This window comes from Betta splendens, chromosome 16 (assembly GCF_900634795.4).
Source record: "Betta splendens chromosome 16, fBetSpl5.4, whole genome shotgun sequence".
NCBI lineage: Eukaryota > Metazoa > Chordata > Actinopteri > Anabantiformes > Osphronemidae > Betta > Betta splendens.
This window is the reverse complement of record NC_040896.2, coordinates 6,552,118-6,621,406: the sequence shown is the minus strand read 5'-3', so window position 1 is coordinate 6,621,406 and position 69,289 is coordinate 6,552,118. Positions and strand designations below refer to the sequence as shown.

Here is a 69,289-nt window from a genome sequence, read left to right as displayed (position 1 = left end):
CCCGCGGTGGTGACTCTCCTCAGTCCAGCTGGGTCCCGCTGTGACCTATGACCCCCACATCTGACAACAATTACCATTGGGGAGTGTTCGCTGGACGAGCCTTTCTGAATGGCTGGAGCCTGAGCCAACAGCACAGCTGGTTGTCATTCAGATAAACATGTAGGCTTAGACCCAGAGGACACTTCCTGATTGTACCTGAATCGGTGGATTCATAACTGGCAGACGTGTTTTCATGTTTGTTCTGTTTTTAATACGTGGCACTGGGTTGTATCCTAGATTACCTTTGTCTGCATTTGTATATCACTCACTTAGATAAGACTTTAAAAGGTTTATGGCAACCGGCTCAAACAAAGCCTCATTCATACTGCAAGATTGATTGGCCTTCAGATTTTATTAGCCTTGGTTGTGAAACTCACCTCTCTATTCTGTCAGCCGGGGTATTTTACAATAAATTATTAATGAAGGACACAACGCACTAAATTACAGAGTTATGATGTAAATATGTCGTCTAAATGCGACTGCTCTAACAGAGACACATGGGACAGGGGGTGGAGCTCAGCGGCACTGACAGGAGCCACATTCCAGTGCAGGTGGACACAAAACAGGAGTGAGGCTGCACCCCTTTCAACAGGCTGCAGCACCGCATTACTGCTGAATTCTTTGTGGTGTTTTCACTTGTCAGAACAGGCAGAGCCACAACATCAGCAATACAGAGAAATGCAGGAGCAGGGACAGAATCAGAGAGAGTGTCAAAGCGTGAAGAGTGAGGGCAACAGAGAAACACTGTGGTTTTCAAGAGTTTGAATTTCAGAGAAATTCACAAGACGGATCAGCGAGAGAGGGGGAGCTAGAGAAAAAGAGAGAGAGAGAGAGACATCGGCTGAGGGGTGTGTCATAGCAACTTAGTTCCTCAAGGAAGTAGAACTCAACATTATCTTAAGACAGGGTGGCAGGACTGACAGAAGCGCTGCAGGAGGTCTGTTTCTGTGAGGTTCCCATTCTACCTGTGATGAAGATGAAGGGATCCCATTAAAGCCAGTGGCCGGTGCCGTCAGCCTAAAAGACAGAGCAGAGGGAAAAGCAAAGCCAGCACACACCAGGAGGGAGGGGGACTCAGGTAAGACACTCTTCATACTTCATGTGCCAGAACAAACGAGCATCTGACCTTTGATTGCTTTCATTCCAACGTTTAATCTCCTTTGAGAAATTCACAGTATTTGTGAGTGGCCACTGGTGCAGAGGGACTGAGCGTGTATTGCTGGAAATTGTGTGACTCTTCACTTCCCCATCTTGAGTATGAGTTAGTAGACATGCGTGTAGACTCACAGTCATGCTGGAACAAGTACGGTGACACCAACAGATGTTAACATTTGTTTTTAAAGGCTGGGAGTTGCTCCACTCAAATCTCGACTCAGTGGACTTTCCCTCACGCGCTGGCCTCTGATTTGACGCTCGCTAGGTCAGAGCCACACACTGTGAAAGGTTGTGATATCACTTGAACCGGGTGCTGATAGAAGCGGAGGGCATTTGCTGGTGTCACTACCGTTCAGCCAAGTGCTGCCTGTTTCGCTTCCCTTTTGAGGCGTGGTGGCAGATGGGCGGCAGGCTTGAGCAACGACAAGGCAGCAGAGTTGTGCAATTTTTAGAGAGAGACTGCAATGTGTGTTTTTTTAAGAATTACAAAACGACCCTTTGCAGATCCAAAAACATGTAAAAAATTAATCCTCAAAGAGAATTGATTATGGAATTCAGATTTAAATACGTAAAAAGCAAGACACCTCCACACTTCAACACCAGTTCAAAAGACAACAACGGAAGTGACTCTTCATCCTGATACTGACACAGTACTTTTCTTGCACAGCAGGCTGTTGCGTAAAGAGGAAGAACTACTGTGATTACTGCTTTATCACCTCCGGTTCATCACCAGAAAATAAAAATAACATCACAAAGAACTATGCTAAGCTTGTGTACATATGGAGAGAACACACACAGTCCACGCACGCAACCTGCAAAAAACAATAAAGGACTCATTGTAAAATCAACTAGAAATAATATGGACACAACGTACATGAGCATCCACGTGTGCGAGTCCACACATGAAGCACAACTCTGGGGCTGAAGACTGGAGTCACGTGAGGAATCCTAAATATTTGGCTGTGCCTGAATGTCTGGCTCCACCTGTGATCACGTTCTACAGTACTGTATGTCTGTCACTGCCTGGCTTTTAAACTACACATGGAAAAAACTGGGCCGTGACACCTTCACGTCCACGCCATAAATTCTCCGGTTCTTTTCCTGAGAGTATTAATTCAGGCAGAAAACAGCTCCCTTCAGCTTCAGCAGAGAAACAAACACTTGAACGTGTAATGCAGTGGCTCCCTGTAGAGTATCAACAACAAACCGACGGTTAAACAGCCTCTTGAATCCATCTAGACCAGAAAAGCGATGCTCAACATTGAAAGCATCCTTGACGCGACTAACTGAGTGACGTCGATTACAGACAAGTGGTTTTTCATGGCAAAGTGCTGCTGTAACACAAAAGCATGTGGGCATTCTCCCAACAGCCCAGACCCCAGCAGGAATGCTTTAAATAAACGGGGTGAATGAGCAAAAAACTACAAATGCATGGCTGAACAACCTCCATGTAGAAACACTGGCTGATGACTAAGCTGCGCACGTCTTTCAAATCCCTGTAGTCTTTTTAGCAAATAAATGAGATTGAAGCATGAATCTGAAATAGCTATCACGCTGCTCCACTTCCATTATCACCGTTAAGGAAAATTAATCTAATGAATGTTCTTTAATTCCCCACAGGGAACCTGAAGCTTTGTAACGAAGCGAGCTATTTGAAATGTGACACTTGTTCAAAGTGAATGGTTGTGCATGCGTAATTGAACCTACGGAGATATCCCATAAAGTTTTTTCTCGATATGGATGTTGCAGCTGGGATTGGGCTCCAAGGCTGGAGAAACATCAAGCGCCGCGCATTTGCATCACACAATCATTACTGCGACTGTGTCGCTATTAGTGGGGCATCGCTGATGCTGAACAATGACAACATCATCATTCGAACAGTAATGTGTAATAGACACAAGCAGGCATGAAAGAAGCACATTAAAGCCACCACAGGCAGTTATTTACAGAATGTGACAGCTTACATACAACATCTTAAGGAACAGAGTCGATGCAAACGTGAGGCCAGTAATGAAGATAGTGATCTGGTGCAGGCTGCTCGCTCTGCTTCTTGCCCCAGCACCGGTCTGGAAGCAGCAGGCATAGACCTGCCTCAGATATGCAGACAACCTGCTCCTGGTGATACTTGTCCACACAGGCCACAAGTGGGAAAATTACAATGACAGATGCTCAGTAACTCACTGTATAGAACCTGTGCATGAACATACGGCTGAATGAGACAGGACGTGTGTGTAAGTATTACTGATGTACAACACAAATACTGTGCAGTGTAGAATTACTGATCTTTGGATTAGGTTGAAAGTTAAGCATATCGATAAGAAATGCATTGCTGCTAAGAGCAGTCTTAATCTAAGCTTCACGGTCTGATGCCTTGATGAGACAGGATGTGAACCTGACCTATCTTTCAAATGCTTCTTTAGTAGGAACATCAGCTACACAAATGCAAGTACTTTTCTTTGTGAATCCTCTTCTAAGTCACCTCTTTTCAAACAGATTAGAGAAAAATTAAACTTAATTATATGTATGTATACAATCAACTGACAATCCTAAATAAAAAGTAGTTCTTGTCCAAAGTGAGGTGCTTGCATGCTGATCATCTCCCCTGGTGTTTGCTGTGATGTGCAGCTGAAGTCTCGATGGAGATGTTAAAAGTCTCTGTGGAGACTCCTCCATGGTACTTTTCCCTTCTGGAATTATATGAATATCAGGTAGAAAAACAAACACTGCAGCACATGACAGCAATGTTCCAAATATGACAGAGGCAGTGAAAATATATATATATATATATATATATATATATATATATATATATATATATATATATATATATATATATATATATATATATATATATATATATATATATAAACACACATCTGTATATAAATATGGATATCATGGAATTACAAGTATGGGGACGTATACCAATCTGAAGGTTAGAGAGTCAAACTATGATCACTGGGTCATCGGTTCAAACCCCCAGACGACCTGGGTAATCTAGACAGGAACAGTGAACATGTGCTGTTCTCACCACACTCCACAAACAATAGTTTGTCCTTGAATTCTTGAACCTTTTCCACAGGAGCTAGTTAACCTCTGAAAGTAAGAAACTGAAATTATGCTGACAGGCAACCAGTAGAAAATAATATTCTTCTATAAAGGTCGGGACAATAAATCTTAACTTTTCACCTTGAACAGGCACAAGTTCATGCTGCAGGCAAGAAAAGAAGCACTATGAATATTGAAAGACGTCTTACTGGATCATTTGCATCAGATAAAACAGAACGTACCAAACTTGTATTTAAATCATTCAGCCTCATCCTATGCATGTATCTCCACAAGTAATTTAAATATTAATAAAAAGGCAACAAAATGTTCCCTTAGACACTGGAAGTCATAAATGTTGTTAATGATATTCCTTTTCCTGGTAATCCAGGCAAACATGGACGCCTTCAGCTCCAAGGAAATGGCCATGAAGGCACAGAAAAAGATCCTCAGCACAATGGCTACCAAGAGTTCTGTGCAAATGTTCATCGACGACACGACCAGCGAGATCTTGGACGAACTGTACCGTGTCTCCAAAGAGTTCTCTGGAAACAAATCAGAAGCTCAGAAAGTGATCAAGGACCTGGTGAAAATAGCCGTGAAGATCGGCGTGCTCTTCAGAAACAACCGCTTCAACACAGAGGAGTTGGGAGTGGCTCAAGAATTCAAGAAAAAGCTGCGCACAGGGGCCATGACAGCCATCAGCTTCTACGAGGTAGGTTTCTCCACATCCAACGCTGCGGGTATGTAGAGGCCTCAGGAATACACAGATTAGATTTCCAACGGTTTTGCATGATGGAATGGAGATTTATTGGAAAACTATACCTTGCTGCGATTTTAACACGCGCACACAAACACACACCTAACTTAGTCTACATCTGGATATTGCTCATATTTTGTCTCATGCTGGTGTTGAAACAAATGTATCTCAACTGATCTAGGTGGACTTCACCTTTGACAAGGCCGTCATGGAGGAGCTTCTGACCAGCTGCAGGGACCTGCTGCTGAAGCTGGTTCACAGCCACCTCACCCCTAAATCCCATGGTCGCATCAACCATGTGTTCAACCATTACTCGAACCCAGACCTCTTGACCAAACTGTATGAACCCAGTGGCCCCTTTCGTCCTCACCTTGTAAAGATCTGCAAAGGACTCAACAAACTGGTGGAGGATGGGACAATATGACGAGAGCAGGATTTTTTTTCCAGGTAGACACTGGGACGTCTAGTAGCAGACTTAACTGTTGGACAAAATTGGTCTCACTGTTACAGGACCGGCAACATAAGACAAGAGATTTAAGAACAAAAGACTTTGTCGTCCTCAAACAATAGGAGCAGTAGAAATAAAGTTGGTTGGGTCATTGGTCAGGTTGTGCTCATCTACATTATGACACATACATTTGTTTTCACAAATATAAGATAAAAATAGAATTAAATAGGTTTGACTATGAATTGTCATTTTATTATAAAATGTCCAGTAGGATTATGACGTCATATAATGTATCAACTGCTCGTGTCTTGTATAGAAGACAGGAGCAGATCAAGCAGAAACAACGCCACGGTGATGCAGCACTGCCACCCGGTGGTGGTTGAGCTGCTGCTTCAGAAAGTCAGTGTAATACGACGCATCCGAAAGACAAAAGCTGCCAACAATAAAGCGAACAGGCGAACAGAGAACAACGCATGATGTCACTGATGATGACACTGACTGACTGTTGACTCGTGTTATTTTCTGAGACATGCTCCAGACACCGGCTTACAGACATTAGTCTTTGGTTTTACATTATTACTGAAAAGGAAGAGACCTGATATTTCACCTCAGTGTAACTGAGTTAAAGTGATTTTTTTGTGTAAACTATTGTGCAGAGTAAAGTAAGTTAAGCTATTTCTAGGGCTAATGACAGCTAACATTTGTCTGAACAAACAATTCCATGATGATTTTAAAGATATATGAAATACACAGTCTAAATAAAATATACATTTACTTACTACTAAAAGCAAAGTAAAACAACTTCTAATAAAATAAATTTTCTACACTGGCTACAATAAAGCTGTTTTGCTCCCAGTGGAAAGTTGAAAAAGTGAGTCTCAAGAGACTTGAGGATGTGAGGTAGAGTTACATGAACAACACAGTCACACTTCTGAACAAACATCTCATCTCCAACATTCATACACTTATCTCCTGTGTGTAATGGCCACATTTTGATCAATTACACTATGTTTACAGAAATACATGAGACTACTATTAGTGAGAAATTAATATAGAGACTTATTGTTTTAAGTATTTGTCAAGCCATTTGATGGGGACCTGTCCACATCAAATGGTACATATGAAATCCTTAAAGCAGGAGCTTCACCAGGACCCATTCCTGCATCTGAAATGTCTGAGAAAGAAGAAACATGTCACAGCTTAAAGATCTCATCCTCCTCATCTCTGAAGTTCTTGGTGAGTTTGGTGATAGTGAGGGGCACAGCCCCATGTGCTGCCTGCTGCTCCTGCATTCTGGAAGGTGAAATGATGCTCTGTGACCTTCTGAGAGGCTGCAAGGCTGATGTCCTGCTGCTGCAAGCTGCCTCTAGGGCTGCAACCCTGTGAGGAACAGACAGAGGGAAAAACAAAAGCACATCTGAAGACTAATCTAATTCAAAACCATCCTCTTACAAATGCTACCCGCATGCAATGGCAACATTTAGATTGAAAACAGAATAGGATGAATAGGCAGGTGTTTAATAAGTGGACAAGCATTCAACATTTTCTTTGTAACATTTTACCAGACAGTGTTTTGCATATATACAAATGAACCAACCTTAAATTAAATGGGCAGTGAAGGTACATTATTAGGAATTTGGATTTGCATTATATTTTACATACAAATATAAAACCCTTATAAATTGCTAAATGCTTTGTGCATAACAAAAGCAACATCTGCCTCTGTTGTTTGTATGAACAAAAGCAAAGCAGAAGAGAAATTTAAGACCCTTGATGCATCACGGAAACTGAAAAAATACATCCTGACATAGCCATGCCGCTGCAGCTCACCCTGATGAAAACATGTCCATGACCACCACCAACTGGTTGGTCTTTGGGGGTGAGGAAAAATAAACAAGGAAATTAATCTAAACAATCTATATTTCATATCCAGGTTTAACAGAAGCAAAACTATTTTATGTCTCAAACCGAAAATTGTCCTGTGTAAACAGCCAGAGTGAACGATCAAGCAGCGAGAGCCAAGCAGTCATACCTTTCCTCTGCTTCCTTGCATCCTTTGACAGCAGCCTGCTTGGAATGAGTTATCAAGTCATCCAACCGTTTCAGAAAGTCCACTGGAGTGAGGTCTGATAGCACTTCCTGGCCATCATCTTTCTTTTTCTCACTTCCAATGTAAGCAGGATCATCTTTTATATTGTCACCTGCAGCCAAATCCATCCCATTATTACTGTCCTTGAAATCTGACAGTACAGGGATCAACAAGGTTGACTTCAGGAATATGGACTCATTAGTGTACAGTCTGTTTGCTCGCTTGATTTGTTCCATCTGCAACAGAGAATTAGCTCATTAAGCCTTCATGAACTTGTCTCTGTAGGTCATTTTGCTTAGTGCAACATAAAAAAACAAGGCTCCAGTTGAATTACATAGAATATAAATTGGCAGCAACTGAGAAAGTCAACTTGATGTTAATTTGTATTACGCAGATGCTTTACATTTTAAGTACATATACCATGACACGATTATTAACTGTAAACTATGTAGTTGCAATTAACAGCTGCATTACACGGGGTCAGAGACGCACAAATAACTTACATAATGTTACTTACAAAGACTGTTTTTCTTGACAAGTGGGTCAACAATGAAATGATAAATTAATGATAATTAGCATGTTGATTTTTAATAGATGTTTAATCAGCAGAATATACTTAGAGCTTAGAGTTTGTTGCACCAATTAGTGGCTTGTTACTCACAGAAACTCCGTATTTCAGGGCGAGGCCTTGCAGCGTCTCTCCTGGCTGCAGTTTGTGCTCAATGCGTCGCTGTCGAACCGGAGACCGGACCAAGCTGCCGTACGATACCGAGCGGCTACCGCGGAGCACACCTCCGCCCGCGGCGGCTAACGGCGCTCGCTCCCCGGACATGGTTCCTTCAGCTGGCGTTGGGAGAGTGCGGCCCCACCAGCACCGGTCGACTTTCACATCATGAGAACAGTGTGTCTGCCCTTTAAACGTATTATATTAAACTAGAAGATCAGTTAGCTTGTTAGCTAATTTGTCAACATAATAAACGTTGACGCTCTTTTTTATGTTTCTTCCCGCGTCCGTGAACTAACGTAAACCGCTATCAATATAATTGCGAATCTCTGCCACAGATACAGGCAACAAATTACTTATCAGCGTGTTTAAAGCGAGCTTACCTCTCAAACGAAAGCCTGAAAAGTAGCCGATAAAGTTATTAGCTTAAGTTTTCTCATCATGTCTCCTGCAGTCAGCTGTCTGAACCCATATGTTGCATGCTGAAATGTCCCATGATCCGTCACGGGTGGTGCATTTAATGTAGTAGGAATCACCCAACCACCTGAAGCCTTGAATAGAATTCAGACACAAAGTGACTGAATGTCCCAGTTTAAGTTATTGTTATGGAAACTTGTGTAAATAGCAATTTCGAATAATTGCAAGTGGCTACCACGTAAAAGTTGTTGTGTCGATATATATATAACGGTCAAAGAGGCAACTTGAGCAGTAAGATAAATTTCCCAGCTTTCGTTTGGACAGCGAAGGCAACATTGTCATCCCGAATTATCTTAGCGTAATCGTGCCGTTGCTAGTTAGCTAGCAACCCTTCAGTAACAACCATCTGCTGTCAGTTTATTAGCAACGCGCGCCGACTATGTCTTTTAAAAGGGAAGGTGACGACAAGAGTCAGTTAAACATACTAAAGGTGACATTTTTTTCATTTTTGTCCATTTGTTAATGGCGCATAAGCTGAGACGATAACCATCGTCATGATTAGCGTGAGGCTAGCTAAAAACAAATGGTGAAACTTTTTAAATTTAAGCCAAATAAAAGTCCCTCTTCCCCGTTTAAATAGCGTTTGTTGTCGTGTGTTTCAGAAACGACGTGTGGCAGATCTTCTGTCAAATTTTATTCCAGAAGATGAAGCAGCTCTTATGAAAAACGGAAGGTGAGACGAACATCAGCGTTGCTGCCATCAGTTTACACCTCAGGTTTCTCACTTCAACCTCCTGTTCTCCATCTGCTGTCTAGATACACCTGCGTCGTCTGCTCCTACCGTCCCGTCTTTGACACTGTCGATATGCTGACAGTTCACCGAAAGGGGAAAAGGCATCTAGCTGGTGAGACACCGAGAGAAAGAGTCACATGGAAACGCAAACACCATGATATTAATGATATAGGCCATCATAAATCGCCGTGTTTAACCGTAAACCACGTGTAAGCGTATACAATAAATTCACAATTGTCTAAAACATGTGTTTCATGCTCTGTTTACTCAGGATTAAAAGCATTTTATGGGAAAAAGTCACAGTTGAAGAATGAAATTACCAAAAGACAACATATAAACTACGTCCAGGCTGAAGACAGCAGACAGGTTGGTTCTGTAACTGTCTCATGAGCAGTGGATAAAGTAATGCCTCACAGGTTCCTGTCACTGTGCCCTTTGATCAGGTTATAGAACCAGTCATTTTCATGCATGTAAATGTTTTGTGTAATTATGTTGCTGCAATTTTAGGAGTGCTCCAGTTCTGCTCCTTTACTGGCACAAACACGGAGGCTCACACATCACGCGCTTTTGAAGACGGTACCGTACAATAGTTGCCACAGAAAAAGAAGGTGCGTGACGTCCAAATTTAATATGCAAAAGTACACTTATATTCAAAATGTCAGAAAATTAGTAAATAGGAAACATTTTTGTAAACATGTCTTATTTTTAAGCACAAATTCAGAAAAAGGATCTGCGAGCATCAGCTCAGGTCCACGCGTCTGCAGCAACGAGCAGGAAAAGACGTATTTGAAAGCTTCAAGTGATGTCTCACCAAACGGTTCAAGCGGCTTCACAGCAGGTAAGTCTGACGCAGAAATAACATATACACGGGATAACAGTATAAATCAACCCCAGTCATAACTGTGGACATTTTATGCAATAAGTCAATAGGGAGTCAAATCCATCAACAGGCAATAATGGACTTCAGTCTGCAGTGACACAAGAGGCCGAGCCGACAACTGCCCAGAGGAGGAAAGAGCTGGAACACTACCTCAAACTGAAAAGGTAAAAAAGTGCCACAGTTCCATCTAATACAATTTATTGTGCCACACACAATAACAATGTCTCTGTCACAGTGATGGGTGGATACGGGACCCGAGTGGCCAGTGGGTCAAAGATGAGAATGTGGAGTTTGACACGGATGAAGACGAGCCGTCTTCACTAAATGTCCAACCTGCAAGCAACTGAGAGCAAGTGTGGGAAAGCTCAGATGAACATTTGCTCTGTGTTGCACTCAGAAGCTACCACAGCTTTTCATGTCACCTATCAACTTTTGATGCAACTTGATTGTATTGCACCTGTTGAAACTTTTAAGTTTTTTCACAGTGTAAACTGTGTGTTTACACCTAGGTAGCCGGGTTTTTCAGTGATGATTACACATTTCTTCTATATGCACTACAGGAGTCACAAAGAATCTAAATGACTTGACATGTAGAAATTCAATATTATTTTTGTAATAAATGTACTGAAGTGTATTTTCTCCATGTAGAACATGTTTATATTTACAAAAGAAGTCACTCTACATGAACAACAGACGGGCAGCTCTGGTGCTAATGTGACCGGAGAAGCCATCGGTTAGTTCATTCATTAGGTGCCTCACTCACAACAGTTGGTATAAGTTTGCTAACGCCGTAAAGGCCCCTGGGAGGATGTTCAAGGACTTAACATGGGTTAGTTTAATGTGGGCCGACATCAGCCACACTCACTGTATCAAGAACGGTCACCTTCGTCACGGAGACTTTAAGATTCAAATGTAAACTCTGTTTAAAATCTGATGTCTCACAGCTAACAAAGCTCAGAACACATCTCTATGCACGGTACCGGCCCATTCAACCCACCCATGTTTTACTGTAAAACTGCAATTAAAGGGCAAAGATTGCAACAAGCAACCTCAACTTTAAATCATTTGAAGAGGCCAAATGTCAGCAAAGCCCACATGGAAAGCTGAACATTAAAACATGACCTTTACAAAGTCTGAAAATCACTTCAGCATATTAATGGTCACACAAACATTAAGGAAGAAGAAATCGGTTAAAAGAATTGAGGGGAGGGTGGGAACCTAAGCAATGCTGTGAAAATCCTCAGAGGTTAGCAGCTGTTTCTGTTCGTAAATCTCAGACGCTGCACATGGGTCTTATATTTGGAGCAAAGTAACCTGGTGGACGAGCTTACGTTTCCTATCAAGGGCTGGGAAGCAGGCGGTAAAAATAACTCTGTTTGGGGGAAGGCCGAGGATCAGCAGAGGCTTTGGGGAAGTAACATGTCAAACCTATTATGATTTACAGTTAATTACAGCTTTTGGTAAAGTTCTAGTTCAAAATTAAGCTGAGCCATTAGGAATATTCAAATTGTACATTTTAAAAGAAATTGAAAACAGACAAATTTAACTGGCCACATGTTTATGGAAAATAGTTGAACATATATTTTTATTGAAAGTATTTACAGGTTTTTGTGCCACATGTAGCACCACATTAAAAGGTTCCATGAATGACTTGAGTTAACCTTTTGTTTGGGATGATGTTGGCAATGCACAAAAGAAGACACTTCACGTTGCTGGTGACCTACACACGCCTTTATGATGAAATGAGCAGTCTACAAAAAGCCGGCCGTGTTAGAGTGAGTCAGATGAAATGGATGCACACGGGCGTTGTGTTAGAGCAAACGCAGCTGGATCAGGCAGCCGGTGCAGAGGCTGGACCTGAACTGGTGGATTTGCTCCTCCTTGGTTTCATCTTAGTCTCTGCTGGCGAACTGTGGAAAAAGAAAAGACGCAGAAACGAAGGTTGTGGGCAGTGAAGCGTGTGCTTACGTTCCTGTTATGAAGAGAAACGTGTCTCACGCATGTCGTTGTTTCGCGTGATGGCCATGGCGGCTCTGGCGCGAGGACCCTGCTGGGTGAAGTGGTAGCCGAACTTGAGGATGCTGGAGTTGTTCTCCAACATGGCGGCGATCTCCATCTCCACCGAGTCCCCCAGCTTCTGCCTCTGCAGGGAGGAAGAGGAAGCATCGGTCTGAGGTTCACGTCTGCCTGTCCGTCGCACCGCGCTCGTTTTCACACCTGGTTGTCGATCTTCAGCTCCACCAGCGTGGCGTTCTTGGCCACAGCTTTGATGATGGCCATCATGCCGTCAGAAGTGATGAAGTTGGACTCGATATTAAGACTCTGCAAGCTGGTGTTCTCCTGCAGCATCTCAGCGCACGCCTGAAACAGCGACACCGCTTTAACGAGCACCCAAATTTAAACCGTGCGAGCATTGCGCACAAATGCCGGCTCACGTAGGCCACGGGGTCGTTGCTGCGCGTCGCTGCGATGCTCAGAAGCTCTACGTGAGAGTTCCCCTTCATGGCCTCAAAGATCTCCTTCAGCGTCGGGATGGGAATGTCCTGAGGAGAGAGGCGGCACGTCACCGACTGTTCTCGGCTTCATTGCTCACAGACGCACACGGGTTTCACCTTGATGTTGTTGAGGTTGACTTCTGTCAGGCCGCTGTCGTTGTTGTGGATTCTCTCCAGGGTTTCCTCCACATTGGTGGGGTTGGGTGGCTCCTCAGGAAACATCTTGAATGGGTCTCCTTTCACCACACCTGAAGGCACAGGAGCAACTTACATCTACTGACTGGAGCTGAGTACGTGTGATGAGCTGCTGCTGCTGCTGCTGATGTGCTCGTACTGTTGATGCCCTCTGTGTTGGCGATGGTTCCGGTGGTGCCCAGAGCGTCGTAGTACTGCTTGTTGCTCATCAGCGTGTACATCCCAAGGATGGCTGCAAGCGTAGAAACACAGTCACAACCAGGCATTTCTGACACAAATGTATATTCTGGTATGAAAATGGTTCTGAATGGGAGCCAGTTGCAAAGTGGCCCAGTGAGGACCTCTTTCTCCAGACATGTGGCTTTGCTCTGTGTTTTGTGTGGTTTGGAGATGAGTGTAATAAAAATGATTGTGAGTTAATTCTTCATGAGCTGCCGCTGAACTGTGGTGACGACACCGTTGAGCTGTAGCTGCTGTTTGTGACCAGGAGGGGGCAGAGTGCAGTCTGCACCGGGCTGCTGCTCCTCGTGAGCGGAACCATGGGAAGGGCCTTGTAAGAGACAGCTGTCGGACAGAACGGGCCATAAACACCCTCACGTCATCCGAGAATAACCCACAGTAGCTTCACAGCACAGGCAGAGAGACACCACGGGGCAGCATGCTAATAGTTATGTGAGGTCCAGGATGAGCTGGAGGCCCAGCCGCTCGGAGCGCGTGGAGCCTGCTATTCACGCCTTTTTAGTCTGTTTGCCAAAAAGCTCAAACAAAAGAGGGACAGAGGTTAAATGAGGTTTAATCCTCGCCTGGGCTCCGTCTAGAGTTAAAGCGCTGATCTCTGGCCCTGACAGGCCGCACAAACAGGCCTTTCCGCATGCCTGCAGGCCGGTTTGGCTGCTCACAGGCGTGTGGTCAGGAGTCACACTTAACGGAGCGACAAATGTGGGGTCCATAACCAGCGGGTCAGAGGTAGAACCGGGACCAAAACGTAAGGAAACGAGCGCTTGTACCAAATCATGACTCGACAGAACGACTGTGAAAGGTCGACCGTTTGTAATGATTAGCTAATATTGTTATTATGGAAACCGCTAATTTAATACTGAACATATATCAATTTACACGGCTCGTAAAACGATGGGTTTCAGGCTCCAGGAAACAAAAGGCCGCGTGTGTGGACGTGTGTTCTGTGCAGATACTGTATCTCTGACGTCCCTCCACCCGCTCTTGGGCGGGGGCTTGTTTTGTGTGCGGCTGAGCCACAGAGGGGACGCGATGCCACGCTAACGGCGCGTGGAACTGTGTGGGCCATGAAAACACTGGCTCACACCATGCCGCTGCTGGGAAACACAAACGCCACATCACAGCATCACACAGTGGCATCGTCAGAGTCACCGACAACAGGGAATAACGGCGTTCCCTGAGGTGAGACGGCAGCTTTTCACCGCGTCTGCAGCCTTTCACAGTGAACAAGACGACTCTGAGCCTCTCTCGTCCCAGCCCCATCACTCACAGGACGTGGGCATGGATGGGACCAACCTGCGATGTCGCACATCTCGGCGTCAGTGGCGTTCTTCAGCGCCTCCTCCAGCTCCGGCTCCAGGATCACCTGCTCGTGAAGGGGGATCTCCGCTGGCTTCTTGGCCACGAAGGCCTTTCCTGGAGACGGACACGAGCAGAGGACCATCTCTGAGCCAAGTCATCTCCCACTGAACCCATTCACTCAAAGCACAATCATGAAAATGTTCCAAAACCCAGTGAGCTGCAGAAACCACACACAGACTTAGAACTAGGATCCTGAGCTGCTGAGCAGTGATGCGTCACAGCTGTGACCCCAGTGAAACACAACACATGTGAAGAGGAAGCCTCTGCTGATGGTTCTGGTGAGTTCCTCCTGTCTGACCCACCTTTCTTCTCGCCGGTGAACGGCACCAGGTCCTCCCGGTCCTGGTGCTCTATGGCCTGCTTCTCCAGGTGCTGCATCAGGGCGTCGCGGTCGAACGGCCCCGTCGGGCTCTTCTTCGTCTGGTCGCGCTGCCGGAAGCCAGCGGGCAGCATGGCATTCTGGGAGAGAGCAGGTCAAATCACAGGTGACGCGAGCGGATCCGATCAGAAGACAGAGCAGGCGCTGCAGTACCTCGGGGTCCATCTCCTGCAGCTCATATTCCAGCCGATCCAGCTCCTCGGCGCTGAGGCCCTTGAGGATGGCGTCCTCATCGATGTCCCTGGGGTCCGACATGGCTCACATACACACACACTCACTCACACACACCGCAAAACACCCGAGGGCGAGAGGGCACTGTGAAAAGAGAGAGAGGGAGACTTAACATGAGCTCCCTCCATGCCCTCGATGGAGCTGGATTTCTGTCACTTCTTTTTAGTTATGAGCCGATCATGAGTCTAAAAAGGTTTAGTATGTGTCATGTACCAATAAGACCATCATGTTCTCACTTATAGTTCCGACTCTTATGTGTTCATATATTTATGTTCATATGAATCGCTCTGAACTGAATCTGATGATGTTTAAATTTGATCAACACTCATTGATTGATCTTTTATTCTACTGGGGGACCCCTGGGTTGATGATGGACCCCTGGGTTGATGATGGGACCCCCCGGACCCCTGGCCGGGCCACAGGCTTCACTGGCTCACATTCCGTTGACTGTCCTTGTAAAGCACGATCATCGCTGAGGTCATCGCCCGCGCTGTCCAGCAGCGGAACAATGACATTAATAGATGCACTTCCAGTAATAAGTCTGCGATTCGCAGCAGGACAGAGTCCAGGGCACACGCTTACATAAGCTTGATTTTCACCTTAAAACGCACGAGGTGAACAACCGTCGACCAGTGCCCTGAGGTTTGAAGGGAACGGGACCATAGGAGAGCAAGAGAGCAGGTCCTGTAACTGTAGACCCTTAGCTCACCACACAGGCTAAAAATAGCTGGATGCACCGAGGGCGTGAAGCAGAAGGCTTCATTTATCACAGACCAACACTCAGCGTCCACCGTACAGTAGTGGAGCCGCCCAACGTACAGTATCTGCATCCACATCCACAGATCCACAGCAGCTCAGCTCATTTCCTGTCCGGGTTTCATCCCAACTTGGCCAAAGCAGCGAACCCCATCACACGAGAATGAACGTCTGAGCTGTGATGGCAACAAGAGTTCAAGCGTTCCTCCGTCAGAGGCCTGAACGGGACACTGAGCCACGTTCCCTCGGCTCCAGGTGGGAGGTGGAGCGGCGAGGCGACCGGCGGCGCCGGCTCAAACCCAGCCACGTTCATGTGGGACCCATCGAGTCTTCATACGAAGCAGATACAGAATCAGAGTCACTGCTCCCTGAGGGTCAGAGGTCACAGGTTTTCCATTCAAACTGGGTCAGGCCTGAATGTTTGGGTCCAGTTATAATTCAGTGCAGTTTGTTCAGCTGCTCAGTGGTTCTGGGTTTTGTTGTGCTGAGTCGCAGATTGTTCAATGTTACCAAATAGGACCTGGACGTTCAGGACCCGCTAAGCATCTGTTAAAGCTCCGAGGTGTAAAGCCAGCCACACAAACAGGGATCACAGGTGTCAAGAAAGTGGGAGGAGCTTTAACGGATGAGCTCAGAGCAGCTCAGAGGAGCCGTGAGCGAAGAGTGCGGACCAACTCCCCTCCAGCTGGAAGAACAGGTTACAAACACTGCAATATTGGGCCGGAGCCGGTTCTTTGCCTGAAGCCAATGTGACCCGGGCTGCGTTTCCAACGAGGCTCATGTGATTTGGCGGCAGTGAAGCCTTTGAGCCTCGCTTATTGTTGAGTTTAATGTGCGGCTGCTTTCTGACACCTGAGCGAACAGCTGAGCACCGGTCCCATTCTTCTCTGCCCGCGCGCCTCCACCACCCTGTGTCTGCGTGCGACCAAACATCTTGTTTTGGTTCCAGGAATCTGCCGCCGGCGCTGGACAGCGGCCGAGTGTTTGTGAACGTGCGCCATCGGGGTTTCCTCCCAGTCCAAACAGAGCAACCGGGCCGAGCGGTGCCGCCGGCCCACTGCTGCTTTTATTAATAGAACGTCTCTAGTTGGACGTGAACCAAGCTGCAACGCAGTGAGGTTTGAGTTCCTTTAAATCAGAGCGGTGGTTTGAGCTGCCGCCGTGCACCCACAGACAGGGTGGGCTCCACAGCCTGTGACCCTCAGACGGTGAGGTGATGTCCACCGTGCAGAGGGGAGTCAATTAGCTTCTCACCCACATGACACAGAAGAGCCTAGTGACGAGAGCAAACGCGACGCTGAACATCTGGATGTGGAGGCAGAAACGCGCCTTCAACAGGGCGACGGCTGCGCTTTGCTTCGCTGAGCTACGGTGACCTCTGACCTCACTCATGCTTGAACCTCAACTGTGAAACATGTGGCTTCATCCACAAAAACAAAAACCAGCGCCAGGAATCTCCTGTGGTGTGAAGCAGGTGACCTCTCGACCTTCTGTCTTCCACAGCTGGATGGGATATGACCATTAATCCCACAATGGGGAAATTCCTGTGTTTGACAGCAGCAACAACAACAAACTAGACAAAAAAACGGCAGAAAGACCGAAAGAGCAGCTAACGCCCGCTGAACGCGGTTAAAGGCAGATGAATGGTAGAGACAGAGGCAGTAAACCAGCGGGCGCTCTGTGGGAGAAGCTGTAGCTCCTCGTGGTTCCAGCAGCTCCTGGTTTGTGGGTTCACGCTCCCAGGATTTACACTGTGCTCACAGGTTGTCAGCGGTGGAGCAGCGTCTCAGGCCGTTTGCCGCCACGCGGAGGTCGTCTCCTGCTCGTCCACTGCCCATGTGTGACATTTCAAACAGCTCGCGGCTTAATTTTAGCTTCGCCACTCAGCTACTGAGTCCGGCCGGCTTGGGTTGCATCTTCCTCGCACTGAAGCCTGAGGAGCAGCTTTTCCTTCAGGACGTTTGATTGCAGACACTCCAGTTCAGACAGAAGCTTTTAGAAACGCACAGAAAACTTTTTGCTGGCACTGCAGCAGAGCTGATCCTCAATAAAGTCGCCCACTTAAACTGCCTGGGTCAAAATCCAAGTGATCCAGTGAGAAATACACGCTGTCAGACAGTAATGGGTCCGATGTGGAGGAGGCGGAGGACAAACCAAGACGCGCGCGGCTCAACACACGCACAGCCTGCTTTCTAACCCGCATCAGCACCTCTGCTCCAGACCGACAGTGGAACATCAGCGGCCGCGCTGCGGAGTCGGTGGAGCTCAGTCAGGTCCAGCAGACCACAAGCAAACACACAACACAAAGGACTGCAACAGCTGACAGCGTTTCCCCGAACGCGCTCACACACAGCAACAGAAGCAAGCAGCTCTCACCTACCTTCACAGAAGCTCAGTGCTGGAGCGCTCACACAGAAACCAGAGAAAGTGGCTCTTCCTCCCCTCCTCCCCTCCTCCACCCCCCGTGTCAGGCTTCAGGGCTGATATGCTGAGACAGACATACTGCAGGCACTTTGAGAAGTCAGCGTTTTATTATTTTGGCTCTGAGCGAGAGGAGGGGGCTGGTGGAGAGAGAGGGGGAGCGAAGTGGGCCATGATGCTCATCAGTCATTCACTTTAAAGCCCCTGAAGTCAGAGTAACAGAGGTGCTGCCATCTAGTGGTTGGAGTCCGCATGCACGAAGAGGCAGGAGCTTCATATCCAGGTTTTCTCTGTGTTCCTGTTCCTAAATCTGTCATCAGACATTAGTATATTAGATTCAAATATGCCTCAGCTTCTATTACTGGATATTATGTGTGGTGATAATATTCAGGTTTACTATTAGCCAGGTGTTCTAATTGTCTGTCCCAATCAAATACTTATACAATAATTTTCATTGGGGATTAACCAAAAACATGTCGAGTAGTATTTAAGAATGCAGGGACTCAGATTCCTCCATAATAACTATGCAGTGAAATGATCATTTTTTCCTCCGCCGAGACGTCCTCGGGTCCGTTTCAAGGAGATTTTGTGGAAACTCTGAGTTTTTAACCCCGAAATGAGGAAAACTCAGAGTTTTCGGTTTCAGAAAGCGAGGTTACTTAAACCCGTAAAGCGGGGTAAGTTTAAGCCCGTTTTAAGAAGCGAGGTAATGGAAACTCAGAGTCAGTTACTATGGAAACTGACTCTGTGAACCAAACCTGGTCGCGAGCAGGTTTTATTCGGGAAACCCAGAGTTTCCTTCGGTCTCCGCCCCGTTTTAAAGTGAACAGTGTTTAAATACCTCGTTTGATCTTTCAGTTCATTCATAGATTTCACCTGTTTCCTTCACGCAGAGACCAAAACGTCCGTTTCTAGAGGATCCTGTAGATGAGGACGCTGTGTTAATTCACACGGCATTGAATTTACGCCGCGAGAGGATTTTGACGCCACGAGTTAATTGTCTGTCATGTTCCAATGCATATTTATTTGAGCGGTACCGTTTTTCTCCATAACATACATTAATAATCCACCCATTCATCAAACACATCACCCATCGTGGTCGTGCTTCTACATCCGAGCAGATTCTTTGTGTTGCGTTACGTTTTTTTTTGCAAACGGTAGTTTTCTTTATAACTTTGGAGATGCTGAGCACGTTAGTGAAGCCACTGTATGTAGAAAAGTTCGACCTCAAGCGCTTTCCTTGACACAAACTCGTCGGAGCCATTAAACGTGTTTCACAGGATTGCAGGTATGTGGTATTTAATTTGTTTCAATGAGGCTAATCTGAAAAATGATGATCAGTTAATAACATCTTGCTGTGATCTGAAATAAACTGATAAATGTGCAGGTGCACTGACTACTCTTTCTAATGGTTAAAGACTACATCACCAGACTGTAACTGACATGTATCATTTTTTACACCACCAACACCATATGTGATGCTTCACATATTATCACAAACGTGGAGGCCAAGTGGCCCGGCTCTGGTCATGACTCATGAATATATAGTGAGTCAACCCTAAGTAACAGGCTGCACTGGGGTAAGTACATGTATGTCCTATACACGTATTTTAATGCATGCACTCACACTCACAGGAGCGCTTCTATGCAGGACTAAGATAATATGAACTTTCTTCTAGGAGAAATTAGCGGCTTTCTGCTGGAGACAGGGGTTAATGCCAGCCCACACTACTGACCCCTCCCCCAGAACCTGAAGCAGGCCCCCAGCAGCGCTTTAATACCTGAGGGCCTGTGACATTATTGTGACATGTGTTGTTCTTCACATTATTGCAATTATTAGAGAGGAGCAACACCCTGCCCTACAAATACAAGACCCTGAGGAAGACTCAGGGTCTTCAGTCAGAGTCAGAGATGTGATTGGCCGTAATGTTTTATTCAACCATCACCACCAATAACAGAAACGGAATAAATGTAAATCATAATTTATTTGGTTTTCTTCATTTGCTACAAATACAAAGGCAATTGTTAAATTTCATGACTCCAATAATTCATACAATTCACCTTTAACTCCAGCTTGTGTTTGGGAATTTCAATTTCTAGAGCCCAGAGCCGGCAGCCTGGGGCCCAGAGCCCTGAGTCCAGAGACCAGAGTCCAGAGCCCAGAGTCCAGAGCCCAGAGTCCAGAGTCCAGAGTCCAGAGACCAGAGTCCAGAGTCCAGAGACCAGAGACCAGAGTCCAGAGTCCAGAGTCCAGAGACCAGAGACCAGAGTCCAGAGACCAGAGCCTAAATCCCAGAGCTGGCGCCCGCCACAGCCCAAAGCACTAAATTCAACGTTTCTTGTAAAGAGTAAAGTAAAGAGGAGTAGCGCTATCTTAGCTTGCTAACCTTAGCAGCTCTAATGGGGGTGGCAATAGCGCAGCTGGTGGGGTAGTCGTCCTCCAACCGCCCCTCCATGGTCAATATGTTGAAGGGTCCTTCAACCTGCTGGCATCAGTGTGTGAATGTCAAAGTGCATGAGAAGCTCCTGTAAAGTGCTTTGGATCCCAGAAGGGTGTTTCAATGCGCTACATAAATGTGGACCGTTCATCATTTACTAATTCCACATATCATCACAGACTCCGTGGACGGAAGACCTCAATTCGCTATTGAACCAATCATCAGCGCTGCTGAAGCGATTGTGATTGACAGTAAATGTTTTTGCACATTTTGGTCAATAAAATGTTCCATTTTTATAACACAACTCACACACAACTTATCGGTGAAGTATCCTTTAACATGTGCTGACTGTGCACTTTATTAGGGACACAGACACGTGTTCATCAGAGCGTCATCCGCTCTGGAGATGAAATGAAAGCGACACTAGCGCTGAGAGCATGTTAGGTCGCTTCCTCTTCACCACACTTTCAAGCACAAAGGCCTAGAAACCTAAAGACATACTGTAATAACCAGCTAAACCAACACACCTGATGCACCCACTGATTTAGACTTATTTCAGACAGTGACCGGCTTCAACATGATGTCACTCTCTCATCTTTTTGCTCTTTCTGGACTCTCCGCTCCTTTCACTTCTGACTCCTTAACTGGAACTTCCCAGCTCTGTGGTTCCCACTGTGGTTTAATGGTTTCTTTTGTGCTTTTCCTTCTTCTTTCTCTGCCTTGTTCTCATTCAAAACTATCATTTCGTGAGAACGATGTTGCACTTACAGTATTTCCTATTCTGCTGTCTTCACACTTGTCTCACTTTACAGTAAATCCCACCTCAAACGTTTGTGTGTGATGTTGATTCATTTATATAATGGAATGTTACTGTACCTGACCACGTTGTGTTAACAGTGTTACCAGTGGCCGGGACAAACAGTGCTGCCTCATCTGGACACAAGTGCAGGTGTGTCTGAATTTGATGCACTGCCCTTTAAAAGAGTTCCTCTGAATTGTAAATAAAATGGTGACAACAATGATGTCAAACAAAGATGACACTTCACCAGAATGTAATGACATTCACAACAAGTGCAAAACCTAAAATCCCACATTGTCATGTGTAAAGCAGCTAATGTGTAAGTTATTTATATGACGCAGACCAAAACAGATGTTTATTATATCATATATAATATGATATAATAACATAATCTGTAACACCTTATATGAGCATAATTAAAAGAAATGTAGAAAATTTATTCTGTTAAGTAAAAAAACCCAAAAGTTTCCACTTTTACTGTAACTTTACAGCAGTGGAGTTTTCACGTCAGGTGAGTGGGGAGCCTCTGCGGCAGTTGTTTCCAGATAATGACGTCACCTACAGAGGAAGTAGTCAAGCGACGTATTTTACATGTGTCTGTTTCCACATGCCAGTCACACGTCGGGTGGTAAATATGGCAGATGTGCCGTCTGCGGGTTCCCCCTCCTCTGCTCCCAACGCGTCTCCGCCTCCAAAACTGTGAAGTCTCGCTTTCATTAAGCACAAATATTGACTTCAGGTGAAAAACGCTCGTTGTCCCGTTTCTCCGCCACTAGAGGGCGCAACGGAGCCGCGCGCTCACAAAGGGCTCATTGTCCGCAGCGTGTGTGCTACGTGCACAGCGTGAGCAGTGCCGGGTTCACAGAACATGCACAGGCCACGAGGGAAGCCTGCGTTTCCCTCCTCAAAACAAACCAGCCCCCAGTGGCTCCGACGCAGGACTAGTTCCACCAGCGCCTGCAGTTGAGACGTGCACTGGCTGCAGGTCTCTGTTCACAGCGTTCCTGCAGCGCTCAGGGCGTTCTGTCTAAATGATGCAGCTGAGGTGCATGGACTTAGAGGCAGGAGCGTAAGTCCTTGGCTCCGTTTAGCGCTTTATGAAGCAATAAATCAATCAGACGCAACTGCAGAGTGACAGAGCTGCGCGTCGGGCGTGGTGCAGGGCACAGGTCACAGGTGTGGTTTTAGGTATGTGAGTGTTCAGCTGCGATCATCGCGTCGCCACATCAGCCTCGGTGCAACGACAGCTTTGGGTGTGTTTGCGCTGCAGCTCCTCAGCGCCTCAGGTCACCAGCAACTCAGCAGCTGCTATGTGTTGCTTCAGTGTTTCACGGGAACATTAGTGAGCATTAGTAAATACAGCTCCACTATTTACTGCTGCATATTTCTAGTAGGAGACGTCCACTGCTTAAGCAGTGTGTATTCATGTTTTTACAATAACAGTGTATCGTTGGTTTAGCTCTGTCACAGCAGGAGACCAATCATTTCTGGTGAAGAACGAAACAGAAAGCACGGGGGGTGGAGACCCAATCAGAGCCAAAACAAGAGGCATGATATTCAAATAAGCCGAGATGTGTCAACGTAAAACCAGCTGCTGCAAGTGGCCGCAAATATGAGTCCATTAAATGCTCAGGTCTAAAGTCCTGCTCACACCCAGTGACACTGGGACATGTGGTGGTTGGGACCAGTACAGCGTCTCTGTGCTGCTCTGAGTCAGTGACTGAGTCACTTATTCTGTTTATTACGACTGACACATCGTTTCCCAATCTGCCACAGGCGTCCGACTGCGTGGAGCTGGAGACGACGAAGGCACAGACCACCGTTGTCCAGTGGTGACCAGTGGCTGGGTGTCTGTGGACCAGTAGCTTCTGCTACTAGTCATACTGGTAATAGTTGCCAGGTGGTTTCATTCCACCCTGAAGTAAATGAGAGGCCTTTTTAAGATGTTTTGAACTCTGGTGGCTGAAACCAAGACATGTTCTAGATGATGTGGGTAAAAACATTCAAAGCACCGGTTGAAACCTGCAGGAGGACACGTTGAGAAGCTCCCAGACGTTTGGTCAGCAGGAAAGAATCCCTGCATTACTCTGTAGAAGCACATGTGAACACATGATTAGCACCTCTGGTGAGGAAGGAGCACATTCCCAGACGTGTCGAGGCAGAGCAAGCTCCTCAGGACGGCCCATCAGGCTGCATGCGTTTCAGCCTCTATCAGGCCGCTCGTGTGCTGAGTGATGTCACCTGGAAGAACAAATAAGGACGTTTGTTTGGTCAGATGTTCCAACAAACATCCTGTGGGACTATTGTCCTGATGCAATAACGTTCCACAGTCAATTCATCCATGACTCCAATAAAACAAACAACACATTCATTCAGTATAAAGAAGAAGAAGGAGGAGGAGGAGGAAAAGAAGAAGAAAGAGGACGAGAGGAAGAAGAAGAAAGAGGAGGGGGAAAAGAAGAAGGACGAGGAAAAGGAGAAGAAGAAGAAGAAGAAGAAGAAGAAGAAGAAGAAGAAGAAGAAGAAGAAGAAGAAGAAGAAGAAGAAGAAGAAGAAGAATTAGGAGGAGGAGGAGGAAAAGAAAAAGAAAAAGACAGAGCTGCTTGCGACTCAGTGGGGCAGAAAATGATGCCCCACGTGATGTAACACGTGACACACATTTACAAAGTTTAATTGAAGCCAACTTGACTCGATGTGACTTGATTTGTACTTTTGTTTGTACAGGTTTTATTAGTGTTGAATATTTAGAATATTTTATTATAAATATTATTATATTATAAATTATTATTAATAAAATAATATAAATAATAAATAAAATAAAACTAAATATAAATTATTGTATAAAAAAATTATTATAAAGCCTGTGTTTTGTTTTTTTCAGTGACCAACCAGAAGAAGACAAACTGGTTTCATACCCGCGTCAGAAAAGAGCGTGGGTCAAAGAGCACACACACACACACACACACACACACACACACACACACACACACACACACACACACACACACACACACACACACACACACACACACACACACACACACCTTCACAACAGACTCAACAAACACAAGCACATACAGGAGAAAACGACTGTCTAACTAAAACACGAACCAAAGCTTGGTCTGAATGAGTAAAAGCTGAATGGACGAGAGGCCGCGCTGCGTTCAGGGCCACATGGCGGATCGCGTTTCCTTTGTCTCTGAACGGCTCTGCCTGCTTTGTCTGAGCGAGGGGATCCGATTTCCACTGGTCTTTGATGTCTCCTCCTCCCACGCTTCCATGCCTCCCCCTCCCACGCTTCCATGCCTCCCCCTCCTCCCCCTCCTCCCCCTCCTCATACCAGCCGCTCGCCCTCCCACGCAGCCGTTTGCTGTGGTCCTCAGCTTACGGGAAACCCGACACAAGGCTGCATCTGGACACAGACTTGAGCCTGAATACCTCATCAGTGACTGCATGTGGAATTAATGTTGGATGAAGTCCTCACCAAAGCCAGAGCCAAACCAGGACTATTCTCAGCGCTGTAAACTGAACCGAAGCAGAACATTGGCAGCACTGCAGGAGTAACACAGCACCAGCTCATCACTCGCCTTAAACAGTTGTGCTCATGTTCAACTCAACCTGTTTCTGTTTGAGGAGCGTCTGTTCCACTGTGATGAACGTGCAGTCGCCTCTCAAATGTTCCACACCCGTCGCTTCTGCTCTCAGACGACCGCTCTCAGCTGATGGAAACTTCATGTAAAACAAGCAGCCGTGTGGGATGAAGTGAGTCACACTGGGACCCAGTGGACGCGACTGACACAAACCGCGGTTGTGTGTGAAACGCTTCCGTTTTTGCAGAGCATAATGTTTACGTTCTACACGTGACCTCATTTTCCATAAGGCCGGAGGATAATCCATCCATCCGTCTAATGAATGCAGCCGAGCACCGTGTGCTATGCTTTGGTTCACGGTGGTGGGGCCTCTCCAGCGCGCAGCCTTTTCCTGCAGTCCGGCTGATGTCAGGGCAGAGGAATGTGCACAACAGAGCACACTGGGGGCCTTGTTCTCCCACTCTGAATGGTTCTGGCCGGAATCCGGGAAGCAGATGCCACACACAGCCTGAGGTAGAGCGAGGGAGGGGCGAGCGAGCACCAGAGGCAAGCTGCCAGTGTGACATAACATGAGCTCACGCTGGAGGATGGAGGACACACAGTCCAGACACCAGTGTGATCCAACCACCAGCTGTAACCATGGCAACAGCGTCGCCGTCCTCTCAGAAATACACACGTTACAGTGAATGCACACGGCGGCCAAAGGTCGACCGGCTGCTGCTGTTTAACAACCACTCATGTGACGGAGCTGTCGATTTAAATTCAGGATCTGTCTGCGTCATCAGCTGTGTTTGCTCACTTTAATCCAGCTGCTGTCGTTTTGATTGGAGCCTCACCTACGTTAAATATAAACCATCGCGGTGTTTGTGAAGCCAAACATTGTTTCATTTCATTTGTCATTTCTGACTGTTTTATGAATGTCTTGGAGTCACAGGGAAGCGGCCGATGTGGACGGAGAGAAACATCAGAACAGAGTGGTCTGAAACCCAGACACTGATTCAGAACGAAAGTGAAAGAGAGAAAAAACGTTGGGATCAGGCAAATTACAGCAAATGGGGAGGAAACGTTTGTGATCCAGGATCAGCCGTCTGCTGCGGTTTAGGGCCGCGGTGGTTGTGATGACCGCTGGTTCACAACCATCAGGTTACTACTTCTAATACTACGAGGGAACGGTTTTACTTCACTACGAGAATAAATGATTTTGATGCGTCAGTGGTTGGAATCATCTTTGACAAATATCGACTATAAGTCTAAATAGTACAATACTGTAAAATTACTGCATAAATACTGTAATACTGTAAGCTTTAGTAGCTGTATTGCAGATCATTTCCTTTCTCTTTTACCTGTGTCCTATTTATACGAGAAAAGCAGCTTGAAGCTACTCAGACCAAAGCGTCCAAACATATTATATGAGCAAAACGTGTTAAAGTCTCCGAACAACACGCGTCAGTGTTGAGTAAAACCAGCGACACCTAGAAACCGCAGCGGCCAAACACAGGCCGAGGGCGTGGCCGTCCTCACCCAGTCACATACCAACCACATCTGCATCAGTTTCTCAACATCATCAGGCACGTACTTCACACAGCGTCCCACAATGCTGCGTGTGTCACCGTGTTTCCACCATCACACGATGAGACCGGATGTTTGAGCTCCCAGGTCCAGTTTCACAGCAGGACCTCAGAACCGGCCCAGCGCCGCATCTGCACTCAGACCTCCGGCGCTGTGTTGTTGCTGTATGTGTCATCGGTTGTGTTTGGGTGCACGCCAGCGTCTCCCCTGTTATGGAGCAGCAGCGCTGTCACGTCTGATCACTTTACTGGACGTCGTCTTATGTAAGAAGTAACACGTCCAGACATGCAGCAGCACACGTCCCAACGGCAGCGCAGAGGACAAAACACACAGAATCCACCGACAAAACCACCCACCCAAACACTCGTCCTCCCTCAGGACACACACGCACGAACACACACACGTAGGTACGCACACGCACACACACATGTAGGTACGCACACACACACACACACACGTAGGTACGCACATACACACAAACACACACACGTAGGTATGCACACGCACACGTAGGTATGCACACGCACACACACAGACACACACACGCACACACACACACACGTAGGTACGCACACGCACACACACACACACACACACGTAGGTACGCACATACACACAAACACACACACGTAGGTATGCACACGCACACGTAGGTATGCACACGCACACACACAGACACACACACGCACACACACACACACGTAGGTACGCACACGCACACACACACACACATGTAGGTACGCACACACACACACACACACACATGTAGGTATGCACACGCACACACACACACACACACACACACGTAGGTACGCACATACACACAAACACACACACGTAGGTATGCACACGCACACGTAGGTATGCACACGCACACACACACACACGCACACACACACGTAGGTACGCACACACACACACACAGACACACACACGCACACACACACACACACACACACGTAAGTACGCACACACACGCACACACACACACACACGTAAGTACGCACACAACACACACTCACACACACACACACACACACACACACACACACACACACACACACGCACACACACACACAGCTTGTGACCTCCATTTACAGTAAATCCTCCTTCAGCTCTTTGTTCCATTGTGCGTTTTTCTTTACACGAGACCTTTTTGCATTTCCTTTTGCTTCTGCTGACATTTTTCACTTCGCCCTTTAGACAGTGATAAATTTGCTGAGGTTCCTCTTTGTCAAGTCGCAGCCGCAGCCTCCTATAGGAGACGTCATCCCAGCTTCTGTAAAACCGCTCATTTAGATAACAGAAGTAGGTCAACGCTGTTTTAAAGGGCTTAGACCTGCAAAGACTCTCTGCCACCGCTGAAATGATGCAACTCTATTATACGCAGCTTACGGCCAGACGCCAACTCTGCATGTAAATGCATGTAAACAGCACTTAAGGGTAAATCATGTCTGCAGGTTGTGTGACTGGTTGATGCAACAGCCGTGTGAAAGCTGTGTTCAACCCACTTCAGTGGGTTGAACACAGCTTTTATTTCACTGGATCCATCAAAAGCCTCATAATCCAGCAGACTCCCCTGAGACATCCAGCAACTGGAGCAGCCGCCCACGAGCTGCAGGTTCAGAAGGAGAGAAGAAGAAAGCCCAGAGGCTCCAGAACCACGTGGTTAAAGCCAGCGACGGCGGAGACGTCAGGATAAAACCTCATCTGCATTTCCATAGAAACAAAGAGAGTTTCATTCCACAGTCATACGTCCACCTACACAGCAGAAATGAATGGAACTGAATGTTGGAGGCCTTGTTAACAGCAGCGTGTACTGTAAATGAAGGTGGACAACAAGTTGTTGTTAAACAAGACAGACTATGGCATGAAAAAAACACGTTTGTTTGTTTGTTTGTTTGTTTGTTTGTTTGTTTGTTTGTTTGTTTGTTTGTTTGTTTGTTTGTTTGTTTGTTTGTTTGTTTGTTTGTTGTTTGTTTGTTTGTTTGTTTGTTTGTTTGTTTGTCTTGTGGAGGATGAGCACAGTGGACACACAGCAAACAGTGTGAAGCTACATGTCCAGTTTAGGTTTGAAATACAGAACAATTAAACTAAAAGGATTTATTACATCAACAAATGTATAGTTTGGAAAGTAAATATTTGTCTTGTCTACAGGTCAAAATAAACAAGGGAACGGTGTTTGGAAAAAAAGACTCAGGATTAAAGTGCTTTAATTTTCACATTGGGATTAGAATAAAACAAACACATACTGAGATGTTCTGATACAAAAAGCTAAACATGGAAATTCAAAAGCACCAAATGAAAAACAATTTAATATATTATATATTATCTGAAAAAAAAGAAAACTCAAAGTCTTAAAAAAAGCTTTACAGTTTTCAAGCTGAGTTCAGTGATTTTAGGTGAGGGTTCACAAGGAGAAGCCTGGAATCATGAATCCTTTACTCATATCTTCATCTGTGCGTCACACATTTTACAAATTTATTTCAAGGCAAGTGCAAAGTGCTAACATTGTTTCAGTTTATCCACAAGTTTAAGTGATGATCCAGCAGAGGAGCCTCTGTAAGAAGAGTCACAGAGAAGAGGTGTGTGTGTGTGTGTGTGTGTGTGTGTGTGTGTGTGTGTGTGTGTGTGTGTGTGTGTGTGTGTGTGTGTGTGTGTGTGTGTGTAATGAAAAAAATACTCAAAACTATTTTAGAAGAACTAAAGTAGAAATAAAGTAACCACATATTTCCTACATTTAGAGTTGACATTTTAAGCATAAATGTCAGTAACACATCAAGACAGGACGACGAGTCATCACACAGTCTCTCTCTCTCCATCAGATATATGTTCAGATATAATCACTCAACATGTGGGATCCAGGATGATGATACCGACAACTATTGCATCAACCTTTTTGGAATGAAGAAGTGATGCTATCAAAGTCGCCCCCAGCACTTCCTTCAACTTAAAAGGCTGCTGTTAGCAAACATGTCCTCATCTAAGAGGCTAAAACATCATGAAGTGAGTCACCTCACATCCAAACAACGTACTCTGAAATAAAGCGGAGCCACAATCGTTCATGACTCCACTACACAGAGAAGCTTTAAGAGCAGCATCAGGCTACAAAAACAGGCAGAAAGAAGGCAACAAGTCAACAAGTCCTCATTTAGCTCATCTAAATACAGGTTAAAGGGGTAAAAGATGACAGACGACGCTCCACACAAGTGCTTGTTAACTCAGCTCAGAGCCTGAACCTTTGACTCAGAGCATCTGCTGTCGTCTCAGAGCAAGACACAAACAGGCGTCATCGTTTTCTTATCAGCATCTGATGCCTGATGAGAACGTTCAGCGTTTACCTAGAAGCTAGATTTAACTAAAGCAGGTTCTCATACGTCACTGTGGTTAAACTGTCTTATTAAACTGCATCAATCAGCAGCTGTGCGTCTGCCGTTGGGTACAGCTCCATCACAGGCCAACGGATCTGACCTGAGATCAGCCTCAGGCTTTTCTGTCCGTTACCGTTCTGGGGATTTTGGCTGGTGGATTCGTGGTGATGATAAATAATGATGGCAAGGACGTCGGGGAAACCTGTGGATAATTGTTTCGCTTTGATATTTGCTCGGCTACCAAGAATAAGGAAGCTGCAGCTGCAGTGACAGGGGATCTCTGGGCGCCGCCGTCCTGGAAACACCCGAACTCAACCTGGCAACAAAACCCAGTGTTTACGGTCAATTCACGCCTGAAGCACTTTTATTCTGAGTCAAGTCTTCAGGTAAAGACAGAGCGGCCAACTCTTTGGTTGGTTTCCAGCAGCTGAAGCTTTTAGGTACTTTTCTCCAGCTAATGCGACGCGGGCCATTAGACATAGGCCAGTAGACATAGACCAGTAGACGCAGGCCAGTAGACGCAGGCCAGTAGACGTAGGCCAGTAGACACAGGCCAGTAGACACAGGCCAGTAGACATAGGCCAGTAGACATAGGCCAGTAGACATAGGCCAGTAGACGTAGGCCAGTAGACGTAGGCCAGTAGACATAGGCCAGTAGACACAGGCCAGTAGACATAGGCCAGTAGACATAGGCCAGTAGACACAGGCCAGTAGACGTAGGCCAGTAGACATAGGCCAGTAGACCCGGGCCAGTAGACATAGGCCAGTAGACATAGGCCAGTAGACGCAGGCCAGTAGACGTAGGCCAGTAGACGTAGGCCAGTAGACATAGGCCAGTAGACATAGGCCAGTAGACATAGGCCAGTAGACATAGGCCAGTAGACATAGGCCAGTAGACGTAGGCCAGCAGACGTAGGCCAGTAGACGCAGGCCAGTAGACACAGGCCAGTAGACATAGGCCAGTACACATAGGCCAGTAGACGCAGGCCAGTAGACATAGGCCAGTAGACATAGGCCAGTAGACCCGGGCCAGTAGACATAGGCCAGTAGACATAGGCCAGTAGACATAGGCCAGTAGACGCAGGCCAGTAGACATAGGCCAGTAGACCCGGGCCAGTAGACATAGGCCAGTAGACATAGGCCAGTAGACATAGGCCAGTAGACACAGGCCAGTAGACATAGGCCAGTAGACATAGGCCAGTAGACATAGGCCAGTAGACACAGGCCAGTAGACATAGGCCAGTAGACATAGGCCAGTAGACATAGGCCAGTAGTAGACATAGGCCAGTAGACATAGGCCAGTAGACCCGGGCCAGTAGACACAGGCCAGTAGACCCGGGCCAGTAGACCCGGGCCCGGCACCCGGGCAGATCCGGGCCGGGGCCATCTGAACAGCGTCGTGTGTGCTGGTGCTCGGCGGCGCGTGTTTCGTGGGTTTTCTAGGGTTCGTGTCTGGATCTGGAGCTCTGGATGCTGCTCCATGAACCCGGGTTTCTTTGCTGATGATGTAGCTTTGTTCCATTCACGTGAACAGGAATCTCAGATACTCAATGTATCGTGGCACAAACTAGTTCAGTTCATGGACACAATGTTCAGGCTCTTACAAAATAAAAGGTTTCAACATGTACAAGGAGCATGTGAGTGATATGACTCAGTGTTTATTTTCAGAGCAGTAGTTTTCTCAGTTAAGTGACTTAACTAAACTGGGCTCCGAGCGGAGACGGAGGTGAGTCAGTTGCTCCGTGAGTGAAGCAAGAAGCCGGCGTTGTGAGAACCGCGTGGACTCATTCCTCCCGGGCCGCGCTCCCACTGCTGTGGACACACAACACAGCTCACGCCTGCATTCAGAGAGAAGCCCTGACACCAGAGCTTTAAACAGCCAGAACAGAGCGAGTCACGAGTCTCTGAACCATTAACCCTTTGAACCGAACTACAGACCATAATCACAGGTCAAACGAAGGCACAACCAAGGACTTTGGAGCTTGAAGCTGCGGCTCATCGTGCGTCGTTCTCTTGAAGCCAACGTTTTACACAGAAATGTGAGAAGTGAACAGACTGTGGTGCAAGCGGCTGTTGTGACACAGTTTACGACACAAACAGGCGACAGGTCGGCAGCGGCTGCTCCGCTTCCTTTGTGCTTCGAGGCTGCGCCGGCTTCAAAGCGTCGCATTCAGAGCTGCGACAAAACGCACGAGTTTGATCGGCTGCACCTGAAGTTGAGGCTCCTTCTGCCGCTGTTCAACGCTTATTTACAACAAGCTGCTTTGAGGCTGCGTCCGTTACACCGAGTCACAGGTCCTGTTTGTCGTCACGCGGCCGCTGATGGAGTGTTTGCAAACAGTCAGCTGATGCAGCAGCTGCAACAAACAGCCGGAGACGAGACAGAGGTGGCGGCGCAGGCCTCGACAGGACGCTGCTGCTGCTCCACGCATTCATGGTCACTGAACCGCCGTCTGTGGGGAGGAATGAGACCTAAAGGCCCCGAACAATAAAACAATAAAACCATGTGAAACAGTGAAGAATGTGACACACGGTCATCGCTCACTCGTGACATCAGCGTTTTCTGTGTGACTGGACGCGGTCTGTGACTCAGCAGAGTCTCAGCTGACTGATGTGATTCCTGAGCGAGGACGCGAGTGAGGACAAGGTTCACGGAGCAGCCTCCCAGCGGTCCGGCTGGGAGCGACTGGGAGCGACTGGGAATGACTGGGAACGACTGGGAGTGACTGGGAACAACTGGGAACGACTGGGAACGACTGGGAACGACTGGGAATGTTGGTTACTGTACGGACCGGTTCTGACGGACCGGACCGAAGCCGTTCCCACGGATCGGTTCTGACGGGACCGGACCGAAGCCGTTCCCACGGATCGGTTCTGACGGGACCGGACCGAAGCCGTTCCCATGGACCGGTTCTAGCCAACCACTTCCAACAGACCGGTTCAAACGGACCAGTTCTAACCGACCGCTTCCAACGGACTGGTTCCAACGGACCAGTTCCAACGGACCGGTTCTAACCAATCGCTTCCAACGGACCGGTTCTAACCGACCGGTTAGCAAACCAGTCCAAACTAAGGGTTTAAACACACACAGACTAAAGGAGCTTCAACGGTGGTTCTGTGTTTTCAAAGGGTTCAACACTGAGTTGCATCATCAACAGACGTTCTGTCTCCGTTCCACTGATCAACAGTATTTTACTATTAGATTATTCAGTGCTCTGATGGGCTTGAACTTGGAACCGCTGCTCTACCAAACCATGACGTTTTTCATTTGACTTTCTGACTCACAACAAAACCAAACTTCTGTTTAGACAAATAAATCAACCTAGATTTCATCATAAGAACATCTAACGTTTAGCTGGAATTTCCCCGTAAAGCAGCTGCTCTGATTCTTGATGGAATGCTGTTGACTGAAACCCCCAGGGAGAAAGAGCGTGGGCGAGAGAGAGAGAGAGAGAGAGAGAGAGAGAGAGAGAGAGAGAGCGAGAGAGAGAGAGAGCGAGAGAGAGAGAGAGAGAGAGAGAGAGAGAGAGAGAGAGAGAGAGAGAGAGAGAGAGAGAGAGAGAGAGAGCGAGAGAGAGAGAGAGAGAGAGAGAGAGAGAGAGTGAGTGAGAGACACACACACACGAACTTCCTCGTCCACAGACTCCAGCAGCAGAAGCTTTCATTAATCAAATATGTGTGTGGGAGGAGCTGCTTGAGTGTCACAGTGTTTGATATGAAATCTGAGTGCACGTTTCTCTGGACACGACTCCAGACCACGAACCAGTGTCAGGGGAACATACGTTGAGTCGTCAGGAGCCTGGAATGCTTGAGATGCTGCTGGGTCTGTTATGTGACGAGGGTTTCGATCTCAAAGGCACCAGAGGGAGTGTTCAGACAGCAGAGCCACATGTCCAGACTGTGTGCTGACGGTTCGGATCCGCTCCATCACATGTCTGAGAGGCCTCACTCCTCTGTGCAGAGCGGGCCGGGCCGGGTTCTCTGCAGCCCAGACATGAAGCCGACTGTGTGAACACGCAGAGCTCGGGCCACAGAACCTGGTGGGTCACACATCTGCGTGGGTGGAAGGCGACTGTGTCCTTGAGGATCAGATTTCAGGCAGTAAAAAGCTGCAGCTGAAATGACACCGACCAGGAAGAAGTAACGTCTTGCAGGTTCCTGTTGTTTACACTGTAACGCTGCAGTCCTTCATTCTTCACGTGTTCCCTCAGTAAAAGTACTGGACACATTAAAGCAGTTAATGTGATTTACAGCATTGTAATTTATCGTGTCTGAGTCTGACATCCAGCCAATAATTACACACTGCTCCTTTCCAGCGTCTGTAGTTTCCCTCACAATCGTCACCTCGAACGTCATTTACCAGAAAACGCTCTCTGTGCAGAGTTAGTGAGTTATTCGGTCCACTGCCCTTTGGCCTCTGGGGGCCACATTCAACAACACTTGTCCAGGAACCTTTTTTGCCGTATCTCCAGTCATTTGTACAGACTCCTCCTCACTTTTAATTAACATGTGATGAAACAGGAAACAAAAGGAAGAGGTATTTATAGTTTGCGGACACGATTGACGTGAATTTCTGACTTTGCACGTGCGTCCTGGGTCACGTTCCGTTCTGAACACACTAGCTGATTAATTATTGCCTAGCACCGCTCACGTGGCAGCGTTTCCTAGGAGACGCTTCTTCCCCTCCGTCTCACGCTTATCACGTATCACCTGTAGAACCTGAGTCGAGGAAGGAAGGCACCTGGACCTGCTTACCGCTGCTGCCTCAGGAATCAGCCGAGGACCGGGTGGACCAGGTGACGCGTCATCAATGGGCCACATGGTTCTGATGGCGGATGGCACCTCAAGACATGGTTTGCCTAAATAAGAAGATCTTAGCAACATGGGACTGACCCTCGTGGTCCGTTATAGGAACCTTTCACACCCGTCCATCCACTTGACACAACAACATTTGGACTCAGTGTCAGTTACAGTGTGTGTTGAGCTCAGAGTCAGAACCAGCAGCACAGACGCATGGTCCTGGTTTGATTCACGCCACAGCGTCTCGTGATGCTGCTGTTATGGAGCCTAATGATCCAGAGCAGCTTTTTTTAGTCTGTCACACAAACAACCACGAGCTGCACGCAGGTGAACAGCGGCGCTGTATTTTTGTACACAAACAGCAGTTTTTTTACACCCTGCAGTTCCAGCAGTGACCTCTGCAGCAGATTTGCCTCAAAGGACAAACTGTCGACCTGTTCCACACGTTTCTTGCTCCTCAGTCGACTACACAGCAGCTGCTCTCTGAACCAACGGAGCCGTTCTAAGGAGGTTTGAAAGCTGCCTGCAGCTCAAACGCACAGAGCAGCAGTTTGTTCTCACACGGGTCCGATAAGCTATCGCAGACTTATCACAGGATCTGTTTTCAGCCAGAACGAGGACGAACGCAGGACAAACTGCTTCATGGCTGCAGAGCGAGCACGATGCAGCAGTTTGGCTTCCCAGTCAGCGGTGCCGGGTCCAAACCCTTGACTGCTCCCTCACGGGAGCGTGTTGTTGGACCGAGCCTCCCACCATCACGGCGCAGCAGCGTTTGCTCAGGTGCTGCTTCGAGGGCCCGTGTTGTTCATAGCCTGCTTCCGTCACACGCTCCAACCACTAAAGTCGCTGACAGCTTCCTGTGTTGAAGAGTGAACCTTCTGTGAGCAGGTCTCCTGTAGCAAGAGTCAGTGGAGCCAGCAGGAATATTAGCAACAGCCTGAGTTAGTGGATGACGACATACACCCCAGACAGCGCTTTAATGAGCAGGTTGCATGCTGGGAAATCTACGTGTGCCCTCGCACGTCGCTCTGACTCTGCTGAATATGAAATCTGACAGCAGCACAAACACACAACAAACACCCATCAGAGCGTCTGACATTCACGGGACGGTGGAGGAAACGCACCGAGGGCTTCTGCTTTGAATTGAAGTGCAGCCGTATCAGCTGGCTCTTAAATCACCGTCCAGTCAGGTGAGTGGTTTCACAGCTGCTGGAGCAAACACACACACACACACACACACACGCACAGCTCAGATGACACGGCTCGGCCCACAGCAAACAAGCTCCACGTCAGGAGCTGAACAGGAGCAGGTAAAAGGCAGTGAACACACACTCAAACACACTGTGAACGGCATTCTGGGCTATGAAACACCACCAATTCATCAAAGAAACTCCCCAGAGCCTCTGATCTACAACATCCTGTCAGTTATCAACTCAGTGATATGATCCTGGAGTTCACATTTATGGCTCCAACGCTACTGATAAGTTGAAGTTGTAACTTTTTATGGTTGGGTTTGGTAAAGATAGGAGGAAGACTGTGGACTGAGAGGAGCGGGATTCAAACCAACGCACTGCAGTCACTCATTCATCGCTCGCTGGGAATGAACTGTTTATGTGCAGCCAACGGCGGCTGCGCTTCGGGGTCGGGTTCCCACTCACATGGACGCTCCATCCGCCTTCTGCCCACAGACAGCGGACACTGACGCCAGCATCGCCACAGAGACCAGCTAAATGCGGTTCTGTAAAGAATCAGCGTTAAATGAAGCGGCTCTGACCACTAACACCCACGCAGTCACGTCCCAGGACGCTGGAGCCCACTCCCTCCTCATTGATCTCCTCTACAGGCTCCATAAGCTGCCGCTCAGAATCCATATCTGATTTTACCCAATGTTTCCTGTTGGCGCTGTTTGGCCTCAGGCTGCAGCTGCAGAATCCATGTTCAATAGGTTCACCTTTAATTAAAATGCATTAAAAATCCAGGCGAGGGTTTATCAACAAAGTGCCCCATGTTGTGATCACGTTGCTGTGATCACAACATGGAAGCTACATGTTGACTACCATCAGGCTGTAGTTTGACTTTACGGAGCAGACACGAACTGCACCACGGCTCCAGAGAAGCCGACTCTGACGCGTGACGACCATCGGCTCATTGTCGGCTTTGTGTTGTTGTTGACATTCACAAAAGGAAAATTCAACCAGGAGCCGCAGGCTGTTTATGAGCACATCTGCCTGTCGCTAACCCTCTTTATGGAATTAACGAATTCTAGTAACAGCAGGATTTAGATACGATGGCACCGGATTAAACCTTTGGCAAAGGGAGCAAAACACTGCACCACAAATATTTAGAATAGTGCATTGATGGCAGAATGTGGGTGGATTAAATGCTAGTGTTTTTCTTTGTTGAGTGCGATGAGCGGCTCTCTTTCTGCCACTGATGGCGGCGGCCCGGCCTGCGGCCTCTTTGTGCCTGTGCTTATCAGCTGCTGGCTTATTTTGACTGAGTTGTAATCCCTCCTCCTGCGGCCGAGGGGGAGGACGAGACGTGCCACTAATTCCCAGAAAGGCTCCTGCAGACAAAACAATAGCAGAGCTCAGAAAAGTCCCCGACTGTCCTTTTTCTCAGGGTGTGCAGCTTCCCCAGGGGATGCACACGCTAACGGGAATTAATTGGTCCAGATAAACATTCACCAGAGCCTGCAAACACCTGGAATCCCGAGTTTCATTGTCCCAAACGTATCAGGAATTGACAGCAGGAGGATCAAATCTCATAAGGAAAGTGAGGTGGGGATTTCCCCATTCAGCGCCTTCTGCTGAGAGGCCCCTGAGCAAGACACTTGACCCTATGTGATCCTCAGGTAGCTAACATCTAATACTGTGGTCTCACCGGGCACCAACACTAATCTAAACCCTTGGTCTCGAGCCGCGCGGTGGCCCCTGGGCCCGGTTCTATGCGTCCTGGTGCTGCTCAGTGGGATGGGATGGGATGGGTTTTATGACTCTGTGCAGGTGGATTGTTGAGCTCTGCAAGGTCCTACTTTGTGGTTTGTGTTTGTTGTAAATAGGCTGTAAACATATAAAAGCGAGTTCAAAAACGTACCAACGCAAACATCCATTTTCTACCACTTACTCCCATGCGGGTCGTGGGTGGCGCTGGAGCCTAAACCAGCTGTCTACAGGTCTCCAGTCCTTTACAGGGCAACACACACATAACACATCACACACACTCACACCTATGGGAATTCAGAGTGAGCGATCAACCTACAGCTAATGCATGTTTTTGGACCGTGGGAGGAATCGAACCCAGGACCTTCTCACTGTGAGGCGACGGCTTTGACTACAAAGTCACCTTCTTAACTCTAGGCCTATTGAACCAAAAGCTGTGGGTGTGATCGCTCTGCACGTTGATGCGGTGTTATTGTACAGCTCTTCTGTCTCTAATGTGGGCTGGCGGCTGCTTTATTGGAATAATAACACTGGAAACTGCTTTTTTCTCAGCTAGCAGGTGAGGTCACGACGTGAGCGAAACACAAGTGTGGGCTAATGTGAGAATCCTTTCAACACCCACAGGCAGCGGCAGATCTGACTCATGAGCATCACAAGGACAACGGGGTGCGTCTTCCCTCAAAGAGCTGCAGCACACGTCAGCAAGGACTAACAACAGGATCTGAACGCTCGCTCCTCGTCTCCATGTCGGCAGCTGAGGTGCTGCAGACCTGCTGGGGTTTTCCCTTTCACTGGGTCTATAAACATCACTGTTATGCAGTGACTTCTGAGAGTTTTTGCTTTCGACCTGAAACCATCGCCGCCGACAAACGTAGGTTCCGGTGAATAACATTGGCCTATATTTGCATTAACCTCAAACAAACCTGCAGGTGCTGCTTTAGTTAGGCAGTTTTTGGCCAATATGATGATGACTTCTCTCTGTGGACGACCCTGATGACTGCTTGTGTCTCCTCCGTGGGGAAACCACACACAAATAACAGCGTCAACTCCACCTGAACGATCAAACCCAGTGAAATACGGAATATGAACATTTCCTCAACCAAACCAGCGCAAAAACACCAAGCAAGTCGAAGCCAATGGGCAAGAATTAGATGAGGAAACAAACTCACATAGGCCACGGCGCCGGTGGAAGCACAACTCTGCCTGAACACTGTGACTCATTCACCAGACATCAAGCTCAGCTCAAACTCCCTTTGTGACTTTAGCCCCGGTTCATTACAGAAGGTCTTCATTTCTTGCTGACCAAGTGCTGCTCACAGCTTCAGCTGGAAGGAGGAGGAAGCTTATAATTAACCTGCTGACAGTGAGGTCATAGCACAACTTAGGTTAGTGTTTTAGCTCCAGAAGAAGAAGAAGAAGACACTCATCCTCCAGTAAAAAACGTGATCCGCATATGCATGAATCATATGAAAACACATGCTGAGCTGGACCACAACAGGGATGACTATCAGCAGCACTTGTTTTTCCAAGCACAATGCCCCTATTCAGCTGAGTTCAATGGCTTTTGAACCGTGCATAGTGTTGGATCCTACAGAACAACAAACAACACTGCTCAGCAAACATGTGCAGAAGCCGCCTGACCCTGACCATTCGACCCTCACCCACCTGATGCCTGATCACAGCCTCCCACTGAGCGCTCGGGTGGAACGGGCCCAGACCCGTCACAGTGTGACCTTCAAACGCCAGAATCAGCAGAGCTGCAGCTCAGTGCATCTGCAAACGCTGCAGGAAACTCCAGAGCAAGTGCCTCAAGTTCAAACACTTGGATTTGACCTATTTCTTATGTTTGTCACCCATTTTTAACCATTATGATGTTTCGCAAGTTCCCACTAAATATGTCATTTGCAAGTCAGCACACGTAGTTTTATGCTGATTTCACATCAGTAAAGCGTGAATGTTTGAGCAGAACCCACTTAATGGGACAAAGCCCGGTTTGAGGGAATCGGGGGTTACAGATTTGGTGACACCACATGCCAACGCCCTGCTAGAAAGCAGAGAAGGCCTGAACATGGCTGATGGCGAGTCTGTGAAACCAGGCTTGAACACGGACCTGATGCTCTGTTTGGGCAACATGCATTCAGACAGAACAAAGGTTTGCTTTCATCTGTTTGATCCACCTCTCGTTTTACCATTTGCCAACGGGAGCAATAATAAAAGTCAAACCCTGGAATGTTCCATGTGCCAGCATGTGCTCGCTGCTCTGCTGTTCATGCTTGGAGTGAATGTTCTGACTTCCTTCCTGTCTGTAACAAGCCTGGAATGCTGCTGGGAAGATCACGCCCTTGTTACAGCAAAACAGGGACAACCTGGAACAGTGGGGTCAAGGACCTGTGGAAGGACGCCGTGTGCCAGAACCGAGGGTTCTGCTTGAGCACAGACAGCGTCTGCAGCCTCACGACAACGTAGTCGTCATTCATGAACACTGAGGCTGAGAAACAAACCTGCAAAAGCTTTGTTTTAAATTCTGAACATTGAAGCATTTCCCCGATATAATAAATGAAATAAGAAACTGAACCAACATGGAGAAAGACCACGAAGATGGAATGAATGGGTTAATTCTTCAGCTGTGTTTTATGCTGTGATGGTTTGTTATGTAATAAAAAGTCGCCTTCAGGATGTGAAGTATTGGACAAAACAAACATGACTCATTTCATGCACTCACTCTGGGCTCCTCTCAACACTCAGAGCGTGTGTTTCCACGTATTGGACACGTTCCTGTAACTCTTTCTACTGTGCATCCGGATTTGGGTCGAGCTCCTGGAACAACTGAGCTTGTTTGGAGAAGACCTGAAATCCAGGGTGGAGCTGCTTTAGGTTTTAGCAGCGCGTGTCTGCAGTATTTATGAGCTCAGCGTGTCCCAACCAGTGTGGCTGTAGTCTATTAATACTGCATCGTGCTGAAGAATAAGGTTTCAAAGGCTAAGATGACTGCGCTCAAGGTATTCAGACACGTCACCCAGAGCTTTGAACTGGATCTGTGCTGTGTCCGGTCACTGCACCGACTCCATTAAAGTCTCTCATTCTACAAGTGTCATACAGGTTTTCAGCGTTTTGCTTCCTGTTGCTTCTGTTTAGTCTCTTCACCCAACCAGTCGAGCCCGGTTCTGCTCCTCCCACGGTGTCTTGCTGATAGTGAATGGGATCCTTTCTAGCTTGGTGTTGATGAACACACACACACACACACACACACACACACACACACACACACACACACACACACACACACACACACACACACACTCTACACAACAGCAGGCCTTTGTACCGGTGCAGTTTCTTTGCCATCTCATTTCCATGCGTATAAATAGAGCTGGATGATTAGATCGAGCCTTCATGCGAGAACTGACTGTTCTTGGCTCATGGCACAAGCTCATCGCTGCTTTTGACATGAAATTCCTTTTAGGGTGTGAGGGTAGAATGAGTAGAATGTGGATTAAGCAACCAGGCAGCGTCTGACCGGTCGGAGACGAGCAGAGCAGCTCATTCTGCAGCCAGGCCGCAACAGCTGCTTTGCTTCTACAGCCCCTAATAAGTAGAAGTGAACTGATCCACGGGCTGATGGAGCACGTGGCAGCTCAGTTACCAAAACAGACCACAAACATCTTGGCCTGAATGATTTACTGGTGAAACACGGAGCATGTGACGCATTCACCTGTGGCTTCTTCCAACTCTTGAATTGGTAGAGACCAAGAAGCACTGGGCAAAAAGTTAGGATTTTTTCTCTGTGAAGCTGGAGCCGGTTCCAGACGTCACTGGTTGTTTCTTTTTAAACTTCGGAGAAACGTCACGTCTATTTTTATTATTAGCATTTTAGTGTCTTATAGGAGTAGATTATTGGAAATAGAGTCCATGCGCGTCATGATCTAAACCGTGGAACAAGGTTCACATTGAGCCAAGTTTGACTGTGCAACAACCTGACAGAACAAACTCCACAAGCAACAAACAGGAGAAAATCGGACGCCTCGTTACTGTGGAGCGACGGCACCGAGGTTAATGAAAGGCCCGAGGCTCAAAGACAAAGTGCAGTCTGTAACTGGCTCCACAAACTGCTGTGACGACGTGATGTTTGGTAGAACTCGCAGGAACCTAATCAGCTTTTTCATTCAAACCTTCTCTGAGCCACTTCGAGCGACGTACATGTGGACTATCTCTGCATGGCAGCGTCACAATTCTAAGTATTCACAACTTTAACTACAGCTGAAGATAAAACTTGTGCGTCAGTTTCACTTCCGAGAAGTGAGGTGCTTTTTTTAAACCAGGGGGCGGGCTGTTGCTACGGGGAAGTGGAGGCCTGAAGCCAGCGCTCTGTTCCCACAGCTCAAATTACCAAAGGGCAAATAGAGCCGCGGCAGCTCCAGGTTTGTGTACAAAGTCCCAGAGTCAAGAAACGACAAGGCTAAAGTAGAATGCATTAACCGCTTCGATCAAGGGCTGAATTTCCTCAAATCTTCAAAAAGTGTGTCAGTCCAAACGTGTGTTTCAGCCTGAAAGGGACACATCCTCAAAGTGAGGTTATCTGAGTAAAACAGAGCATGCGTCACCAGACAAGGCACAAAAGCTGTAAAGTGATAACTGAATGTGAAGTATGTGTTGAGAATAGTTTCGAAACCACTCCTTAACCATAGGAATGCAATCTTTTAAATCAAGAACGCTTGACAAGCCCTTTTTCCCTGAGACGAATCCACCCTAAAGTACAAGAGCAAATCTAAAACCCAGATACTTGTTAATTTTTACATCCTGCGCAAACAGCAGCCAAGTGATCGAATAACTAAATGAACCACCAGAAGTTATTTGGCTTCGTTTGTCGTCAACTCTGTCATTTTCTGTTTTTAGCACACAGGCTTGTCCTTGTTTGACTATTACCTCTCTCTAGGTGCATAACTAACCAAATAAAAGATCCAGGATTATGACGGACGCATGGAAATCGCCTTCATGGAACTTTGGCTTAATTACAGTCAACAGTACAGTCAAGGAATTGTGACCAAAAAAGCTGGAGAGAAAAAATAAAATAAAGAACCTGTTGTGTTGAATCGAAAACGCAGATACTTGTGAGTTTTCACATCTTGGTGGACAAACAGCAGCCAAGACACACAATGATAAACCTCTCCGTTGGTCGTCAACTCTTTCATTTTCTGTTTTGGAGAGAGTTCCCTGTTGGCACACAGGCTTGTCATTGTTTGAATGTTACTGCTGGAGTTCCTGTTTTTTAATGGCACTATTAAGCTACTCAAGTTCAAAGACTTCTGCACTTTGCATATTTCGCCCTAAGACACAGCAGCTCTGCATGAGCAACCTGCTCTGACACCGCCTCAGCCTCCAACCCCCCACCGAGCGGCGACGCGCGAGGGTAACCAGGGCTGTAGCTAACGTCACGGCCCAGGGGAGCAGTCTGTGCCCGGTCACCATGGAGAGAGCGCATTTTCCCTCCAAAGACTTGGTGCGTGTTGTGTTTGCCATGTAACCTAAGACAACAGGTCACACAAACAAGAGAGCAGTCACACATCATTACCAAGGATCCCCCCTGCTGGAGCCCACACATGGTCTACACTAGGGCGTAACACAGCAAATGTCTAGCATAGAATAACAAAATATCGATAGAAAAACATAGGAGGTGCTGCCAATAGGCTCCAGGAACCAGTCTGGCCACAACTACGTCACATGTTAATGGATGAGAGAAAGAGAAACTGATGTCATTTTGAAACCAATGACAAAAAGCACCTGAAATAAACGCATCAACCATCCAAGCACCTAAAGAAGCGCAGAGTTCGGTCCTCGACCATTTCAGACTAACGAACAGTCTCCAAACCAGGAAGTTGAGTCTGTTATGCAACTTTGAGGATGTTGTGAACCGTTTACCCCGTTTCACAATCTATGTACTTGCTGCTGGTGAATTCATCTCTGGTGCACCAGCTCTGTGCAACACCCCCAGAGCTGCGGGTGAGCGTCGCTACGCACATCTAACTTCTAGGAAACTGCAGGCTCTGCTGTATCTTGCTTGTGGTGTGAATAAACATGAAAGGCTGTGTCGGTGTAACTCGCTTAGGTGCAGCGTGAGTATCTCAGACTGCAGAGAGAGGACTTCTGTCTTCTGCACATTTCCCCAAACAGAGACGGTATCAAAAAGGTCAAAGCATGTCACTTAGATTATTCACTTTTATTTTTTTTGTCTGTGAAAGCTTGCTAGCTTACACCTCGTTTGCCTCTTTTAATCACTGTCTGCCAGTGTTCTGTGTAGAACAAGACGAGTTTGCTGCAGGTCTCCAAGTTCCAGTCCTTCTTTTGGCAGACTCCTATTTTCCAGGCTGCTTTAAAGTCACTGTTGCGTGTGGTTTCTCCTGCTGATTGGGTTTCCTTGTATAACAAGGAAGCTGAGCTTCGGCTCATGCAAATACTCCCCCACCTCCCTCTAGGTGCATAACTAGCCATATAAAAAGATCCAGGATTATGAAGGACACATGAAAATCGCCTTCATGGAAAAACACTTTCCCTTCATGCTTTGGCTTAATTACAGTCAACAGTACAGTGAAGGGATTGTGTCTCAGGTAAACCAAAAAAAAAAGCTGGAGCCAAAAAAAAAAAAAAAAAATGAAGCAAAATAAAGAATCTGTACTAATTGAATGGATTTTCCCCCACATTACATTTCATATAAAAATATATTCTATCATTAAATACATAAATTTACATGTCATGTGAGAGACGGAGAGAGGGGCCAGTGGAGCGTAGGGAACTGAAAAAGTCCAAAGGAAGCTGGGTCCAAACCCACCAAGGGTCGTCTTAAAAGTCCAAATTCACCTGATAAACAAGGCCAACGTTGCCCCAATACCAGCAAATCCAGCAAACGCCATGAGCGACTTCATCACCGTCGTTTCTGGGTCCGATACCCGGAAGAAGTCCATGAAACCATCCTGAAAGAGAAGCCGAACAGTTGGAGGAAATCTGAGGGCCAAAGGCAAACGTTCACACGACACGTAGCCTGTGTTGCACAATGGAGGCAGTTACGCAAGCGTTGCTGCATCCGTCACTGAGCCTTTAGTCGGAACTCACCCACGAGTTGTTTTTTAACAGCCAGTCCCTCTGCTGTGACAGCAGGTACGTGGAGATCTCCTGCCCCACCAGCTCCACGCAGTGCTCCCGCTGCTGCTCCTTCAGGTGCTGACACACCACCGCCCCGAACGCCACGAGGCTGGCGATGCGGCCCCAGTTCGTGACGCCGTCGGCGAACAGGCTCTGGGCCACGGTGCTGACGAAGCTCACGTCGTCCCCTTGGTCGTTTTGGGAGAGCTTGTTGATGAAACCTAAGCGACACAAACCACGCGCTGGGTCAGAACTCGGGCCCGTGCGTTCACACAAAGCAGACGTGGGCCGCAGCCACCTACCTTTATAAACGTATCTGTGTTTCTCCACGACGCCTCGCACGACCCTCATCATGGTGGGCAGCGCCTTGCTGTGCGTCCTCCGCGGCCTGGACAGCCCCGTGTAGTCCTGCAGCACCTGGAAGATCAGCTCCGCTGTGTCGGAGTCCAGCGCCGCGCCGTCCGCCGCCGCGCAGCCCGACGCGCCCAGAACCCCGTCCAGGACCCCGTCCAGGACCCCGTCCGGCGTCTGCTCCGGGGTGCACGGCAGCGAGCCCTCGTCGATCTCGTCGTCGGTATCCTGAAAGGCCCTGGCGGCGAACCCGCCGGACGAGCCCAGGCTCCCGGGCCGCTTGCTCGGTTCGTTGTGGTTTCCCGTGAACGAGTAACTGGCGACCTTCCGACAGCCCGTGACTCCATTTTGAGGAACAAGTAAACAGCTTCCAGCTGCAACCGGTACGTTTCTGGACATTGGGAACATTGTGGATGCGTTCGTCTTCGTTTAACTGTAAAGTACTGAGGGTTTGTTAGCAAAAGAAAGAAAAAAAAAGAAAAGAAAAACTAGCTGCAATCCGGATGTTCACTCCTCATGGCGGTCATCGAAGTGAGCGCTATCTACGGCACAGGCGCTTAACGTGTCACTGGGCCGGGCTTCACCCCTGACGTCACGCATGCACATATATGGTCTTCCGTGTTCCGCTTGTGTTATTTGTTTATTATTGTTGTCATGTCCTTTGTAATGGACATTGGTTGCAAAATATTTCTATACATTACAAAAGGGGAGAAACTGGCTCCTGGAAAACCAGGGGAACGAAAAGCAGAGTCAAAGCTGAGCTCCTGACTGACGAGAACCTGTGGAGACGGATCTAATTCAATGCACTTCACACTTTAGTATGTAGTTAATAGATGTCATCCCGAACATCCTGACCTTGAAAATAAAATATATAGTATTTTTCTACAAAACTAAGGGTGTTAGTAAATCCAGAAAAAAACCCAGAATAGTATATTATATTTATGTATTTATTACACAAAATAATGAACAATTTAAAAGGATTATTCAGTATATTGAGTCAGATAATGGACGTTCAATTTGTACGGACTGTCCCAAAATGCACTTACATGATGAAGTTCAGAGCGGATGTGAGACACCATGTATGATGGTACTATTACAGGGCACATGTTTATCTGTGGTCGTAAGGGTGATGCTTTTGGCTGCATCACACATCAGCGTTATCACGAGTCTCCAGTGACACATTTACCCCAAATTTTATGAACAGTAGCTGCTTTGTCATCCCAGCACGTGAGGTATTTTAACCAAAGCTGCTCCTTCAGAAGAGTACGGATGTAACTGGAAACATCCAGCAGCTTCTGGACCATTCTGAAGGACTGTGGCTCCCTCTAGTGGTCACCAGCCGGTTGCTCCACCTTTCAAAGTCTCCAGTGTGTTTATCTTTAGTTTTACATTGCACCTTTTCCTGTTATTTACACATTCGTGGTATAAGGAACCAGAAAGACCTGACGTTAAAGAAATGGATGAAGGGTGCACGTTATTAATGTAAAAGTTTATTTCAAATACTGCCAAAATTCGCTTTACCTTCTCCCACACAACTGAAACATTCCAAACGCGCGGATACTTTTCAAAGTCGTAAAATCATTGTGTTCTCCAGTTATGCTCCTTATTATGTAAACCCTTATTGTTTTTTGTCTTGGAAGCAAGGGTGCCTCTGATTTCCCCGCAGTTATTGTGAGTCTGAATGAAATATACAAATTACGTAGTTAAAGAACACAAGAAGAAAAGAGAACCAATTACTTGCAAAACAATAAGATAAGGTAAAAGCAGCACAAAAGTACTTCAGAGCACACAGCCTGTTGTTTCTTTATACATTCTGGCACGTGTTCATCATAGCTGAACGAGAGACACCCTGCGTGGTGGGTTGAAACATACCCTGTTATTTCCTGTCCACCTGTCCTGTGCAAAGCCAAACATCAAGTAGCGCTCAAGACCATCCAGCGCTTCACACAACGCTTACGCAGCTTAGTCACAGATTTCTTTTAGCATTCTCTAATGAGAAATAATGGAGCTGTAGGCTTTTAAACACGACATGATGAACTGCTCTTGTCAATCAAAGTCAGCTATTTAAGTGTGATTCAATTCAACAATGCACTTTTGTAGACTTTAAAACAAACAAAACCAACTTTGCCACAGGAGACATAGGGGTTCTAAAAACAGATACAGACTGGTAGAATCAAGAGGACAAATGTTTTTTACAGGGTATCATCTCTTAGATTTGTTTTTAAATCAGCAGCATTTACACATATTTTCATATCATACAAATTCACATAGCTCCTGCAAAACACTGAGATAGAGCAGAAGTAGTGTTAAACTGAAAGGAGAGGGGAACCACTGAATCAGAAATAGCTCAGGCTATGAAAGAGTGAAAAGCAGGTGGGAAAACACAACAATCCCATCCTGCTGAAGTCTATTTACAATGGCTGGGACAGAGAAAAGCTGTGCAATCATACATCACAACAAGCACATAATTACAGGTCTGTTCACTTCCACCCACTGTAAGTTTGACACATTTCCCATGAAAAGCAAGTGAGGATGTGACGGTGCATGCGCCCTATCACCTCGTCTATGTGGTGGAGTGTGCATTTGTGAAGGTTCCCTGAAGCAGTTTTATACGAGGAGGCCGATTCTCAACGAGTGTCAGAACCAACTTCAGACTCCTGAATGTGGATGGTGCACATTCGTGGTCTGTAGATCAGCGGAACAATCCGTTGACCTGTTTGTGGACTAGAGCGCGGGGCACAGTCACACCTTGCCGCCTCACCATGAGCCATAAAATCTCTCCCTGCTCCGCCAAGCGTTAGAGTGGGCTCCACCTGCAGGCGTGTGCTGATGATTTCAGGGGCTGGACTGACACTGTGATCAGATTGCCACCTGTTTACCCTCTGACACCCCTGAGATCTAAAAATCAGTCTGTACAGTGCGACTGTTAAACAAAGATTGATGTGGTTCTACAAAAAGGGGCTGAAGTGTAACTTCAAGCTTACACTGTAGGTAAGTAGTATTAATCCTTTAGTGTGTTTCACAACTGGACATAGAGTTCAGATGTTTTAAACAATCTCTGACAACCATCAAATGGTCAATATTTCCATGAGACCCAAATACAGCATGAGCCAGCTTAGCCTTGGCTGCAGTCAGTCTCATCACATCACAGGAAGAGCCACATTATTAGATAGTCACAACAGAAAGACGAGTGTTTTCCATTTTGTGAGTCTGATAGCTGCATTGTGAATTTTCGCCGTTGGTAAAAGCAGTGACCTTCCAATCCAGGAAACCCAGGCAAACTAACAGCATTAACACACCTGTGTTCTGGGCTACTAAGAGCAACATGTTATGTGGATTTTCCGGAAATAAAGGGAGGAAGGAAGTGTGGGCGTGGCCCTCAAGGCCTCGTGTTTGTCTGGATACGCCGTATAACAAAGCACATGCCCAACTCCTTAAAACATATAAAGTTGCTTTTTCGTCATGGTACAATCATGCAGCATATCAAGAGAGAACTGGAGTCAAGGATTACACCAACAGGGGCAGAGAGAGCGTGGAAGAGAAAGTGGCATTTTACATCTGTTTGACTGCTGCAGCAGTGACCCTGGGCTTTGTTCAATGAAAGGTGACTAAAGGATGAGGTGGAAAGAGACCTCCCTGTTTATCCATGTAAAGAACCCTGCCCCTCACAGATTTGGTATGCAAGCAATTATTCACATGCAACGTCCATCCCCTCCCATCCAAGCCAGTCAACAGCATAGAAAGAGGCCAGAAAGAACACACTGCAATCATAGTTCCGATCTGACACACACACACACACACACACACACACACACACACACACACACACACACACACACACACACACACACACACACACACACACACACACACACACACACACACACACACACACACACACACACACACACACACACACACACACACACACACACACACTTTTGGTGTCATCTATGATGCAAAAAAACCCCGAACAAACCATACTATACAGAATACAAAGTGCATTAACGCAACCCATTCAACCCCTGTCCAATGACACACACCTACTAATGCATCTTGGAACACTGAAACCCAAGACATAAAGGAGGCGGTAGAGCAGAGTGTGCAGAGGGGGCAGAGCTGTGCGTGGTGGGAAGACAGAGAAGGCTACGAAGCCATAGGCTGCCAAAACCTCCATCCCGCCCACCCCGCCCCACCCACATACAAGCAAATGAATTTTAACGCATACAACTCTGCCCGATATGTTAAAGCCAGTGGGGCCTGGGCATGAAAGGGAAGAGCAGGTATAGGAGGGAGTGGACGCATCAGGGACACAGGTGAGGAAGAGGAGGGACGTTTGCTGGGACCCCCAGGGGGTGAGGGTGCGTCACAGACGATAAAGGCTAGCCGGCTAGTTTGCTAGTCACCAAGGAGGACTTCCTCTGGGGCAGATCCTGTGGTGTGGGAATGTGATCACCGGTCACCAGGTTCTTGTCAGGTCCCGCCACAGGAAGCTGCTTGTTCTTCATCTTGGCCTTCGCCATGTTGTAGTCACCTGAGTCAAAGTACTTTTGCTGGGTGAAAAAAAAAGGACAACAGCTTTAGGAAGAGTCACTGCTGGCTTTGTGGGAACTGCTAATTTCAACATTTGTTACTTTTTTCCTCAAACTCTGGCTGACAACAGAAACAAGCTTCACAGTACCAAGGCACCATTTTGCCTTCATTGTATAAGGAAAACTAGACTTCATGACAGTAGACCGAAACTACGCTGGTGGACCCTGAAATCTCTAGATGTTTATAAGGTGATTCTAAAAATAGGGAGGCCAAAACATTACCTGCTGCTGCTTTTCTACCTTTGCTGTGAGCTTGGTGTTCACCACTGAGTCAGAGAGCAATGACATAATGCACACAGACAAATGCACAACTTGCTGAAGTATTCACAGAATAACAATTGAAGACAATTGAAAGTGTGCACACAGCCATGCAGGAGATGAAGCATGGGTTGCCACAGGGTTTAGTAGAAAATGACATGTAATGCATTTATTCTGATTTTATCCTCTCATCCCCCCCAAAAAAAAATCACACCAGAAGAAAGTACAAGCAGCACAGAATTAGTGTGACTAATCTTCATCTACAAAAATGAGGTTCATCTACATCTAATCATCTTGTACTGTTCAAACTCAATGACCCCAAACAACAAAAATGTTCTAGCTTTGGTATCATCAGTGCTGTGCAGTTTGCTGTGCAAACTTGTAGTTGCCTCAAGATGAAGCGCTGCAATTTGCTTGCTGGTTTCACCTCAGCCTCCCTTGTCTACTCCTACTCTAGTCAGTGATTTCCAGCTCTGACTTTTAACAATCTCCAGAGGTAGATGCTCTCTAAAGCATATACAGTGTGTGGGAGGAAAGAGCAACAGATTTTCTGGTTGAGTGAAGTGTGAGGGAATAGATGGTGATGCCTTTGTGTGGCATGGTGGTTTATCCTGATGTTTAAACTACAAATACAAATAATAAAACTATTTACCATGCTACAGATAAATAATTATATTCTTTGCCTCAACAGATTAAACCTTTTCCAAATCTTGCATCCACATAAAGGCAGCATTGGCTACAAGTCCAAACTTTTTTTTATGGTGGATTAAATATATGACTGAGATCATTTATTTACAGGACTGGGAAAACACAGAGAAGGCATGTGTTGCTACAGCATTTCACAGTAGTTAATGCTGTGCTATTTTTCTGTGACGATAATTCATTGAAGCTCTACTGATGACAGAACAGACAGACATTCTGAAGTAGACATGTATACAGAGATGTCCCGATGTTAGGGGAGGATTCTATTTTTTTTTACAACTTTTCTGTTATTTTATTCAACCAGGACCTACCCCTTTCTGTAGTCTCTTCATGAGAAAGTCTGAGCCACCAGGCTTCTGGCCCAAGCTGGGGTACTTGGCTTTCAGCTTGGCCTCCTCAGCCTTCACAGGGTTTGCATTCTTTTCCTGGGAGTCCTGCAGAGACAAGAAGAAATTGACATAATTTATTTTGCTTTGGGCAAAAGACATGAACGTCCAATGAGCCAGTAGGTACATCTGTATGAAGGTTTAAGAAAAAGTAGAAGAGCTGGTGAAAAGCACTTGTTTAAGTAATGTGGACAGCAGCACTGCAAAATCAAAGAGGTGTAAAAATGGTAACGAGTGTGATTCACGTCTTCATGACTGGGTAAAACATTACGGGTTTCAAAAAGGTGGATCACTCAGTGAGAAATACATACGTGCTTTAAAACTGTAAAAGAAAAAAAGGTAGAGTCTGAAACGACTTCTATTTGGTTAAAGCATTGAATTTGAATCACATACATTGTACATTGTCATTAAACATAAACTAAACATGAAATTGGAATGACTGGTTACAAAATTATTTGTTTAATCATGAATTAACAGGTGAGGTCATGGGGAGAACTACAGTAGATAAGTCTAACTTCTTCCTACTTCGTTCAAGCAGGTACTAAGAAAGCTGAAATGCATTTTCTTGTGTATTTGCGAAATTAAGTGTTGGTATATCAACTGCTTTTACATGTTTGAATGAATGAATGAATGGAATATTGTAAGAGAGATTATTCTTCTAAAAGTACTTGTTATTCTATGGGTCAAAATAGGCTCTTTTCTTTTAACCCTTGCCTTAACTGCCACGGTAAAAATCGGTTTTATTTATGTAATAGTTATAATGAAGGTCACAAAATGACTAACGCTAACCAAACAGGTTAGACACCATTCACTTGGCTCCAGTTCGGTAGTTGGATCTTAGTAATTTAGGCGATCATAACACACCTTCTGCCCTCATAGTATAAATGTAGTACATAGAACACTCTGATGGCTGTTCTTTCAGGAAAAGTGGGTATGAAGAGCATGTAACCCTACAGCAAATACTCCAAAGAGTACTTATTACTCGCTGCAAGCATGTTTGCCTGAAATGTGTAGACACAGTGTAGAGCCACTCCTACTATGCAGACAAGATATACACTCAGCCTGCAAAGCTTGCTGTGGCAGGGATAAAATGTGACTCAGGGCACAGAAGACGATGAACGGATTCCCTCAGGAGGAGGGGGCAATTTGTGGCACCGAGTCTGCTGAATCACTTGGGTTCATGACAAGAAATTTATGAGCTACTATATTCAGCCCCAATGCAGAGAAACTGCAGAATCCCGCAACACATCTTTGCCCAAGGTATCAGTTATTAACTTTCAAATCAGCTTTGATATCCTAAAAGTTTGACTTTCCATGTTTTAATATATACACAATATCTGCTTGGTATCACAGTCTTTAATTAAAATGGCAAACAAATTATGCATAAGTCAAATGTAGTTATTTCACAAAACATTTCTAACATTGACAAACTTTGTAGAGCAAATAAAAATTCAAAGTAAGGTTATAGAGGTATAAGCGTTTGTAACATTGTGGGACAGAGGGGCAGTGGAGGTCCCCAGACTAAATGATATTATATATAAGTTCCCACATCAAGAGAAATCAAAAGTTGCTGTAAACCTCTGACTAGATTTACAGGTACAGAAATCAGGAGGTTTATCAACAGATATCAGGATTTAGAGCTGCCACTCTGCTGCCCAACCCATATTTTTACTAATTTTTGCAGTTTTATATTACGTTGTATGTTTAATGTCTATTCCACAGTCTTTCTGATAAACATGCCATCCAAGCTCCACTTTCCATGTAGAGCACACTGCATTGCAGTATAATTCTGTAACAATGTGAATTACATCACTGTAGGATGAGGTCTTGTGCTTATGTGTATATTATGCTCTCTTCATACACTGACTACAGGCTTCTAAAACTGACAGTATCACATCGCCACACTGTTGAGACACGTGTGAAAAAGCATGGATACATTTGTTAATCTTTAGTCACATTGCTGCTGTTCTTACGGACTGTATGGAAATGCGGAAGCACTTCCACGCTGCAGTTGTCTCTGTCAGGACACGACCACGGGGATTCCAGAGTTGTGCTACTCAAAACTCTTATTATTTCAGTCCTCGGCTCATATATATTCTATTACAGGAATCACTAACTTGTGTCTTTATTAAAAGCTTGTCAGCCCGTATGCTTTAACAGCATTTTGACATCCTCCAGTGAGGGCCAACGAGGCCAGAGCTGCTGTGGACTCCTCTCCCAATGACACAAGGAAGGGACAAAGTGACACTTGCGGGGTGGCTCGTGCTAGCAACTCGTTCCAACCTAATGAACATCTCATAACAGCTCTGTATGTGGCACGCGCCTTCTGCTACTTAGGTGCAACGCTGAGTTTATCAGTTGACAGTTGACTTGTGTCTGTTGTTAGCCATTTCTAGCTAGCATGTACGCTGATTAGCCAACAACACAAGACAGCACTTGGAAACCCACCTGTTTTTCGTCCTCGTAGTCCACTTGAGTATTAGACTCCAGGTTTTCTGACGACATTGTGTGAGTGTGATGGGTGAGCAAGTGTCTCGCTAATGGCAGACAACTCAGATATAAATGCACGAGGTACCGTAGAATGTACCTGTAACGTTAAGGAATCTAATCCTCCTTTTCTGAACTCGACTGCGCCCCAACAAAAATGGCGTAACGAGATGTGACATCACCACTGGAAGGGGCGTGTCCTACTTGTGATCGGCATATACAGTAACCAATAGAGGAGCAGTATTTGCTGTGGTAGAGCCAATGGAATGCCCGTATACGCTCCACCTCATGTGACTGACAAGCCCTTAGCCAATAAATGTACAAAATGGACCGTGGGGGCGATGCGGAGGCCGCATTGCATCAACACAAAAACACGCAACATAAAATAAAAATATCTCCACATAGGTTATGTTATTTAGGTTGAAAATGTTAATTAATAAAACCATAAAAAATCACAATTTAAACAGGCACTTTGCAACTATCATAGTTATCAGTTTATCCTTTGCAGTGAGACAAGGAAACTCATCTTTGATTGCTTAGTTTTTGGGGAAGGTGTTGGAGCCTGTCAATCAATCGATTAGCGGGAACAGTTGTCTTTCAGTTATGCGTGTGATTCATTTTAGCTTTAATATATATACGTGGAAAAACCACATCGCATTGTTAAATTTTTAAACGTTAAATTAATTTTGCTACGTAACTACAACGTCATCAACAGCCTGGATTAGAAACGAAAAAAGTAAGTGCAAACAAACTAGTTAGCTGAAAGGTTATCTATGCACACTTCAGCTAGCAAAGCAAACTAGCTAACAATGAAGAGCATCCTTTAGAGCTTAATATCTGTCTCTGTTTTTTCTGCAGGTTATGGCGTGTGTACAGCGAGTTAGACCTCCACAGGTAATACTAACGCTATATGGATTTATTGAAAGATTATTGAAAGAGCTAACGTTAATGTCGTAGTTGGTTAATAGACGACACCTACAAAGGTTTGCAATTTTAATGCACCAGTTTTTATTTTTAATATATTTTTAATGCAGTTAATATAACTTTATGTAGTAATTAAACACATATCTTTCTGGTTTCATGTAGATTATGGATGCAAATGTTATGCAGTCAAAACTAAACAAATTCACAAAATAATTTGTATTATATGTATTGTATGGTGTAACGTTACGCATTGTGCAGCTCTTGCCTCTGATCTCTTAACTTTGGTAAATAAGCAACACTCAGTCTGGGATTCATTTGTGACATTTATGCAGGACATTCAGCTGTTGCCTAATCAGGTTGTCTCAGAGCAGCAGTCGCTGGTTGTTATCAAGAAGCTTCTGGCAATCGCAGTGTCTGGCATTACATACCTTCGGGGCCTTTTCCCAGAGAAAGCGTATGGGAGCAAGTATGTTGAAGGTACACACAGAAAATCAGTTATCTGCACAAAGATGTGCAACGTCATCTTTACTATCTGAAAACGTTTAGGTAGAGCCATCCTTAGCCTATTTGTCTTTCTTCATACAGATCAGAAAGTGATGATTCTTCGAGATGAGCGAAGTTGTCCTGGTGCTATGCAGATTGTTAAGTGGTAAAAAAGCAACAATATACAACTTGACACTTACTGGCTAGAGTTGTGTACGCAGTTACCCCACCAGGTGTGGCCTTCAAGCAAGTCGCTTCACACTAGCTCCCGCACGCCACACACTGTGTGTATGGGTTAATGCAGAGAAAACAGTCTCCCTAAGGGGATCAATAATGTCTGACTACTAAAATTACTTAAGTTAGTAAATTGTATTTAATTGTAATATGCGTAACCACAACCAACAAAAGCATAGCAAATAAAAACTAGGACTTGTTAATAAAACCTTCAGGTGTATATGCATACTCTTGCTGTTATGCTCGTACAGGATTCAGGGATGCTTTGAGGCCATCGAGAAAAGATATGTAAGTCATATTCTGTCTGCCAAGTAATGATTTGTTTTGTTTAGTAGTAACTAACGTGCTTAAAATAATATTATTTTCACCACCAGCTCCGAATAGTTATTATGTCGGTGAGTGTTTTCTTTATCTTTAATTATTTGTGTTTTGTCCCTTTTAAATACTTTTTTGGTTCTTTTAAATACTAAACATTTCACAAGTATTTATGGTGCTAATGTTTGTCTGTTTGTCTCGCTCTGAGATCTACACTGACCCAGACAACCCTCAGGTAATGGGCTTTCTTTTTGTGCCATTGTCCTTCTTGAACTGTTATGATCTAATGCAGGGGTGGCCCTCGAGAGCCACTGTCCTGCTGGTTTTCCAACTTTCCCTGTCCCAGCTAATACTGATCACCTTGACCAGGTGTGCTCAGTCTATCAGCAGCTAACTGACACACCTGATCAAGGTAATCAACAGGGAGAGTTGGAAAACCAGCAGGACAGCGGCTCTCGAGCACCAGGGTTGGCCACCCCTGGTAGACATAAACAGCTGTTCATTGCTCTTTATCCCTTGTACAACACTCTCTTTTCTTCTCTTTCAGAAAGTGACAGAGTTTTACCAGTTTAGGATTCACTACACTACCAAAGGAGCACATATGGAAATTGACAGGTTGGGTTATGTTAGGTCTATCAGACATTCAATAAATTAATGTCAGTGCAGGAAACATTAACTATTTTGTACTAATATTCAGTTCCAAGCAATCAACTTGGTCTTTTTTTATCTTTACACCTTAAATTTTTGATTTGATTCAGTTTTCCAGTATTTCCTTTTAGCCCAATGCTGGCATAAAACACTTTGAACAGTCAGATTCTTTAGCCCCTCCTTGTCAATGTCTTCTGAACACCTGTCAAGCTGACAGCGCTCCCCATCATTGTGTAGCCTACTGAGACCTTCATACTACTGAGACCAGTTCTACAATATTGAACTTTCTAAGCCATAATCATGGAAATGCAAAAAACATGGGCTTGAAATATATGATATAAGTTCCCCATTTGAACTAAATTACTAAAATGATAATGTTCTAATTTAATGTGTTGGACCTGTACTTGTAGCTGCAAAGTGCTGCAATACTAAACAGAAAGTCTCACTGGAAGCCCTAATACAGTTAACAATATGAATGCCTGGGAACAAGCATTTGTGAGACAGATGACAGATTTGATCAGATGGCTTGTGTTTGTTTCTCACCCTACTTCTTTTGTGTACCAGCAACAACAAGTTTTCTTCAGTGTCATTTGGCAACACTAAGAAGGCCAGCATCCTGCTGTTGAGAAAACTCTACTCTCTGATGCAGAACCTGGGTCCTCTGCCAGACACTGTCTGCCTCAACATGAAGCTAGCTTTCTATGAGGATGGTAGCACATGCTGACACAACTAAGCCACCTAAACCACTTAAAACAATTAAACCACTTTCAAAAAAATCACACAAAAATATTAAACTACATAACCAGATATTTATAAATCCAAATCAGAAGTGATTTTGTAGCCAAATTTTTATAGTATGGGCAAAGAAATATAAAGTAAAGTAAAGTGGAAATAGCACTATAGTTTTTATTATAATCAGTACAAAACAAGTGTTACTTGGCCACGCATGCAGTCACCGTAAAAGGTTAGGCCGGACAAACATCTTTTAACGCAGGAAGCTGTTTTACTTTGCTTTTGCCTTCTGTGACGTGCAAGAACACATTCCTCCTCTAACATGAATGGGGAGCTGTAATGAACCTGCCTAAATAAGGCCTAAAACACACGGTTTATAGTCTTTGACAAGATAAGCAGCAGTTCTGTCCATGCCACACAGTTCACACTTTTTAAGCATGCAGTTGAATTATGACAATTGATGGAAAAACTGCATCAGTGCTTGTTTCTTGTTTCCTGTCCAGTCACTCCTCAGGACTACCAGCCAACAGGCTTCAAGGAGGCTGATGTTGAATCCTTAGAGTTTGATAAGGAGCCGATCAAACTGTCCATGGGCGAAGTGGCAACCCCTTTCCACACTTTAAAATTGGACATGGCCACAGAAAGACACAGACTTGAGCAGGTGAAAAGAATGAAGCTAGATAGAAAGTCCACCTTGAATATCTCTACAAGTATAGATTTAAAAAGTATGTTTACCCTTACACAGCTGCTTCTATCTATATTGTACTGTATGTGTCTCCTATTTGTTTCCATAATGTTCAGCCTTCTTTTTCACATTAGCTCCCTTGTCAGCGTCTTCATCAGCAAGTCTCATTGATATTCTAGCTGCCTATTAACATACCTGCATTTTGTGCTGAGGTGGAGGAGAGTGTTTCTGTGAAGGAGAAGTGGGTTCTGAAGATAGAGAAGGATGGCATCTTGTCACAGGTCAGCACATAATGTAAACAACTGAGACAAAATGTGTCTCATGACTTGACTCCAGCAAAGTCATGTCATTTGAGTCGTGATTTCATAAATCAGGTTTTAAGGTGATTGGGAAAATATTTAAAACACAACCTGCAACAGGTACTTGCAGGTCAGAATCTGTTTGTTAAATGTGTTGTCTTAGTTTGATCATGATTTTTATATCGCATGTTTTATTCCCTAGAGCCATATCATTGAAGATGTGGAGGAGACTGACAATGAAAGCACAAACCTGAACAACACTGGTAAATCCAGCTAAGTATAGTGAAAGAATATTGTTTTATTTTGATTACATTTACGAAAGTAAAGCAAAAACCTGTTTTTGTAATAAAGCTGCAGATGTTATGACCTAGATAGACATATTTAATAGACATATTTTAGTCTCAAGCATTAATTAGTTTGTATAAATTCTGTTTTTAAAGGGTTCCAGGTGAGGTTTTGTGAAAAGGAGGTCACAAAGGTAGGTGATAATAACTGTACCAACACATGGCCCGCTGTCAAGTGGAAATCTTTTATAATGAAAAGCAAATACATTTACTTTATGGACAAAGGGAATTGAATCAAGTAGTGCCTCTGTTAAAAGGGTAAACACTGATGCTGTTGGACCATCTGCCCCCTCTCAGATGGACACTCTGGTGAAGAAGACCTCTGACACAGAGGTGGGCCTGAAGAGGAGAAGTGGACGGATCATCAAATCCACTACGGTCAGTCCCCCACTTAAAGCAAAATAATCCCCCCAGCTTGACAGCTTCAGAAATACTGCATTTCCATGATGGTATATTCACCTTTATTTTCATTATTAATATTCATTACTGGGACTATTGGTTTTATTAACTAACCAATGAATATGAATAATTACAAATATATATCACATATATTTGCTTTTTTCTGTGAAACAGTTATTATTTTAATGGGATGAGCCACAAATCCCAGCCAGATTATAAACTTTACTATTTACGTTAATAACAAACATGATAATTGTTAATATTTGAATTCCATGTGTTCCAAATTTGTTGTAGAAAATGTATTTGCATATTCTTTCAGTAGTAGATTAAAAGTTTGATCAGTGATTGTTCTCCCTTTTGTCTGTGGACAAAAGACAAAACTGACTGTGAGCAACAACAAACCGAGAGCCAAGAAGAACAAGGAAGTGAGTTACTCGTTACAGCTTCTTCTTATAGCTAGATTAAAATTATATAGATATGTACATACATACACACATATATATACAGTATAAACAATATGGACAATAAAATAAAATCCACAGGTGGCAGATCAGTCAGTTAGATCAAAGACTTCAATGCAGAGTGATTTAACAACTGCACCTTTACAAACTTGTCTGTGGCAGGTTCAGACTAAATATTGAAGTGAAAAATGCGTAGGAAACTTGTAAACTCACAGATGAGTCAATGCTGATCACTTTAGTTTCAGAGTGGGACGTTGTTTCTCATTCCACTTGTGTTTATCATCAGTGTTTCTTCTGCTTTTTCAGATTTCTCAGTTTGACATTTCCAGCAGCCAGGAAACCCCTTCCACCTCCGCACCAAAGAAGAAACGCAAATTCAGCGAACCCAAAGACGTCTACTGACCTCAGTGGAGAGGCTGGTTTGGTTGACTGTTTTTTAAACTTCACACCTGACTACAGATTCATTTTGTTTTTCTCATGCCCGATGTTTGAAGATAGTGGCATTTTGAGTTTGCAACATTCCTTGCAGTGCATAGTTCATTTCATAAATTACAAATCTAAAGTTTGAGTATTAAGAAAACATTGTGGTGGTTATGTTTGTTTAATTATAAGTGGTTTAAAAGCCAGTTTAATAAATTAAGAACAAAAAAAAAAAAACACTAGTGGGGTGTCATGTACAAAAGTCAGCCTGATTTTTACATTATACTGTAACATACAAAGCACATGAAACAAAGACAAACAGTCACTGCTAAAGTGCAGGCTAAAAGTAGAGGGAGTTGAAACAGAAAGGTTTAAACTGAGAATCAAAATACAGCATCACACCTCTGAGCCATGAACAACCAACCAACAGCAATGTATCCTAAATATAAGATGGGACAGACAGGTGATGGTCAGACACAAGGAAAAACAAACAGGAAGTGATGTCACACAAACACAAGACAAGACTGAACAAAAGCAAAGGTGCCTCCGACAGGCTGGAGGAACAAGCTGCAACACAGAAATATTGTCAGAACCTTTAGCCATACACTAGTTAGTTCACAGACATCACGTTGTATTTATGTTTACATGTTTTGCACATGTTTAATTATACATCATCTGTAGATCCTTAAGTTATATTTTCTTTAGACATTGTTGTTAATAAGTATTAGAATAAGCCAGTGTCCACCAGAGCAGCACGCAGAACAGATGCCAGGTTTTTATGAGTCATGTTTTTGTTAGGCTGCCAGTGAAAATGAACCTTGTGGAGGTAGGCAGCAATAAAATTAAAGCTACGCATGAATATGCTGCAGGAGTCTCTACAGTTTGAGTACTGGTGGTAAAGAGGTTTTAGACTTTGGGATTCTATTGTGATATACAGTAGGTATATACACTATTTTTTATATTTATTCACAACTCCCTGCTCTGCAGTCGAGTGAATCTGAAGTATGATATGACACAACAGAGGCAGTTGTGGTTGATTTCAAGCTGCCTGCTCAGTTGTTCTTGTTGTTGTTGTTGGATGAAGGAAGTCTTCTGTAGATTCAACTTTTTCAGCTTCCCGTCAGTAAAAACCTGCAGTTCATTCTCTGCCTCTTGAAAACCAGCCGTCTGTCTTTGAATAGAGCCTGAAATGCCACCATTTGCATGCGAGGTGCTTTAAATGAAGCCGTTAAGTGAAAGTGGATTATATCTGTACACAGTGACCTTTGGGCCCAGATAAGGGCCCATCAGCAGCCTCCCGCCTGGCAAGCTGTGTGTTTTTAATCTCCTATTGTTTTTCCCAGAGAGAGGGACATTTGCTGATAGACTGCCTTAACCCACTGCAGATCAATACTGCAGGAAGCCTTTGTGATGCATATCCAAGCACCCCCACACCACTCCTGTGTCTGTAGTAGTCTGAAGGGGGGAGAGAAGGAGCGACTCCATCAAATCAGTCCTCACTTCCTAACACAGGCATTGTCTGTTAACACATTTATTTCATTGTGTGTTTTTATGGGTAATTCTGATAACCGAAAAGCATAAAGTAGAATGAACCCACAAGTCTGTGTTGGACAATACCCACACATGGACGCATTGACTCTTTATGAGCTGTGAAATGAACTGGGGTTCGCTCACCCCACAGCCCAGCTCTGTGGCATTTGTCAACACTTTTTATTATTTTGACAGCAGGGGGTTCTGTGGGTATTGATATGTGATGAAACGTAATGTCAGTAAAGGTACCTCTGCAGGTCTGGTCATGTGTTGTAGATAACCAATGTCTCCTAAGTAGGCATTACAACAACACTATATCACAGAAATGAAGCGATAAATAGAGCCCAAAAGGCGAAACGCATCCAGTGGCATGGAAAATAAAGAGAAACATATTGATAGACGGTCTCATGAGGCACCCCTTGGAGCTCAGACACTTGAAGACACAAAGACTTGGATATGGACCACTTTCAGTCGCATCTCAGTTCAGCGTGAACCGACGTGGGAAATGCTTCATGGGCGGACTGGTGCTCCTATCCAGCATGTTCCAAACATCTGACAATATGGGGTAAAGGAATCTAAATTGCAGTTTGATTTCGCCCCCGCCCTCAATCCTTCACTTGGATCTGGGGACTCTACATCATTTCTGTACACGCATGTCTCCTAGAAATGAATTCTGAAATTAAATTCAGGGACACACGTCCAGCAGCCAGTGTTAACAGATCAATCAACTGGTCAAACAGCAGGAGGGGCCCGTCGGACTCCTCTGCGGACCAATCAGAAATCTGGGTTCTGCCTTTCTGGGTCGATAGCTTGGGTCCGGGCCTGCCCATGTACGGTCAGGGCAGGACACACCGACTAACTGATGGACAGACAGCCGCAGTCCATCCCAGGGCTCCACATAGATTAAAGCCAGCTTCTGTGCGCCTATAGTCGCTGTGCGTTGATTGTGCCTGCAGGGTCTATAAGCCCCAGGGGGGGCTGGGCTTCACAGCACTAGGGGGAGGAGCGAGGCATGGAGTGGACGTCCAGCCCAGGGACCGTGACCCCTTTGACCTTGCCAGAAGGGCAGCAAATGTTTCAGAGCTGATTAGCGCTTCCCCAGCAGTACAGCGCTCGCTCTTAACCCTTTGGAATCAGGCAGAGAAGATACAGAAATGTGTCATTCATGCAACGTCTGGGGCCAAAACTAGCCGGTAACAAACTCATCAGAGCTTCGTCTGTCTGTGCTGTTGCAAACAGGAACACGCTGTATGTTTCCAGAGGTCACAGGGAAGTTCTGGATTAGAGCTCAGCTGTAAAGTACTTTTCCTCCTGCTGTGCTCGTTCCAGAGGAAAATGTCTACTTTGTGTTCTGCAGCATGTTGGAGCAGCTTTCTTGCCACAGATTGATATCTGATGTTATGATTTCTATTGATTAGGCTGCATGAATAAAACAACTTTATGAACCAAATATATCCTCTGAAATAAATCTGCATATCAATCAATAAAAAACACGAGGATTTAAAAAGGGAAAAATAGAAATCACTGTATAATAAGAATTGGGGCAGATGTCAGGTTTAGATCTTGTACTGCTCTTGTTACACGTTTTGAACGTTTTCATTGGGCTTTTGGCTGCAGTGGTGGTGTCTCAGGACTTCAATGCAACTACCTATTACATCATTCTATGTTTACACTGAACAGGAACAATTCTGATAGGTAAAACAAAGTCAATCTACTAACTGGAATAAAATCACCAGGCTGCCACTAGGGGGCGATAAACAGCCACAGAATGCAATAGAGTCTGTACATAATTACTGCTGCCTTGTGTCATGGCAGCAAAGCATCTTCCTTTTCATGCATGCCTTAATCAGCTCGTACAGTTGGCCTCCACATGGCCGACAATTTAAAAAGCATGCAATCCTCCTAAATAGCCAGCATGAGGCTATTCAACTTGTCTTTTGACAGACACTGCAGTAGAGTCAACAGTATTGATCCGAATAAGGAATGATAAAAGGAGGGAGGCAGAGAGCAGGTGGTAGTGGGCCAGCAGACTCAGGGATTTAGTCGCTCACCGGGTACGTCTATGGTCAGCGCTGTGAGCAGCGAGGGGACCAGTACCTACTCCAAACAGATGCTCAAAGCAATGGGATGTGCCCCCATTGTGATCAGAGTGGACAGCTGAATTGTTTACCACCAAAGGGCCCTTTTCTTCAGTGGCAGACCCACGCACAATGGGCCCCCACTGCAATGACACACTGAGGATTTCTGCAGGGGGAAGCAGTGGTGGCTGGGGGGGTTTATAGGGCGAGCCGCTGTCCGTACCCCCTTTTTCTTTCTCTGCGCTCAGATGGACCTCTCTGCGACCCCCATCACCTCCACAAAGCCCCCCTAAAGCTACCGCAGGGCAGGGGTTTAAATGTCACGCTTGGCATCAGAGCACCCAGGCCCCGGCTCGTGTCTCATGGGGGAAGCGCGCCAGGAGAGAGGTGGGGGCGGAGGGGAGGGGGACACTGGCCCCTGCCCCATTGTCCACCGCGATAGGCATGAGCTGCTAACTCATTCCAAATCAAGTGTATCCTCTGGCCACGCGCCTCAGCCATGTCCTGCTCCTGCGCACACACAAAGGTCCTCTGTGTTTTCATTTCTTCAACCATCCATAGGTTGAATAGCGCTTTGGTCACGGTATGTTTGACAGAGCAGCTTAAAGGCGGCTGCAGAGTCTGAATTCAGAATGATAAACACAGTTTGTCATCCCGAGACGCTCAAGATGCATCCGCATTGCACTCCGGTGAGCTCTTATGTGATGAAAATCAATGTTAACTTTTTGCGTTGGGTCACATAGGAAAGACTCCAAAACATTAAGGCGTGCGGAGAGGAGAGAACGATGGGGGATGAGATGTGGGGTGACAAAGTGTCAAGCTGAAATACAAGTACAGGACCAAATATATGAGCTGCCGGCCAACTTTATTCCAGCCCAAGGTCCCGGCCCATACTTTACCCACCCACAAGATTGAGTGTTTTATGTATCTATTTGTTCTAAATAGTGGCACACTTGACCTTGAGGCGAGACGTGTGTGCTTGCAGCCCGGCCCGGGAATCATCCCTCCTGTCACGGACGGAGGGAGTGACCTTGAACCGCCGAGGCGCAGGCGTAGCTGAGTGCACAAACTCATTTAACTCCTGGGTTTGTTATCGACATGCTGTAATCGTTAACATTATGGATGATGAATAACTCCTGACTGCCGCATACCTGTGCAATACGTCGCCGCGCCGCGGAGCCGGCGGCCGGGACCCGGCGCCGACGGCCGGCGGCTGCAGGGAGACATCGCTTACACTTGTTTTTGCAGCCAATCACAGCGACAGCTCATCACAGGACGGAGGCGCTGGAGAACGTAGATCACTCCAGCGCCTCACACTTTACCGGCACATGCACTTCAGTGTGTGCTCGCTTAAACACTTAACCTCCAGCGCCATGTGTTCGAGCAGCTGATCTTTTTCCTCTCTATATATTGATCGTTGTAAATGTGAGAACTTACTGTAGACTCTCAAAAACACAGAAGAAGGACAAAGAAATGACTAGGATCAACTCTGCCAGAGCTGCAGGCGTGAGTTGGAGGTTTTTGAGCCAAAGCGGGAATTAATAAAATAAATACAGTAATACACAGCCGCACGATGGCTGAGCATTAAAACCTCAAATCATCAGGTTTCAGTTTAGTGTCTTTAACCCAGAATACTACGGGGACGTGGCAAATAATCAATGAAGCGATAGGTCAGTGTGTAATAACGCGCTTGTTGACAAACGAACCTGCTTTTGCTGAACTTACATTATTTGTAACCCTTAGTTTGTGTGAGATTGAATATACCTAAAAATGTTAAATGTTTAATAATGCAAACAACAACTACAGCACTGATACATGGTAAATAATATAAAAATACCTAGTAAGATAATTATGAATTCAGAATATGTTTGTTGCTGGAAACTGGATTAAGTGAGGAACTCCGACGTGTCACTAATGAGACCATGTTGTTCCTAAGGTGGTTTCCAGTGCATCGACCACTTGGCTGCACATGCACCAGCCACATGTCATATCCATCTGACCAGAAATGAAATAATAAAGTGCTTCACCATGCAATGCTTTGGAGACATGAATAAATCAGTGCTCAACACATGAGAAAGGGTTCTGTCAGACTCGGCATACAATGAAACAGGCAAGACAAAACCAGGTCACTGCAGTCTGGCAGCCTTTCACAAGTTGCCCAGAAGTTGGAAAGTTTGAATATACATTTCATATACAGTAACTGGAGTTTTCTCAGCAGGTCTGCAGTTTGACCACATACACAATCTGCCCGAGGGTAGAAGAAAAAGTTTGGTCCATTTTCCTCTCTCCCTCTGTCTGATGGCCTTGGGAGTTTGACTTCTGCCCTGCCAGTGTTTTCCTCCTCTCCAGGCTTTGAGGGCGTTTCATCTCGCCAAGGTGCAAGGGCAGCCACTTCCCTGCTCTGCAGACCCTGCCTCCCATCCAGCATGCACGTACAGCACACATGTGGATTTCCATTCCAGCTATAGCTCTGGATTAGCACCTCCACCACCCCAAGGCTGGCTTAAGACAGCAGGGCAGACGTTCAGCGGTGTTGGTGGGATGCATGTGGGGGAGTAGATCCCTCAAGACTTGTTTGAGGCTGCTGCGGATTCTATGGATGAATCCTCAAAACACAAGTGTGGTTGTTTAGGATGAGCAGCGTTGTTAAGTGTCACATTTTTTTCAGTGTGACGGCCTCACACGACGTTAGCTTCGCTGCGCTGCTTCTAATTGTCTGGATTGTCAGGTCGGTGTAGGACAGGAGACATCTTTTCAGTATTTGTGTTGCAGGAGCGGTGCGTAGTGACCGCAGCACACGCGCTTTATGATTATTTAATGATCAGGCATCTCCAGTGTTTCCAGAGACCCAGACATCTCTGTCTGTTTCAGGTAAGGACACGTCTGATGCTGCGCTCCACTTCCTTTGGCTTGGTTCAGAAATGTGTTACTGAATCTTCGTATCATCTATGGTCTAAAATATCTATTGCTAGATTTGTTCTATTAACAGTTTCAAATGCAAAATTTTCCTTTAGTAGTTTTCGATGAATGACTTTTCAGACATTTTTTGTCATTTTTTCACATCCTAAATTGTCAACAAAGAAACCCGGACTTTACTTGCCTCCTGCAAATCTCTACTGTTCTCACAAGATTCCTAGGAAGCACAAAGTGTGAACGCGGAGCCTCGCTTCAGTCAAACCACAAGCGTTGGACATCAGGCCGTTTTACCACAAAGCTCCAATGAGGCCGTCAGCCACGCAGCAGCGATAGCCCTCGTTACAACTGACCCCAGCCACCGACAACTAAATTGTGGCTGAATTATTGATACAGTGGCGTTGGCCGCTTTGCAAGTGGGGGCATGAAAGGCAGCCAACATGGGAATGGGCTCCTAATTTTATATGGGAGCCTCAGGGCACATTTCCCCCAGTGAAGAGCAAACATATTGACATATGTGTGCAGGGGCAGACACTGTATACATCAGCCTGGCCGAGCAGAAAACGCTTCTTATAGAATCAGCGTCAGCCTCCATGTGTTGTGTCTGTCATTAAGTAAATGCAGCCGACTCGGCGTCTGAGCGCTGACATGATGCATGTGTGCAGAACTCGGCGGGTTGGAGATGAAATACATGAAATTTCTGCTCGCACTTTGGTTTTGCTGCGTTTAGGCAGGTGCTGTTGAGTCATTACAGCTAAGCTGCCTGTTTCACATTCATTTGTCCGTGTAGCATCAATACTGTAACAGGGAAACGGTGAGAGGAATTCTAATGTCGCGGATCCGGCCGTTTAGAGCTGGTCCAGGGAGGTAGGGGCTATTTGTAGCTGGGCCAAGGTTGTTGACCGTCAGCGAGCCGCTCGGCTAATATCTGCAAAAGTGTCCAAAGCCTTTGTGTCCTCAGTGTACTTTTATTTCCACCTCTCTTGGAATCGTGATGACCGTGCCTCGGGGCGACAGAGACACCTTGAGGAGCGCCCACCTTTAAATCTGCTGCTCCATGATTTCAACCATGACCCTCGCTGGAGGGATCCCTGAGGCGAGATTTAAACGAGCTCCCCCAGGTCTGCAGTGGCTGCTTTATTCAGCGCCTCTTTACACCATGAATCGGCCCTCTGTGATGGCTAATTGTGAAATTTATTTGAATAAAGACGGGAAGATTTGGATAAATTGATATAAAAATGGTACATGTGTGGGTAAATGCCCGTGACATGTGTGTGAAGCAGTGGTTCTGACGGAACGGCAGGTGGAGGCTGAGGGTGCTTCCATCAAAACAAAAGGGAATCCCTGAGTCTCAGGCACGGCCGCCTGCTCTGTATTTACATGTCACCACACTCTGCTCATTTCCTTTAATTGCATCACCCCCCCCCCCCCCCCCCCCCCCCCCCCTCTTTCCTGTATTCGCACCGAATGCTATCACTTACATTTCTACGATTCCTTTCTTCCCCGTCTCTCTTGTGCCGTTATGGAGGACGAATGGCGAGAAAAGCATACAATATACAGCCTATTGATCCACGCCCATCACTGCAGAAAAAAAGTCGGTTCAGGAGGTGGGGGAACGGAGGGGGACTGGACACGGCGATCGATAACCTACTCTATCAGCCGTTTCCATGGCAACCGACCGAGCAAGGACAGAGGGTTGCCATGCATTTTGCACCTGTCTGTTTCATATACCTATTGTGATAATGAAAGTGTCAGGGAAACGAATGCGAAGGTGACGCGGGGCTCCAGCCGGCGTCAACTTCCACAATTAAAGGAATTGCATAAAGGTTGAAAGCTAACTGGAAAAGAGAGGTTGTGCAGAGATTTCACTGCCCCCTTCCAATCCCTGAGGAGGGTTGAAGGACGCGCCACACTGGGCTGCAGCCGCTGGAACGCCGGACCAGGCCTGAGCTTGGAAAGAAGCTGCATGCTTGAATTCAGCAGTTGTTTCATGACACCGGGAAAAAAGAAGCTTTTCTGTAGTTGACCCCAATTTGGAGGTCGAGCAGGCGTGATCAATGTGCTCGACCATTAGCTCACCACCAGCGACCGCAGGCGCAGCAGCAGAGCTGAGGAGAGGCGGTCGGAGCGAGGTCAGGCTCCAGCTCCACAGGCGCAGCCGGACACACTGACTCCAGACCAGCGCTGGGCACCGGACCTCCAGCCCCTCTGACCGGGCTCTGCGCGGCAGCCCTGAGTGGAAGGCATGGAGGTGATGATGTGGGCCCACGTTGATCGTGTGCCGCATCCATCGCGGATCGAAGCTGCTTGGAGGAGTGGGAGGCGCTCGGCCGCGGCCTCTGCGGCTGCAGACGAGGACATGCTGCTTTCAGGGCTGTTGCTGAGTGTCGTCCTCCGGCGCCGCTGCCTCCGTCACGAGTGACGGATCACAGAGCGGTGGATCGGCGTGAACCGGCTCTGTGGGCTGTGACAGGGAGCTGTTGACGGACACGTGGTTGCACCGGCCGCGGCGCTGACCTTTGACCTCCCGTCCATGCGCTGGCCCTCGTTGTGGAGGAGGAGGAAGTGAGAGGGGAAAACACAGAGATGACCCTCAGTCTGCGTCCATGTGGATGTCCCTCCCCCACCCACCACCCCCTCACACCCCTTCACCTCCCTCCCTCCCTCCCTCCCTCCCTCTGCCCCTCCCTCACCCCCCACTCCCTCCACCTTATGCCGATCAATGGCAGTTTCATGTGGCTTCTCTGGGCTGCAGTGACGTGTGTCCTATTGATTTATCGACATTACTCCAGGCAAGCGAACCCAGAAGCCTCCTCTCTCAGCGGGCAGCCGGGCTCCAGCCCAGCGGAGGCATCCCTCCCCCTGCGCCGGACGGGCTCATGCCAAGTCATCCAACTGTACCCGGCTCGCTGGAAGCAGCAGCGCATTAGCTGCACACAACTGAACTCCATTTTCCTGTGGATGCATGTGTGCGTGTGT

General features: G+C 46.0%; 7 protein-coding genes across 11 annotated transcripts; 3 read left to right on the top strand and 4 right to left on the bottom strand.

Annotated features, from left to right (window-relative positions):
* Positions 1-652: 652 nt before the first annotated feature.
* tnfaip8l2b (tumor necrosis factor, alpha-induced protein 8-like 2b) lies at positions 653-5,943 on the top strand. Its single transcript, XM_029128893.3, has 3 exons — positions 653-1,117; positions 4,631-4,954; positions 5,181-5,943. The coding sequence occupies exons 2-3, from the start codon at positions 4,637-4,639 to the stop codon at positions 5,421-5,423; spliced, it is 561 nt and encodes a 186-aa protein (XP_028984726.1). The 5' UTR covers positions 653-1,117; positions 4,631-4,636; the 3' UTR covers positions 5,424-5,943.
* Positions 5,762-8,824, bottom strand: lysmd1 (LysM, putative peptidoglycan-binding, domain containing 1). Of its 3 annotated transcripts, none has more exons than XM_029128890.3 (4): positions 8,644-8,824; positions 8,198-8,469; positions 7,480-7,772; positions 5,762-6,827 (listed from the first exon to the last, which is right to left on the bottom strand). In XM_029128890.3, the coding sequence occupies exons 2-4, from the start codon at positions 8,366-8,368 to the stop codon at positions 6,641-6,643; spliced, it is 651 nt and encodes a 216-aa protein (XP_028984723.1). In that variant the 5' UTR covers positions 8,369-8,469; positions 8,644-8,824; the 3' UTR covers positions 5,762-6,640. The 3 variants fall into 3 exon arrangements, with proteins under 3 accessions (XP_028984723.1, XP_028984722.1, XP_028984724.1); XM_029128889.3 differs by having other exon boundaries at positions 8,198-8,448; XM_029128891.3 differs by having other exon boundaries at positions 8,198-8,418.
* A 156-nt stretch (positions 8,825-8,980) lies between these two features.
* scnm1 (sodium channel modifier 1) lies at positions 8,981-10,984 on the top strand. Of its 2 annotated transcripts, none has more exons than XM_029128888.2 (8): positions 8,981-9,167; positions 9,340-9,410; positions 9,494-9,582; positions 9,742-9,836; positions 9,978-10,078; positions 10,181-10,308; positions 10,421-10,514; positions 10,586-10,984. In XM_029128888.2, exons 1-8 carry the CDS (start codon positions 9,117-9,119, stop codon positions 10,695-10,697), a joined length of 741 nt encoding a protein of 246 aa, XP_028984721.1. In that variant the 5' UTR covers positions 8,981-9,116; the 3' UTR covers positions 10,698-10,984. The 2 variants fall into 2 exon arrangements, with proteins under 2 accessions (XP_028984721.1, XP_028984720.1); XM_029128887.2 differs by having other exon boundaries at positions 10,394-10,514.
* A 1,079-nt stretch (positions 10,985-12,063) lies between these two features.
* Positions 12,064-18,536, bottom strand: tmod4 (tropomodulin 4 (muscle)). Of its 2 annotated transcripts, none has more exons than XM_029128886.3 (10): positions 18,386-18,536; positions 15,172-15,333; positions 14,942-15,098; positions 14,574-14,693; positions 13,180-13,272; positions 12,963-13,093; positions 12,786-12,893; positions 12,568-12,711; positions 12,349-12,493; positions 12,064-12,260 (listed from the first exon to the last, which is right to left on the bottom strand). In XM_029128886.3, exons 2-10 carry the CDS (start codon positions 15,271-15,273, stop codon positions 12,238-12,240), a joined length of 1,023 nt encoding a protein of 340 aa, XP_028984719.1. In that variant the 5' UTR covers positions 15,274-15,333; positions 18,386-18,536; the 3' UTR covers positions 12,064-12,237. The 2 variants fall into 2 exon arrangements, with proteins under 2 accessions (XP_028984719.1, XP_055359164.1); XM_055503189.1 differs by lacking the exon at positions 18,386-18,536 and adding an exon at positions 18,215-18,232.
* Positions 18,537-44,130: 25,594 nt separating this feature from the next.
* mcl1b (MCL1 apoptosis regulator, BCL2 family member b) lies at positions 44,131-46,009 on the bottom strand. Its single transcript, XM_029128367.3, has 3 exons — positions 45,372-46,009; positions 45,040-45,290; positions 44,131-44,900 (listed from the first exon to the last, which is right to left on the bottom strand). The coding sequence occupies exons 1-3, from the start codon at positions 45,826-45,828 to the stop codon at positions 44,784-44,786; spliced, it is 825 nt and encodes a 274-aa protein (XP_028984200.1). The 5' UTR covers positions 45,829-46,009; the 3' UTR covers positions 44,131-44,783.
* Positions 46,010-46,346: 337 nt separating this feature from the next.
* ensab (endosulfine alpha b) lies at positions 46,347-54,020 on the bottom strand. The gene is made up of 3 exons (XM_029128368.3): positions 53,807-54,020; positions 51,284-51,406; positions 46,347-49,973 (listed from the first exon to the last, which is right to left on the bottom strand). The coding sequence occupies exons 1-3, from the start codon at positions 53,861-53,863 to the stop codon at positions 49,803-49,805; spliced, it is 351 nt and encodes a 116-aa protein (XP_028984201.1). The 5' UTR covers positions 53,864-54,020; the 3' UTR covers positions 46,347-49,802.
* Positions 54,021-54,285: 265 nt separating this feature from the next.
* Positions 54,286-59,817, top strand: hormad1 (HORMA domain containing 1). Its single transcript, XM_029129836.3, has 16 exons — positions 54,286-54,581; positions 54,704-54,739; positions 55,102-55,246; positions 55,355-55,418; positions 55,738-55,774; positions 55,861-55,881; positions 56,010-56,036; positions 56,349-56,416; positions 57,014-57,159; positions 57,685-57,842; positions 58,079-58,147; positions 58,368-58,428; positions 58,606-58,643; positions 58,807-58,887; positions 59,283-59,333; positions 59,676-59,817. Exons 2-16 carry the CDS (start codon positions 54,707-54,709, stop codon positions 59,769-59,771), a joined length of 1,095 nt encoding a protein of 364 aa, XP_028985669.1. The 5' UTR covers positions 54,286-54,581; positions 54,704-54,706; the 3' UTR covers positions 59,772-59,817.
* Positions 59,818-69,289: the final 9,472 nt, after the last annotated feature.

Coding starts and splice junctions, on each gene's coding strand:
- hormad1 (XM_029129836.3), top strand. CDS start 54,707: ATGGCGTGTGTACAGCGAGTTAGACCTCCACAG. Junction 58,429..58,605: donor CACAAACCTGAACAACACTG/GTAAATCCAGCT, acceptor CTGTTTTTAAAG/GGTTCCAGGTGAGGTTTTGT. Junction 58,888..59,282: donor GGATCATCAAATCCACTACG/GTCAGTCCCCCA, acceptor TGTGGACAAAAG/ACAAAACTGACTGTGAGCAA.
- tnfaip8l2b (XM_029128893.3), top strand. CDS start 4,637: ATGGACGCCTTCAGCTCCAAGGAAATGGCCATGAAGGCACAGAAAAAG. Junction 4,955..5,180: donor CAGCCATCAGCTTCTACGAG/GTAGGTTTCTCC, acceptor CAACTGATCTAG/GTGGACTTCACCTTTGACAA.
- scnm1 (XM_029128887.2), top strand. CDS start 9,117: ATGTCTTTTAAAAGGGAAGGTGACGACAAGAGTCAGTTAAACATACTA. Junction 9,168..9,339: donor GTCAGTTAAACATACTAAAG/GTGACATTTTTT, acceptor CGTGTGTTTCAG/AAACGACGTGTGGCAGATCT. Junction 9,837..9,977: donor AGGCTGAAGACAGCAGACAG/GTTGGTTCTGTA, acceptor CTGCAATTTTAG/GAGTGCTCCAGTTCTGCTCC.
- lysmd1 (XM_029128890.3), bottom strand. CDS start 8,368: ATGTCCGGGGAGCGAGCGCCGTTAGCCGCCGCGGGCGGAGGTGTGCTC. Junction 7,773..8,197: donor CCCTGAAATACGGAGTTTCT/GTGAGTAACAAG, acceptor TCTCTGTTGCAG/ATGGAACAAATCAAGCGAGC. Junction 6,828..7,479: donor TGCAAGGAAGCAGAGGAAAG/GTATGACTGCTT, acceptor TGTTCCTCACAG/GGTTGCAGCCCTAGAGGCAG.
- tmod4 (XM_029128886.3), bottom strand. CDS start 15,273: ATGTCGGACCCCAGGGACATCGATGAGGACGCCATCCTCAAGGGCCTC. Junction 14,694..14,941: donor GTTCACCGGCGAGAAGAAAG/GTGGGTCAGACA, acceptor GTCCGTCTCCAG/GAAAGGCCTTCGTGGCCAAG. Junction 12,894..12,962: donor TCAACCTCAACAACATCAAG/GTGAAACCCGTG, acceptor CTCTCTCCTCAG/GACATTCCCATCCCGACGCT.
- ensab (XM_029128368.3), bottom strand. CDS start 53,863: ATGTCGTCAGAAAACCTGGAGTCTAATACTCAAGTGGACTACGAGGAC. Junction 51,407..53,806: donor ACTACGAGGACGAAAAACAG/GTGGGTTTCCAA, acceptor TTGTCTCTGCAG/GACTCCCAGGAAAAGAATGC. Junction 49,974..51,283: donor TGAAGAGACTACAGAAAGGG/GTAGGTCCTGGT, acceptor TTTTTCACCCAG/CAAAAGTACTTTGACTCAGG.
- mcl1b (XM_029128367.3), bottom strand. CDS start 45,828: ATGTTCCCAATGTCCAGAAACGTACCGGTTGCAGCTGGAAGCTGTTTA. Junction 45,291..45,371: donor ACACAGATACGTTTATAAAG/GTAGGTGGCTGC, acceptor TGTGTCGCTTAG/GTTTCATCAACAAGCTCTCC. Junction 44,901..45,039: donor TGTTAAAAAACAACTCGTGG/GTGAGTTCCGAC, acceptor CTTCTCTTTCAG/GATGGTTTCATGGACTTCTT.